Raw genomic sequence first — 67,813 nt, forward strand, 5'->3', positions numbered from 1 at the left:
CAGAAGGTCTTCCAACTTGAGTTGAAGGAAAGTCCAACATATAAACATTCGTCTGTTGAAGAAGCATTGTGCTTGTTCCTTCCCAACAATTCGCCTATGCTACTAGCCATTTGAGTAGCCACCCCTATAAACTCGCTTGGAATATTCTTAAGAGTGACCCATATAGGAACTTTTAAGCCTGTGGACCAAGTGGCATTGAAGCCAGGGGTCCAAGACTGAAGGATGCAAGTTCTTTATTGGGACTTATGGGGCGTAAGCATAAGAATTTTTTTAGTAGTGGATTGGCAACTCATGATTTGAAAGAAGCCGCAACCTAGATTGCGGCTTGCTCCTACCCAATCCCCCACCTGCTTTTGCAATGAGTCAACCCAACTTGGAATGACCGATGGAGATTGCTTACCTCCTACGAAATAAGCCACGATCGGGTGTTTTTGGAGGTACTTGTCTTTCTTGACAGTGGCTTGGTCCACCTCGACCTCTAGCACAGTATGACAAAGGAGGAACCCTGTGCAGCTGCGTGAAAAACTCTCAGGGAGAACTTCCCCTGGAACTGCATGCAATTGGTGAATCTTGTCATTTTTCCCCATGCTCGTGACTGCCGCAACAACCTCAGGCTCAATTTCCTCGTCCCGCATCGCTTGTGTACGGCCCCTGTCGCCTTCAGAGCATGTAAGGACCACTGGGGCACGGGCTATTCCCTTGCATAGAGCATCTGCGTAAGACATTTTGCCCTCCATGATACTAAGACCTTAGGTCCAGCTAACCCTAATCTCAAAAAATCAGTCCCACACCGTTCTAGATCTCAGAATCTCGTTTACCAAGTTTCACAAGATAGATCTCCAGGCACATCCTAGAGCACAGAACGAATTGGACCACAAGTTGCCCTTGGCCACAATGGATCTAAGATCTGCGCACGATAGGCTCATCACAGACGTGAGAGCTCCTCCGGCGCTTCATTGCGGCCCAGTCTTTGTTTCACTCATTTTCATTTCGAAAAGAACGCTGTTGCAACTTGTAGTCCGTCGTGGGCTGTCCTCTCTCGATGATGAATAAAAACTGTGCTTTTAAAATTTTTGATTATCCCCTGAGTTGGGACTTGTCTCGGAATGTGGAACCCAAGTTGGCTTGTTTGGATTTATCGGGTCCAGGTGAGGGTAGAGTCGGTGTCGAGGTGAAGAATAACCGCCTTGGATGTCAGTGATGGTAAGTGTGAATTTCATAGGGGTTGGCTGTGAGGACAGTACTGTCATTCGGAGAAAAATCTTTTGGGGGTAGAGTTTCTCAGGTAGGTGGTTCTTGCATCTACGTATTTCTTGGTGCTCTTGATGGTCACAAATACTTCCATTTCCTCCACGTGATTTTGTGTTTAACTTACTCGGTATTTTCATCGATCGGATATTGATTAGCCTTTCTCCGATGAGACGACGAAGTCATGATACTCGCCGCTTCGCACTGGGAGTGGATGTCATGGTAACTAGAGGTCAGGATTATTGCTCCTAACTCATCCTCAAGCTCTAGAGTTGGCTTGAAAACAAAAATGTGTATTTGTTTTTTATACTGTTAATAATACGCAATTTGGGGCTTTTTTGGAGTTGATTAGAAGTGGAGCATTACGGCTGGTTCAACGCCTCAAATATGATATCTCGATAAAAACAAAAAAATATATAAATATACCAACTTGTTCGAGACAGAATCGATCGAAAATTTCAGGCTAAGTGGCCAGAAACTTGCAGCATTCGAGCACCATCTGTTTGAGATTCCTAAACGAGTTGTTCCGCAGATTATTTGAATGTCAATATTCATTCAAGCTTCTGGGAGATTTTTCACTGGTGATGGTTCTAGTCTGGGCATAAGATCTAAGTATTGAAATTGTCCAGAGGCCACGAGTGCTCCGCTTGTAATAAACGAATGAGCAGCAATTTCAAATGCATGCAAATTTACCAATGACCAGCATCTATTTTCTGGGCACCAGAGAAACAGGCTTTAGATGGTCTTGGTTTGGGTTGAACGCTGAAGAAGTAACTTAGTGGAACAAAGAATGTCATGAATGATGCGTCCAGTTTATTGAAAGACTTAAACACGTTTGCAAATGGCACAATCACAGCGACCCAAACGATCAATTTGCAATGATAGGTGGCGCATCGTATGAACAATCCTTTGGTTTAGGTATTTTCCTCTGGTACAGATGCTACTCTACAAGCTCCAGGAGCAATGCCATGGTACTTCTACACAAACTTGTGACAAGTCACGCTATCCTTCGTTGCCAAATCAAACCAGGTTCACCTTGAGAGCGTACAACCACTAGGGGTCCGAGAAGGTACCTTGAAAATATAAAACACAAGGGACAACAAACCTCCTCCATTCACAGCCTTTGCACACGCTCCTGCGGCTTGGCTTTTGAACTTCACAATCGGGAAACAATAAGCCTAGGTCGCGATTACCAATTAACCGGCAGTTGTCTTCTCGTCACTGATGTGCTTGGGCACCTTGGCCGGGGATCTACAGATCATTCCCAAGATAATGAGGTAGATTGTTTCCCAGCTCTCGACGATGGGCATGATGATGATCACAGCAGAGCCTACTGTACCCCAGATGATGGCGATGGCGGCCCAGAACGTGAAGTAACCCTCCGAAAACACCTTAGCAGGTAGAGCCATGAGGGGCCAGATGATGACAATCAGAATGGTAAAGCCAATGCCCCACCTGATAATCCAACTCCTGGCCTTCTTCAGCTTCTCTTCGTTGTACTCCTCCTCCGGAACGTCGGATGCGTCTTGCTCAACCATGGTGATGTGCTTGGTGGTGCTCCAGTCATAGTTCTGGGGAGAAATAACGCTGAAGATGGCGTGAACGGCGCCTCCTGTAAGAATGGACACCAAGTTGCCCGCGAGCATGGGGGCGTTCCTGCCCGTGGTGTCCAGATTGACGCGCTTGTACATCACCTCGGTCACGGTGAGCCATGTGATAACTCCCGCCAGCATTCCAATGACAGACCCGGCAATGGCACCCTTGGCATTGGCTTTCCTCCACAGGAGCAAGAAGGCCACGGGAATGACGGCTGACCCGATAAACACTCCCATGGCTAAGTACATCCAGCCCAAGGAGACCCCCGCCTTGTTCAACACGATAGCCAGAACGCCCATAAAGCACCCGAACAGCAACACGAGCAACCTTGACACCCACAGAATTTGCTTCCCATTGGCCTTGGGATTGATGTAGGTGCGGTAGATGTCGTAAGTGCAGAGGGAGGAGAATGCAATCAGTTCTGACGATCCTGCAGAAGTCACAGCCCTACATGTGTGCACACACCATCTTCATTTCAATACAAGTCGAGGAACAAACAGGAACTAATTCACAACCACAAGGATCAAGCTACCATGATGAAAAATAACCGTGAGCTAGTCGAAAGGAAAATTTCAGAGGGCAGGAAACAGGGGATTTACATGAAGAGCATGGTAAGCAGAAGAACGGCGCCGCTCTTGCCCATGAGTGCCGTAGCTGTAGCAGGGGGAACGAGACCATGATTAGCCTCATCGGCCGTGAGGGGCAGACCAAGAGCCAGTGATCCAAGACCCAAAGAGGTAGCCAGGGAAAAAGGCACGGCAAACCACACCAATCCTCCGAGCAGGTAACCCTTGTGTGTAGAGGTGGGGCGAGCAGCGATGGCACTCATCCAGTACCCCTGTTCACACACAGGGCACAAACATAATTGATTAGTTCACTGGAAGATAGTTTGAGATAGATCGAAGCGGCACGATGAGAGCTAGTACAGAACTTCAGTAGCAGAGGATCTGGGTGTGTACATTGTCCACAAACACTGTGCCGAAGTTTCCAACAATGTTGATGATACCAAAGACCAAACCTCCAGTGCTAAGCATGGTGAGGTAGGATCCGCCATTATTGCCCGCGACAGGTCCACACGCCTGGGAGTCGAAGTTGAGAGGAGGAGTGCAATCTCTATCATGCGACACGGAGTAAAGCCTATTGTAGACTTCCTTGGGAGTTCCAAGCTTGTCACTCTTCACATATACCAAGAAGACGAACACCACGAGCACAACGTGCACTGCAAGAAGGCAGACAATCCACCCTTATTGTAAACAATGTCTCCAGGAAGCACAACCGGCCGTAGAAAAACCCGAAGCGCAATGTTGCGAATTTCGATTGTCAAGAGAAAGGATCGCAAAGTAACTTACCAACGACGGAGTGAAGGTAGCTAGCCAAGAATGTGGCCTTAAGACCTCCGTGCAGGGTGTAGACAACGACTCCCAGAGGAATGAGGAAACTTGCGGCATATAAGTTCATTCCCGTGAGAGCATTCACAACAGCAGACCCTCCAAGAAGAAGCATAGCTGTGACGATGATGTTGGTGGCGAAACAGAAGCAGAGAAAGACGATATGCGCCGTTTTTCCCCATCTAGCGCGAACAATCTCGCAGATGGTATGGGCAGCGGGCGCTTTCCTCTTGATTTCAATTGCCAACACACCGAACAACAGCACCTGCACAGTGGCGCCACTAGCGTACCAGAAAGGCCCACTAACTCCGTACTGCCACGCCACGTTGGAGCTCTGTAAAATGGTTGCAGCCCATGTCCACTGCACCACATCCACCCCAGGCCACCATCACAACGGAGAATCACGAAAATTCATTACAACACAGTTGCAATTTGAGAACTGCTAGACTGCAAAGGCACAATTACACATTCGATTCCTCGTGCACATGATCCATACCTGTGACACGATGACACTGGCGATCAGCCCTGTCTTGATGTTCCGTCCAGCCGTGTTAAACCACTCCGAATTGTGTTTGGAGTAGACGAAACGCTGCTCCAACCACACCTGCATGTCCACCACCACCAACATCAACAACTCTTGTTACACTCATGGTAAAGCGATTATTGGGTGTGACTGAGCAGTACAGATCGAAATTCAAACTTCAGGGACAATCTTCCTCGACTTGGGCGTACGTACCAGGAAGGACGTCACAACTGCAAAGAGTGCGCCGAATCCCAACACGACAGCATAGCCAACGCCCTGAGAGAGGAAAGCCTTCCCACCAAAGTAACTAGACTGTCGGGTGCACTCGCCCGTCAAAGGGTCATTGAAGTAGTACTCCGCACCTGCTGTTATGGCTGCAAAGTTGCAAGGAGCCATCGTTACAGACTCTCCGTGTTGAGGAGCCGGATGCTACACTCTAAGCGTCTCTGCACCTGCACTGCAAAGGGAACTGAGACCGGAGCGGAATGACTCGCATGCTGTTGGGATGATCAACTTATACGCACCTGAATCTCCTCCACTAAGGCCCTACAACAACCTTTATATAGGACCCTTGTCACACATTCCCAAAGACCTCCGTGGATCCTCTGTACCTACGTGACAGACCGAAAAATGCCAGAATCGTGAAGGTCAAGACTTTCCTAGCATTTACAACTGCCAACAGCGAGTCCGAGATGGAATCGGCAATGCAACTTCGCCGTTGGTGGACCCTCCTGTTTAGTCCACAAAATTGTCGTTAGCATCCAAGGCCGGGAATCGGCGATTTTGTACCCCCCAACTCCCTTCCGCTCCACCGCTGCTGTTGCAAACTAGATTCTACCAATTTTTATGCACCCCCGTCTAAGTCCTCGGAACTCATTCACCACAAGCGAGGGTGAGAGGAGATAGGGAAACGGTTTAGAACTGACTGGATGTATTTGGTAGTCCGTCGACTAAGAATCTTGCTTGCGAGCTCCAATCTGTGAGCAGATTCCCGGGGCCATGAGAAGCCATAAATGGCATGATTCGTTTCCTTCCAATTACCTAGAAAGTAGTTAATGTGCGAGGATCATTGAAATACCAATATGCACGTGGTGGAGTGGTGCCACTTGCAATCTCATTCTCCCGTTCACCTCTTCCCTGTGCCCGATTCCTGCAAGACTTCCAACCGCCTGCATCAGAAGACTAAGTTTTTGCCTCCCAATCCTTGTCTACTATCAAAGTTCAATAGGGATTTACTAGCTAGACAAACTGAGCATGTTCATCCTACAACCTAATACCGCCCTGATTGAGGAATATTCAATTGGGTCCACCAACGACACAACTCCTACAAAGCTCGAGAAGGTCTCTCACCACCTGCGACTACGAACTTTTTCCTTGTTGAGGTTTGTCGTTGGTCAACACATGTTCTCGCCAAGCTTCATGGAGACAGTTGCAAATTCCTCCGCCCTGAATCACAACCAACCTGCAGAAGAAAATGAATTCGAAACTATTCATCAACCAATCTTACTTTCGAGATCCCTCTCTATTCGCAGGTTTGTGACTTAGAAAGATGCAATTTAGGGTGTCCTAGAAACGAACGTTAAAATGAGGAAATCATTTCTGTCAACAGTAAATGTGCAGGAGTGTGCAAGGCAATGAATCTTACTCGTGCTCAAGTTATCTTACACAATTCATGCCTGAATGTGTGCATCGAATATTCATGTCGATCACGATCGTCTTGCTGCCTAGCTCCGTTGAATTAGGAATCTCCATTTCAATTTTTTATCATATACTTGTCCTTCTCGAAATATGTGTGCGGCTTTACAAAGCTCTGAAGCCCCAGTTGGTTTGAAAGATAACGTATCGTTTGAATGGATCTGTTCTTTACCCTCCCAGCCAATCAATGTGATGCATATTTTTTAAAGTCTCCCCAATTTATCTATAAACTCAAAAACAAGTATAATACTACCTACAGTTATCGTTTTCCGATTTCTAAGTTTTGAGTTTCTACGATAAGAGTTGTTCAAAAAACACTAGCATTTGTTGATTGTTAAGTGTCAAACAACATCTACTTTATTCCTCACCTGTTAAGTTCGATGAGTATTTTGATGAAAAATTTAATAAGAAAAATAACGAAATCATAAAATTACTTTATCAATTGGAAGTATTGCGATGAGGTGGAAAAATGTATTAGTTTCACATACACCTTCGAGGTAGTGTCTCACCAGGGGCAACCGCAAATCAATAAAGCTTACCTGGATTTCATGAAACTGTAACAATGTCAAAAAAATACAATTGTTTGATTTAGAGGGCTGTTTTTGACGTCCACGAATGACAGCTATCATCTGGCGTCCCCACCCCTTGACAAAGCTGTCACGAGGTAAACTTCACTTCTACTTCGATAAAAATAAAACAAGGTATCACCCAAACTCACATCCACTCATTGTACTGATAATACACCATACTCCATTTAACCTGACAGGTAGTTGCTACCTGTCAGACGGTTGCTTAATTCACGCGCTGAAAAGCTTTCGTTCATTGTTGCCTACCTGGCATGTGCCTAGATCCTTCAGCTGAGTATCTGCGAGGGTTCTGAGTTTACGAAAGTAGAAAAATAGAGACACGGTCTGAGATTAGAGTCAGCAGCCCATGCCACACTGGATGTGCGTAAAAAAAGACTGAATGAAAGTATTCTTAGTTCCATCTAAACATTCGCCAAAGAAGCTAGAATACCGCGGTGGGATGAGCGGAGAACGGGAAGGTTTGAACTAGGGGAGGTTGCAGCAGCAACAGGACAAAAATGAAAGCTATCAAGGAGCCAAAGGATTCCTGAGCCGGAATCCATCGAAAAGGTCGACCGACTCCTACACTGAAGTGTGTGACGCGGCCACTGTTCATACATTCTTTACAACAGGACGTGATGGTAGCTCACAAATTGTAGGCTAATTTTCTCACGCGCACTCTTCGAGTAGGAGCCAATCTGCCATCATGCATGCAATGACTTCGTAAAGAAATTCGTCTAGTGGCTGAATGACAGAATGACGAAGAGAAATCCGAGTTTAATTGTGCTGATTCGACGGCTTCGGGATTGTTTTTTCTGTTGATGGAATAATCTGTAATGTCAAATGGGGTTATTCGTCACTTCTAGGCTTATAGTCATTTGACATTGCACAACATTCCATCAACACAAAAGCAGTTGTTTTGATGGAATAATGTGTACAGTCACTTCGGGGTTATTAGTCGCTTCTGGGCTTACTTAGGATGTGTTGTGGAGGAGATGATGCGGGAATTTATATCCCAGTGCATCTGGACTGCATCTCTGGATCAGAATGGCATAGATCACCAAAACGATGCGTTATAAAGTTGAATGCGACGGCCGTGGCCATAAATTCTAGCTCTCACCCTCCGGTGCAGTATGAAACATCTGGTTGCGTGTCTATCAGGGCCTTTCAGCACCGTCAGGTTCATACATTTAATAACTGAATACAGATTTGTCAGTAGGCTTTGAGATAGCGATGATGGGTTATTATTTGCTGGATCTCCATCGATGAACATTGTGAAAGGCTGATACCCACGTTGTGAAACTGAACAATGCATGCACAAGGAAAATTCTTGAACTAAAATGGTAACATGATGTACGCGCCAGCCCCACTCTGTATCGGCCTTTATGCCCACTGTCGTCTATTCCATCAACAACCCCTGTTAACGTCACAGCGATTTTGTCGAATCTAGTTTTCAGAAGTAGCCGTGGCTTTACTTTACTAGGCACTCTAATTGAAGCTCTTGCAACAAATTACAATTCCCCAGACTCAACAATTGCTTCGATGTGCGCCACAATTTCAGAATGGAAGCTTGCACTGAAGTTTGAGCCTAATCCAGTTGCATGGTCGAGTATTGTTCGAAGCTTTCGCCCAAGGTAGAAGACCCCAAGGGCAGAAGCACCAGGGGTTTCTCTGGATGAAACTAACAGGTGGAAGTTTCGTCGCTTAATTACAAAGGCGAATGCAGGGTCGATTGCACGATTTCTCCGTCGTTCGAAACAGTTAAACAGCTTCCATTTCACAAAGCATTCTGTGATTGAAAAGCTTTCCGAATCCAACTGCTTTACGTGTCAGCTAAGGATTGAAACTCATCATGGACATGTGGCAAGAACAATGTACAAGAAGAAATTACTGTCGAGAAGCCGATTCAATCTCCAAGTAATGTCGCTCTCTTGAGAACTGAGTGCCCCCACAACAGTACTTGACCATTTTCTACTCATATCGTAATCAAGACCAGTACCTTACAATCATCCTTGATTGGGTGGGCGAGAGATCCCATCTGTTTGTCCTTCGGTGCTAGTGACCGAGGTTTCTTTTCGATCAATTTCAAGTGATGAGCATGACCCATCTGGTGGCGGTGGCTAGTCAGTTGAGGGTGTAGCAGTTGCCCGTTTCAAGTTCTAGACAGTGGTTTGTCTCAAATCGTTTGAGGTCGAGGACGTTTGAGTTGTGGGTGCCAGCCAATTGTGGTGAGCTTGGCTGCTAATTTTTTTCTTGTGATGTGCATCTCTTTATTGAGCTGGGTTTTGGTTGCAGCAATGTGGGACTCACGGTGGATGAGCTGGGAGAGCAATCTTCGATGTTTTTGCAATTTGGTTTTGATTTGTGGTGCATGGCGGCTAGAATTCTTTCCTCGATTGGAGATCTTCGTGGGTTACTCGCTGTTTCTTGGGTCTCGTCATGGTCGGTGCGTTTTAGATTTCCTTGCGGTGGGAAATTTGTTCTACTGATTCTCGGTTTTTTATCTCGTTCGTCTCAAAGAGATATACAACATGGGCGTTAGATTCAAGATTAGTGTCCTACGAAATTAAGAAAAGGCTTGTGATACATTGTTGCACTGTGTAAATCCTCAGAAGAGAGACTGTTCATTTTGTGACTTGCTCCTAGTCAGTGTGCAGTCTGTGAACTATCCTTCTGTGCATGACCGGTGCTGTGAATCAATTCCTGGATGAAATGGATTTTGAGACTAACGAAGACTTGGTTGAGCATGTAGCATCAACTATGGCATCGGCAAAGATGGACGAGGATGTGAAATACGTGGGGCTTCCAGATGGGAGGCGCATTGCATACAGAGAACAAGGGCTGGGTAAGGACATTGCCAAGAGGAGCTTGCTAGTGTTGCATGGTTTAGGCTCCTCTCGCGTCGCTGGAATGCCTGGTAAGTCCTAAGATGCCATGGTTTGTACTGTACATCCTCTTTAATGTGTTATTATGCTCAACAGTATGCTACCTACTGTATCAATTTTACGAAAGAAATTCCAACATATCTTCTTCAACTACAGCTTAATGTCGTTACGTGATTACTGCATTGTCATGAGTGCCTTAACAGCCAGTCTCGGTCGTGTCTCTGGATCAACACTCTTTGTAGATGACCTTGTAGTAAGATTTCGTTCCTGTATGTACACAGGACTTCACTCTTTCTTTTTAGAAGTAAGTCACCAATTGAAGAGTTCTCCTTGCAGGTGTCTCTGAATCTCTGCTAAAGGATATGGGAGTGAGGTTCGTTGCCATCGACAGGCCCGGATATGGCTTCAGTGACTTCAACCCAAAGCAAACGTTTGAGTCCGCTGCCAAAGACTTAGCTCATGTCGCTGACTGTCTGGAGCTTGGGTCTAGGATATACTTGCTGGGATACTCCTGTGGCGGTGCTTACTGCTGGGCAGCTGCTCGCTATATTCCGGAACGTATTGCTGGCATTGCAATGTGGGCTCCTGTCGGGAATTACTCGTGGAAAGTACGTGTGGGCCTTATCATTAGTTCTGCACATTGAATGCGTTTAAAATTCGATGTGGATATCTCAATATGCACAGAAGAATCGTAACTGTCCTTGGATTGGCAGGGCATTTCGGAAATAGAGAGGAACACTTTGATAGGAAGCACAACTGAGAGGTCAAGAAAAACGCATGCAATTATTCGGAAAGTGCCGCAGTGGATGCTGTATGCATATGTGCGCTACTTTATTGTACCTACCGTGGGAACCAAGTGGGTGGAAGACGCAAAGAGCAGACTATCTCCTCCCGATGCTCAGAATCTGCAAAAATATTCAGCGGACATCATGGAGAGGTCAGAAGTTTGAATTTGCGTAAAGGTCTCTGTATTGCTAGGATTCTATGCCTCCGTATTTGAGGATGCATGAGCTTTCTGCTGAGGAATGATATTGTCTGAATACTTGGTTACACTGCAGAGATAGTATCATGAGTGCTAAGCAGAAGGGCAAGGGCTTGGCTCAAGATTTGCTCCTAATCTCCAGCGACTGGGGCTTTGAATTATCTGATGTGCAAGATCGGTATAAAGGCCCATTGCATATTTTCAATGGTGATCAAGATGTTCTGGTGCCTCTAGGTCTCCAAGAGATCATCAAGAGACAGGTGGGTGGTCTTCATCAATTTCTCAGATGGTTGTGCTCATCTATATCTTTATGCTATTATTCAAAAGTCAACATGTGTACAATACTGTTTATTGACACCCACAAATGTTGCATCACAAACTTGTAGCTCCCAGACCTGGTTCATCTTCACGCACTTAAGGGAGAGGGGCATTTATCGGCATTTTGTTGCAATGATAAGATTCACCGAGATACGCTGAAATGCCTCTTTGGGAGTACCTCAACCATTGGAGAGGATGCAGGTAAACTGGGCAAGAAAAGTGACGATCAGGAGGTGAAAGTTGGCAGCAGCATTTACGAAACAATCAAAGAAGGCACTTCGGCGCTACAGAAGCCCTATCTTCACTGAAGTCTCCGTGCTACAAGGTAGTCGGTATTAAACTTTCTGTTCTGATAGACCCGTACGCCTTCAACAAAACAATTTCGTAAATAGCTGTTGTTAGAGCACAGATGATTCAGATTTCTTTAGATAATTAATAATGCAGAACTGTAAACGTTCACATACACAAAAGTATTGATCCATGTAGGCATATCTATCGAATTGATTTAGTGCAACAGCAGCCAATGCTCCTGTAACTCTGAGTTACGAAAGTGAAGATGTGATAGCAATTAATCTACGCATCGTAAAGACGGTTTATGACTGTGTTGACTTGGCAACAAGGGCCTACCCTGCTCCTTCATAAATCCCACAGCGAAGTGAATTTATAACTACAATCTCACGAAACAACATGAGGTGTGTGGCAACTCAGTTACAACCTCAAGATTCCAATCTGTGCATTTTAATAACCCTGAAGACTACTGGATTGTTAGTCACAAAAACCTTGAAAAGAGGTCAGGAACCTCGTGTCTTACAGCTAGCTACGAATGTCGTTGATATTCTGTTGTTAACTAGAGGATTTGATTGACTATCAACAGAAGAACATTCTGTGCGGAGCAGTTCTTGAATCTAGCTTACAGGGAAGCTTCGTTTGATGAGTCTACTCTTGATACATTTACAGCACTTCATTGATAATTTTCCAAGAAAAACACGAATAAGTTGTTCCGTTGAGAAATCCAATGATCACTTCCTGTTCCCTCATCTGCATTATGTGGTTGAAGTTGCTGCGACTCTCATTACAAGGCACCATTTGCAACATGATGTTGCCAATTAAAACTCATACAAAAAGACCGAATGCAGGTAAGCATGACTTACAACGCCCGTATCACAGTAGACAACGTCTCAGCAAAAGATTTAGAACAAATGGCATGGGCGGATAAGATCCGATGTAACAACCGATTGTGTGCGGCAAGACAAAGCATCCATGTAACAGGCAGCAATTGGGAATAGCTTTAATAAAATTTGCACATTTAAAAAAAAACTGTGCTCCTACGAGTTCAATGCTGGGACATTCGTATGGACAAGGCAACCGAAATGTTACAATGCGATACTGGCTTAAACATCAGCAATGGTAACCTCGACCTCAACACCAGGTTCAATGGTGATGGAAGTGATCTGCTTGACCACCTCGGAGGGACTGTGCAAATCGATCACACGCTTGTGCACACGCAACTCAAATCTGTCCCAGGTGTTGGTACCTGAGAGAACACCGCATAAAGGATATGAATTTCAGTACTTTTTTGAATGAGAATGACAGAGACCTAGCATTTGAAAGGACTCATCGAAAAGAAATTGATTTTCAAGGATTTCAATTCCTTCTCCGTATTTGCAGAAACTTCTAAACCTCGAAATAATAAATTCACAAATGATTTGAAGGTCAACCGTAAACTTTCCAGAAAAATTCTACACAATTGCTCAAAAACATGACCTGCGGGAAGAGATTAGTCAGGAATAAAGCACACCTTCTCCACAAGGAGACTTCCGGGTGGTGATGTGCAACACCTTGGTAGGCATACGCACTGGGCCCTTCACTTTGAGTCTCTTGTCCTTGGCGCCCTTGATCAAGTCAGCGCACACTGCGTCATTAAGGCCAACGTTGACATAAAGCTGAGTATTACACATAACATTACGAAGTACAACTACGGGAATCTTTCACAAACCCTGAAAACCAAATGCCATTCCCAAGCGGAATGGCGTCCAATCAGACTCAGACTCCATGAAATCAAAACTTCATCTCTAGCATTAGTCTAACTAGTGATTTACGATAATAATATACACACCCCACGTACTCATAAGCTTCTACCCTAGCAGCTTCGTGAGACTGAACGAAGATATAAAAAAAAATAAAAAAATAAAAAAATAAACTTTCGGAATTAGTGGTGCATGCTTACCCTTCTCGAGATTCTTCACATTCTTGGAGGAAAGGGTGATTCGGATCCGGTGGACATTCTCAACAGGCTCCTCCACTCCGATCTTTCCAGGCTTGATTGGCATCGCCATGATGCAAGCTGGAATTCGTAACCAACATGAAAAACGAGCAACAAATTGATGGTTAAGACGCGTAAAAAATGGCCCTTAGCAATTCATATCAGAAACCTAACTGAACTATACACCAAAATGCAAAGACAGCCCGAATGACTACACATTATAACCGGGCGAAAGTGGCAAATCGTTCGATTAAGATACCTGGTAAGGATCACCCTAGACAAACACGGTGCTTACGAGGAAAACCGCAACCCTACGACGCAAAAAATACATTCGAGAGAGCAAAAAAATCGCACTGTGTGGGTTTTGATGGGTTCCATTTTAGGTCTGGGATTTTCAGGCGTACGTGTCAGTAGACTCGGTTCGAGGCTCGGAACACCGAAGCTATAGGTACGGTGGTTTAGAGTGTGTTCGGAATGTTGTTTACTTCTTTATGCCATGGTGGAAAAATAAGCAACAAATTACTTTTTTTTATAAAGAGGAATGTTAAATGTACCCAAGTTTTTTATTAAATCGACCCACCCATTATGAAAAGAAAAAGAAAAACCTCTAGATTCATTTCTCCCCTATTGGATTCTCCACTTGGATCTGCAACCAATAAAAACCAACCACATTCATTATGATTATCATATTCTTCGTCAAGAGTGGGTCTATTTAACAGTCCCTTTTATGAAATGAACTTTGCATTCAGCCATTCTAAATGAGTGGATATGTTCTGTTTTAATATACTATAAATATGAAATAGCAATATTCTATTATTAATTATACATTTAAATAGTTTTGGATGATGTAGTAATATTTATTGTTGCTATCATTGTTTTGACTTTCAAGAGGTTTACAAATAAAAAATTTAATATACATATATATTTATTTATTTATTGTAATATTTAAACATTTTGTGTTAATTTCATAGTCCTTCCATTTGAGTTTAAACATCTTATTTACAAAATTGGGTTGTTAAAAAAAAATCATGTCTAATAAAACTTTAATTGCTGCATTTGCTTAAATTATTTTATTCTTTGCAAGCTCTTCATAAAATAATTAATATCCTCCTTGTTAAGCATTGTGGAATTCACATAGATCAAATTACTATATAAAGATCAGCTGGGGAGCAGGAGGGGGAGTGTTTAACTTCAGGCCAAAAGAGTGAAATTGTGAACGGGCAATTGGTCCATTAAAAAGCTTGCTCAAATCCAGGATCTTACATTCACTGGAATGGCCTTCACAACACTAATGCTGCAGCTGGTTCTATGGCTCAAGTATTCTTTAAGAGTACTGTGAGCCACATTAGATGCATATAAAACTGTGCAAACTGAATTTAACTGAACTTCACCATGAGTGACTACAGGCGAAACGAAATGTGACAAGACTACCCCAACTAACTTTGCATTCAAAAAATGCATGCTATCCCTGGTGGGCTTCCCTTAAAGCTGAAAATAATTAAAATGACTTCACAAGCTTAAGTACTTGGCAGAGGGAGATGAGATCAGTAAAACTGGCGAAACCTAGCACAAGACATTTACAAGACCTACTACAAGGTACTCACCAAGGACTGCAGGTCGTTGGTTGTTGGAAAATGCTCCTTTCATCCATTCTTGTGAAGCACCTTGCTACCCCAGAAATCTATGCATACAGATTTCAGCAACCGTTACGATGCATCTCACAGCGGCGGCGGAGTATGATGCCACTTTCGGTTATTATTTCTGCTTGACAAAAAAATAGAATAAAAAATGATTCCACGTTTTGCAAATGCCTTCACATAGTTGAATCCACACGAGGTGGTCGATACAAAGAATGAAGTCAGCCTAAAACAAGCTATTCTTCTAGGAATTTCAGAGGTAACTCTTGTTGGGAATTGTGAAGCCTAAGAACAGTCTACAACAATCATGAACTAGACACAGGCTGGTCTTGGTTATGGACTACAGTGACCGCTGCGAAGTCATAGGCAGCCATTACTGACTGCTTCCCAAATGTTCGTTTGGCCGCCCATACTAAATCTTGGATTGTTCCCTTGTCCTGTACAATTGAACACCTCTGTTTAGCTACCTTCAGGTGCATGATGTGGTAAAGTGATACTTGTGATAACTCAGAATCTTTTCTTTACAGACGAAATTCAAGAGAAAGGAACTTACCGAGGTACCATATAAGGAACCTTCCAACTTGCCGCTAAAATGAGTTAGCACAAGAGACTTTGCATCGATCATTCGAGCAAATTTTCCTGCCATAGCTGCAAAAATCAATACAAAATCAATGGTTACAATCTTGAATGAAATAAAAGTTATTAAACCGAATCAGAGTTATTCAACCGATACAGCAATGCAAATTCAGAAATATAAAACATACATGCTGTGGAATGGCCGCGGTGAGCAGCAAGGTCCGACTCTTGCTCAATAACGGTCGCCTCATGAACCAGCACATCAGCTCCTCTCGCAGCAACAAGCAGTGACCGGGAGTCACTAGTGTCTCCAAGAATCACTGAAAAGCGATAGTATGATAATATGATGAATATCAACACTAAATGAGACGAACATCAGCATTTCTTGCACGGATGAATGAGTTGCGAAAAGCTCAAAATTGGCAGACCTATATAAAAATATGTACCTGCTTTCCGGCCTTTCCTTGGAGGACCAAGCACGTCAGATGGATTGACCTGACATATAACAATGCACTTGAATCAACTTTAACTGAAAAAATACGATAACACTACGTACATAACTGGTATTCCATCCATGAATTCCAGAGGTGAAAAAAGACATAGGTAGGGATTGCGGATGTGCTTCAATAAAAATGACTTCCGTTGCTACGCAATATAAAGGGCTTTAAAAAACTTAAGATGCCGCGGGTTTAAGGCGGGTTCCAAAACACTTCCAACTCAAACTTACCGTACTGCCATCTTTAAGTGTGACTGAATGCCCTTCCTGTAACTTCGCATACATGGGGCCTGGTAGAACCCCGAGCTCCTTTGCTCGATGTACATCAAACCTAATGCAGTAGAAGCCATGATCAACATGATATGTATGATAGATCGCTAAATGCAGAATACAACTACGAATTTATGATATCTCAAGTGTAAACGGACAAACAAACTATGAACATGACTGTAGCCTAAAGGGTTCTAGCTGGTATCAACTGAACAAGAGCTGAGATCTACAGGTATGGGAGATAATGTTTTCAAAAGCCTTGACAAAGAGCACCTGCCAGTACGAGGCTGTTCCTCCACAACGTAACCCCAACAAGGAATGGAGTGCTTAAGCAAGCCTGCAACAACCACGTACTTTTTGTCTTCGTGCCTGAAGGGTACAGAGGAATTTATTGAGGAATGAGACAAATTATATTCATATTCAAAATATGAACGTGTACATAAACCTAAACATACATTCCCACTCACGTATGTTTATCATAAACATTGTCCAATGCGTTTGACTTCAACATTCAGAACTGAATTACTAGACATCAAAAACGTTTACATTGGTACTAACAAGAAAAGGAAAACGAAGTGCAACATTGTCCACACGTGCATAGATTTAGGTATGATTTAGCAAGCCTAAAGCTGCTAAAGATGTATGCACTAAGTTCTACCTGTCAAAGATTAAAAGCAATTTTTTTGCAAACAAGTTGAAGTCTTATGCACAGCAGCTAACTTACACACGCCACAAGCCGTCATCCTGAGAGCATAGGATATCTCTTCCAGGTAGCTCATCCTCGTGCATTTCATCATTTACATTCCATTTATTATTGATTCTCTTTCGTTTCCCCTGCAGAGGGGAAAATATGTTATAGAAAAAATAATATCACGAACAGGTATCAGAATGCATCGGAAGCAGGAAGAGTACAATCAGAAAAAAACGGTAAAAAGTCTCTTTGCATTCACATAGATGACCATCAATAAATCAGATTCTCCAATTGAAACATCACATTTGTTCACGCAATGTCACCTCTTGTAGCACAAGCTCGTGAACGGTATACTTGATGGGCACACGGGCATGGGCCAATTTTAAAGTAGTTCGAATCCATTGCCTTAAACCTGGGGGACCAAAAATCTCAATGGGCTCCCGGGTTGATGGTGCTGTCATACCTATCATGCACAGAAGGCCTTCCTACAAAATATGCACAAAATAAATTACTAATTTCTCATGGCTCGAGTGGATATCCCAAATCATAAAAAAGTAGAGATATTTATGGAGTTTACATCACAGGATATAAAAATCACATCATCCAAAAAATTTACACAAAACAGAATCCCATTATCTAGACTTCCTAATTATGGAACTTACGGGCTATCAAAGGCTTAGACACAGGATAATTTCAATAGTCGAAAAATACTTTTGAAAGTCAAGGGATCAGTGCACACCTGGGAGTCCGAATATCTGGAGAAACGAGACGAATCCTTGGATTAAGGAGCAACTTGGAATACGAAAACTATATGACACCCCTTTTAATACTTGATTAAAAGAATTAACAGCTAAAATTTTCACATGCTGTACATCTAAGACATGATCGCACAAACTTGTGTATCACACTTATGGATACATGGTCGCCATGCATGTGGGTGATGAAAATATTGTCGATTGTTCGATGCCGAAACGGGGTACGGTGCAATTGTCGCTGCACACCTTCTCCACAATCAAACATGTATATCGTGCCATCTGATAACCAACAACGAACCATACTCATTAAACTTATACTGCCAACAATCATCTAAGAAAGCAAGGTACAAAACCAGTAACAGGAAAATTAGAAACCAGGACAATATCAAATCTGTCAAAGGCTGGAAAGCAGCTGTTCACATAACAAGTAAAAAGGAAGAAGCCTGTGACAAAATTTAACAAATGCCTCAATGAGAATATTTTTCGGAAATTTGTTACAATTCAGCATTCCACACATGAAACTGGTGAGAAATAAAACAAACTCTGAGGATATCAATAAGGAAGTTACCAAGAAAGTTAAATCAAGACTGACCTAAGCGCAGTGCTATGGAGGACGTGTTCCGACTCAAGGTAGGCATGGATGATGAGGTGCCTAAAAACACAATCTGCATGGCCCGGTGATCACAAAAATCTTCAGTCATAAAGGGCACCGGCTCTGATTCACCTGCAAAAGGCATCATACATTCCTCTTTATAGATATAGCCAAATATATTGATGCCAGTGTCCAATTTGAACCCATCATGAAAGGCGCAATGTACGAGTGGCTTCAACTGAACGAAGCTAACTGACTGGTTGCTTTAGCCCTCTTGTTCTGTAAGAATTTACGGTGCTTACTTTCACTCAAAGTGGTACTGTTCTTTTGGCGCTTGTCACCAATAATCAATGACGAAGACGTAGTCCTCTCACGTGAATTGTGTCCACTTTGCGTTCTGTGCAGCACTGTACGACTTGAATTCGAACTGGACCGATCAGGAGGGTCCTGGTACTCAGGATTCCAAGACTTGGCCCCTGAAAAAGCAATAAAACATGTCAATTAAGCAACCCTCTCAAGGTTTGAAGCTTGTGAGACTTTCCATCAAATAATTCCAGATATATCTGCGAGGTTATTTCAACACTTACTCTCATACGAATTAGAATTATTATACTCGTTCTTTACGCCACTTGTTGGCGATACACTCTTTCTTTTCTCATGTGTATCATGTCCACTTTGCACCCTACGTGGCAATGAACGACCTGAAGTTCGATCTAACCAATCTCTAGGCCCTTGGTCATCGGCTTTCCGAGTTTGAGTCCCTGCAAAGAATAAAATCACAAACTTGCCATTCAAACCAAACTTGTACCAAAATTTTACAATTCACTAGTTCCGATTACCTGATATTACGACAAAGACATAATGAAACAGACTTTCCTGGATATCTCTGTATGAAATGGTCGTTTAGTCAATACACAAAACGAATACTTCACTTGTATGAAGTTTGAGAAAGGTTGCTCTCAAGGCAAGCACAATTCGACCATTTCTGTAAGGATAAAAGATAAGTGGCAAGAGGATAAATGTACGCAAGAGAACGTACATTCAAATTTCAAATTCAAAGCCCCAACAAATACTTCACATGAATAGCCATAACATCCCAATTCTACACTGTGATCGTCAAAATCCAAGGTCCATATCGTGGTTCAAGGAATAAAATAGGCAGCCCTAATCAACTTCATCAAGGATTAGGTCGTGTTCCAATTCCAAAGTAGTGAAAGAATCTCTTTAACTGGAACTGAAACAGAAGATTCACAAATCCTTACCGTGCGAGTTTCGGAACCTGGCAGACCCTGAAGAATAAGAAGCAACGTTATAATGTGATCGCAGCTGCTTCAAGCACCGAAGGCGTGTAGATGCCATAGCGAGCTGGTGCAAGATCTCAACGAAACTGATCGCATGAATTTCAATCAAATAAGTACAATCCTTGAAATAGAGTTTTGGAATGAGAAGAGTCCATCATATCAACTGGGTTTCAAGCTCAAAACTCTTGGCCGCTACGATTCTTTGCCGAAATCATGAATCAATCGTAGAAAACTGCACCAACACACGCACAGTTGAAGAGGGTCTACGTCGGCATCCCTGGCCTTAAACCCTGGTTTGTTCATCCAGACAAGTATATACATTCGTTCACATGTCTGTTGGGACTCTTGACTCCTGCGCTTGTTTGCACTGCTTGCCTTGTCGAGGTTAGAAGAGTTTTTGTGTTCGGCGCAGCCTTCTCCAGCGTTTTTGCATCAATTTCGATCATTGAGTGAGGTCGAGAAGAACTAGTCCGGGAGACATGAGGCGGGCGGTGGTGCAGCGCCTAGCGCGTGTTGCGACTTATCGTGGGCCTTCACATGGACTAGGGAGCTTTGCAGCTACTGAGGAGGTATGTTTTGGCATTTTACAGGGATAGATCGCAGTTGCATTTGGTGGTTAGAAACTTCGAGTGCATTTAGCGACGTCAGGTTGTCTTACCGGTGTTGTTTGGCCTCTGGTGATCGGGAGATGGATTTCTTCAAGAATAAGTGGATTCGGAATTTCCTGTTGGGATTCGTCCATTTCAGGCTTTTTGGGATTTGTAGTGTTGTTACTTACTCACTATTGTCAGATTTAGGATTTTAGGGTTCAGGGCTTTTGGTGGTGGGTGTAAGGTTTTTCTTATGGAATTCTCTATGAGGTTCAGATTCTGTTTTCCGGGTTCTGATTCTCCTCCAACTCCTCCTTTCCCTTCCTTTTTTAACTTTTAACTCTCTCTCTCTTTAGTTATTAGGTGTATGTGTGGAGAAGGGGCATGAAAATTAAGTTTCTATTTCATATTTTGCTGAAAATAGATAGAGCTTCCACACGATTACATTCAGCTTCAGTATCTATTGTGAGTCATCGCCGCAATGGCATGCTTTTCACTCTTCATGCTGATGTGAGTATTATTTACATTTTGCAGTTAGCCACTTCGGGTTCTCCAGCGTGTGCAGCATTTCACAGGTTTGAAAGGCCTGCAGATCGTCAGAAAAAATTCAATTGATTCTTTGCCGTGTAGCCACCGTTGTGCACCAGACACTTTCATGCCAATAAAATGCCTGTGAGGCTTTAGGATTCATTGTCTTCTGCGTCGTTCTGTTTCATTTTTGCACGTTTAGGAATCAGAACGTTGCTTTTTCACGTTGCTGAATCTAGAAATTATGTGAATACCTATAAACAGGGATGATCAAGCGGCTTTCGGTGTCCGGTGTTACTCTACCGGTCAGAATGCAGCGGTTCATGCAATGCGTAACTATGCTAACAGCATCTATGAATATAACAAGGTCCTAGACGAACTGAATTATAGCAAGCGGTAATTGTCGCATCTTTTAACTGTTTATTTTTTCTTATTTATTTAAATCCTGCATTCTAGTACAATCTCCTCCACGTCTGCTGACATAAACTGATTAGGTCGTTCTCACTTGTTAAGTACCTGCAGGTCGTACTTGATGCGGGATGTGTATGAAGATATGCAACTGGATGGAGTACGGCCAATCCGCAACACTTTCCACACTCTAATCACTGGTTGCATGAAAAGTCAAAGACTGCAGGATGCTGTTTATTTTTTTGATGAAATGAAAGCCATGGGTCTTCAACCTGATGTAAGTGCAGGCTTACAATATATATATATATATATACACCATCATCTCCCTCCCCCTTTCACCTACAAAAACTCTCTCTCTCTCTCTCTCTCTCTCTCACACACACACACACATTATTCATAATTTTTTTGGGGTATTCATAATTTTTCTAGGATCTGCATATACAGATGTGACGAGGTAATTTATGGACACCGATGTTCTGACTGTTCGAGCAAAATTTGTGGCTCTGTTCAGATTGTGCTCTACAACTGTATTATCTCAACATGTGGACAAGCCAACCAAATTGAACGTGCTTTTCAGGTTTGCTTATACGAAGTGATTTTGAAGGTTTATTTAAATGACTATATTGTCTTTGCAGATAGGGAAGTGCATCCTGTCGCTGCATTGCTGAAATGATCATGTTGGAGATTTGATTAAGGACTTGGAATGAAGGTCATTTTGAAGTTCAGATGTTACCCTTGCCATTATTCCTTTTCGTTAAAATTTGCTCCATTATCATGATTGGCGTTATCAGGTGGCAGCAGAGATGGAAGCAACTGGGATCAAGCCAACCGATCGCACTTTCCTTGCTTTGTTGAATGCGTGCGGCACAGCTGGTCGGGTAGAAGAAGCGTATGTCTATTTACCCTGCTTTCTTACAAGTACATCAAGCTATCTTCCCGGATCGTTCTTCTGATTGTGTGTTAAAAATTTAGTAATACGAAGGTTTTTTCTCCCTCTCTTGCTCCCCTGGTACATTTCTTCCTTCATGTTAGCGTAATATTAACCCTCGTGAATACAAAAAGGCTCATGGTCTGCAACCACAATCAATTTATTGTTAAGTATCTTTAGAAGTGGCTCCGTTTAGACTCTGTAATTTGTCCTGCAGTTATGGTGTGGTGCAGAGGATGGCAGCATATGGCTTGACCCTAAACAGCTCATGCTATGCTGCGCTTATTCAAGCTCATAAGAACAGCCGCCCCATCAATCAAACGACATTTCAGAAGGTCAGCATGATATTTTATGATGTTGTTCCCCTGATATCTCCTTCAAAAGGTTCAGTCTGATTCTATTGTAACATCATCTTATCATTTGTTTCACGTATACTGCGCCCGCTGACAGTGATGCGCGCTCATTTTACAGATATTTGAACTTCTGGAGAAGTCAAAGGGTGCCGACGCAGTGGCAGGTGATGGAGAAGGTCGAGATGATTTCGAGGAAGAGCTGGCAAATCTTGTGACGGGAGGAGGTCTTCAGCCTACCCGAAGTTATGTCAATCGTCGACTCAATGTCTATTACTCTGCACTGCGGGCTTGTGGAGCGTTGGGAAACATTGAGGTTGGTGGATAGTACAAATCGAAAATTTAATGGAATTAGTGGCATTTTATCTTGTGATTTTCTATTAAATCGCCGTCCAAATTTGAGATACTTGCAAGATTATTTTCACTTTTATAAGTGAATCTTTTTATATCAAATTCTCCTTGTAACCAGATTGATCTTCTAGTACACTGGATATCCGATGACTGGGCGTTTGAGGGTGAAATTGCAGTTCAGAGCTTATGTATACATGGTGTGGCCTTTCTACTACATTTTTTTTTAATATGAATCGAAGTGCCATAACCAGCAACTTATTGATACATTTTGTGGTTGGCTACAGGCAGTGGAGAGGATTATTGAAATGCTTAAGAATGATAAACATCAAGTCGATGCTACCTGTATAGCTGAACTTGTCAAGTAAGTTCGACCCTTGAGGAGTTCTGAGAGGAATATTTTAATTCAATAACGAATGAGTACATATCATCTCCTCTCCTATTTGGTTGTCCTTGTATCACTCGTGGAACTAACACTATGTGGTGAATTTTCTTTTGAAGGGCTTACATTGGGCGTGGTCAAATGGAGAAAGCTGTTCAAGTTATGAATGAGTACATTGATTCTGGCAAGAATCCGTCATTAAGTCTTTTTGTTGTAAGTGAAATTTCTTGGATTAATCCCATAACTTTTATTTTTTCAACTATTCACAAAATTGTCGGAAATTGATTTTCCTCGATTAACTCCATATATCCTATTTTTAGACTTTTCATGTAGTTGTTGAAAGATGTTTTGTTCAGCTTCAATCAATTTAGCGAGTGTTTCTTAATTCGCCCATTTGACTGATGCAGACATTGATAGAAAGGTGCCTCCAACAGCGGACCCCGGCCAACATGGCAGCTGCCAGAAAGCTTCTGGTGCGTTTGTCTAGCTGTTGTAGCAAAATGAAGCACTATTTTGTTCCGTAGAACACTTGCTCTTTGGTTAGGATTTGACCCTGACTTCTTGTGTGTCTGTTTTTTCTATTCCCAGGATCGAATGGATGAAAAGGGATTCTTCTTGAACACGGCTATTGGATCCAACTTCCTCTTCCTGGCTTCATTGGATATGGTACATCTACGGTGTTTGATATTTTTTATAATGATAGTGTGTGGTTTTCTAATGAAAGCCAGGTAGTCAGTTTGTTTGTATGCTGGAGGTCTGATTCCAGGTCATATAAATGTTGCAGGTAGGAGACTTTTCTACTGCAAATACAATTTGGGATATGATGCATAAGCGCAATTTACGACCCTCCATCAAGTCTATTACCTCCTATAGCAATGGCTTGCATGTCAGCCTCAACACCTTGCTTTTTGTATATTTCTTTGCTACATTTCCAAGTCCTTCCTCACTGTGGTTTCATCTTTTTAATGTTCTCATTCTTTATAATCTCAGGATGTAGTTTTAGCGAATCCGTTCGTGTAGCCGTGATTTTTCATGTGGAAATGATAAATTTACTAATTATTTTCATGACATGGTGTCCTATGCAGTCAAGGAAAGTTCCTGAAGATGATCCCCGGTTAGCTGCCACTAAAGATATTATTGCAAGAGTACAAAAGAGGAACAACTGGGTTCATGGAGCCCAAACTGAGATACCAAAGGAAGATGGTCAAGAGCAAGAATATGGAGATAACGTACAACACAGCGGTGAAGTAGATGTACCCACTGAGCAAGATCATATTGCTGTCGATGGTGATGCTGAAGAGCAAAGCAGGGAGCATGTAGCTGCCGCAACTTAGCCTTGACAACCCATCCCTTGTTCCAGCCACCAACATAGTTTTGACGGTTAGGCCAGGATATTACCCCACAATTTGAGAGCACATACGAGGAAAGCTAAGGCGATAAAAAAAGATTTCCTACGGTCAGAGTTGAGGATCGTGAGTTCTATGAGAGCGGGTGTCTCCTACAGGTTGGTTAGGTCATAATCCATTACTCAATTCTTTGGTTTAAATTTAAAGCAAGCACCAGTTGCTTCTCTAAATTTGATATTAGTGAAATAGTTGAAGTCATGGAAGGTAGTTCGAAGTGGTTTTACATTACGGTTACAGGAAGCTCATTGTTAGACGCTGTGGTGAATCAGCTTGACGCCACACAGTGGTAATCATTTGTTGTCTCTTGATTAGAACACTGCTGAGGGAATTCGTTTGGTGGTTGACGGTAAGTGATCTTTCAATCCTGATACAGAGCGTAATTATCACTTTGAGGGGTTTAACTTTGAGAATCAAATTTTGTTGCAATTCGTTAAATCGTTTGACAGTTTGCTTAATTTTATTCCTCAGGCTTTGCTATTTGATTGGAATTCAGTAATGGTATTTGGACCATGTTTGACCAGTTCTATTTCCATGCGTTTGTTTCGATTTTCTGATTTTGTTTGATTTTTTCATAATTGTTTCATTTTTAGAAAACCAGCTAGAGTTTCCTACCTCTGAGTTGATCAGAGGCACCATTTTTCTAACAATTAAAATTTGGCCAGGACTACTGTTGTGCATTTAGCGAATTTTGCTTCTTAAAATGGAAAGTTAAATGATCTGCATCGGAGGGGCTCAATAAGTGATTGTATACTAGAGTTTGTTATTGACTGAGTTGTGGTATTTAGTGTCTCTACCCTGCTTACACAAAGTTCAATGCATATTGTGACGTGTCCTGCATATGATTCCTACACTAATTGATACCTAACCACTCACCAGATGTTAGGACAGGAAGAAAAACTTCTTTTCGGAGCATGACTGTTAGATGTCCCGGTACTGCACACAAGGAATGATGCGGGACTCAAAGAGACCTACGTGAACAGCATTAAGTTTTCACCATCTGCTTTCCAATTTTTACATTTGTATGTCAGGCAACGAAATTAGGACTCGAGCAATCAGGTGCAGGTGGATGTGACCCACTGTGCAGTGGGTTCATGGAAATGAGGAACTCCGTAAACATGCTGAGGAGCTCGGGTATGTCTACCTGTATATTTGTTGCCCCACCCAAGTGCGACGGTTTCTAATTCCAAACATGAAAAACAGTCTCATCTTCTTGTGGGATTCTAGATCGATTTCATGTCAACATGACTCCTCACTCAATTCATCAATCCAGGAGATCCCAAGAAGTTGAGGATAAGCGCAGCGGCTTCTTGGAGTTGCATGCCCTGAAAGCCGAGTCCACTTCATCACAGATCCTTGATGCCAGATGTAGATACACATCCAATGTATGCAAAGCGATTGAACCGCGGGATGGGGCACCGCGATACCCAATAACATCGCAGGGCAGGAATGCACTCTGAATCTTCTCCTGGCGATCTTCCGGCCTTGTGTCGGCTACGATGCGTATGACCTCATTATCACCAAGCAAACGCTCGTTATTCTGTAACTGTGAGCTTGCTATGGCACTTCGATCCAGACGAAAAGCTGAGCTTGGTTTACTGTCGCTTAGAGTGAGCGGATCACTGTCGCTTCTGGCAGTTCCCACCGTCACGGATTGCTTCTTCCCAGAACTCACCCGCACGTAGTTCTTACCAAGAAGATTTCCACTGCCGTCTTGAGGGCTCAACAGACAAATGCGATCGGGACGACTTGCTGACGTGCTGAACGAGAGAGCTGCCTCAGTAGCCATACCGGAAGCCACAAGCCTGCGTCGTTTTGAAATCGCAACTTACAAATATCAAGGATGAGGTAGATCACGCGCACCTGTACACCTATCATGCTAAACAACACCTGCATTTTCGAGATGAGAATGAAACAACACGTGACTAAGATTATCTTGTAGCCAAGTATTTGAGATGAAGAGTCACGTAGAAGGATGAGAAAAAAGGTTGTTTAAAGACTGAAGTCAATACTACAGTCCCATCCTACCAACAGTCTTAGCCTCATGAAAATATTTTCACAGCAAAACATCCTGGAGTTTGAAACCCTATACATACATGCACGGATCTTAGCATTGTCACAGTAATTGAGTCCTACCAAACCAGCATGTGTACATGCGTGGGAAAATTGTATCCTTTAAATTTTATGGATTGCATTAAAAAATAAAAGTAAAACAAAATAAAGTATTAGTATGGAACTTATAACTTTGTTCTAATTATGTCTGAAGAAAATAATGAGATTCATTGAGCCAATGCAGTAAAGAATTCAATACATTAATAAAGCAAAGAATGACACATAAAACGGTGATGTTAGTGTAGAAAAAGTTGCGGTGCTTTTCAAAAATACTCAGAACACTGTTTTGCAAGTTCATAATAATACTTATAAGCATAAGAATACATGTCTTGTTTGATAATGACATGGCAATAATAAAGACTAACTCATGTGCTTAGCACTTCACTTCAACTGTCCACTGTTACAGGTCTACAACACCATCTCAGTCATACTTGTTGGACGTCATAAATGCAGACTCTTCACATATTTTGAGTCTACCCTCAATATTGATTGTGTTACAAAGCTTAAAATCAGACTGAAGATAGCAAAGTAACTCTGATTAGTCAAAGCGACCAGCTTTGGCGAGTCACAGTGGTGGCCAAATCCTCAAGCGCGTTAAAATCCTGAAAGGGAGTATCAGAAAATTTGCGATGTTTAGCTCGCTGTCAGTCGCCAAGTCTGCGTAAAACCCTTCGACACGAACTCTCCTCCGAACATGTTTCGATGATTCTATTGAGGTTACCTGGCTAGATATGGCGGACGAGAAATGTGTTGAATAGAAGTACAGCTAATGTGCTTGTGTAGGAGAGTAAAATGAAATGTCGAATCCTCGAGATGCGTATCTGGACCTAAATCATTTTGCAACCCAGTACAAGAGGAGCATAACGAGGCAAAAGACCGTCACCGCTCCAACAATGAACGTGTCACGAGACTTTCGACGTCGGATTGCAGTCAAAACTTTATTAACCTGCAACAAGTCCATCGCAAGAATAAAATACCAACCTTACGACACACCAGCCATGTATTAATGCCAACGAATCGATACCATACAGGTTCCAAAGCTTACCGAGGGCATTCTGGTGCTGATCGCACCAATTTTGGAGGTTATATCCCTAAAGGTAGACCTTTGATACCTCAAGGCAGTGTACGTTTCCTGAGCATGTCCGATTACAGAATCGATCTGCACAGAAGAATTGTCAAAACAAAAACAACCTCATCAATCCAAAATCCAACACGACGGGGAGAAACGGATTGTTGATGATTAGTTAAGCTTCATTAAACTTCAAGTTTATTCACAACCTGTCACTGATAATATAAATGCGCCAGCGAAGCTTTAAGAGAAGTGGATCTTGATAAACTCCAGGCAAGTCGCCCTCAGAGCTAGCATACACTAATTTACTTCTGTTACATTACCTGGGCTGTACTTCTGTTAATATTCGCTTGCTCGCGAAATAAAGATTGTAATCCGTTACCCCGGTCATCCAGAAAGCCCTTACTCTCACCAGTCCCGCCGAAGTGTTGTAGAAGCTGTGCGCGTTCTCGATTAGCATTCGCAGTGACACGTATTCTTGCAAATTCCTAAGAGAGGGCATGAGAAGACATTGCGAAGGTAAGTATTCGTCAGTAATCGTCATCATCGTTTCAGTTGCACCTCTCCAATTGCCAAGGAAAACAAAAACAATATCAAGATGTTGGTAACAGCATTTTTAAAAACAACAGTCCTCTCTGTGAAGTTTGGACCGTAGCAAAGCCCCTCAAACAGAGGGGGAAAGTCCAAGCTACCAGCACCCGCGCTAAAAATTCCAAATACAAAAAAAGACCCAACAAAAAAAAAAAAAAAAAAAAAAACTTTACTTTACTAGATCCAACACACTAGGACGGTACTCCACACGGTTCTCAGCCATATTTGCCTAAAATGGCCCTAATGTCCTAAGACGTCACGAAATCTCCCAAAGCTTCACCAGCGGCCATGTTTGAAAGGAAGGATGACATCCATTTTGTCTTCTTATGCTCTCATACATTCGTTTGTACTTATCATGCCCAACCTTCTTAAGTACAAACGAATGTATGAGAGCATAAAAAATGCCAAGATGATAGAAAGTTTTACCCTAAATCCTCATGCACTCACCTGACTCAATTCATGCAAAATATTCTGGTGCCGCACAAGTGTGTGCGACAGGACATCGGAACCTGCATCCGACACCCAGTTCTGCATGCGCACATTAACGTCGTTCAGATGTTGTAGCAATCTTTCAATTTCCACCTCGTTTCCATCAGTTTGGCCATCAACTGCTGGAGCATTCTGACCTCTCTGAAATGATGCAAGTTTCACGTCCAGCTCGCTTTCTAGTCTCCTCGCCTGCACTTATCCAGTCATCCCAGATCAATATCTCTTCCCAAGCAGTTGCATCGTCCACTTCTCATGCAATTCTGAACAAGCTACCGTAGATATGAACCCTATTCTCGTCATTCAAGCAACCACTAAAATAAGCTGAATACGTTTGTTGACTATTCGAACTTAATAAGGAAGATAAAAACGACGAAGTGATTACGAAGAGGCCATTGGATAGGGTTAAGAGGAGATTGACGGACTACAGGGCATCACACTAACTTTTGTGCAAGGGCGGATGAAAACACTAGAGAAGCTGAATAAACAACACCAAGTGAAGATCTCGCCTCTCTCCACGTACGAACAATCTCCCAAGAGGACGGGTCTCCACAACAGCAATAGACAGTCGCAGAAGAGGACTCGGAATCGTAAAGTAGGAACTTCAAGTGCCCTCTACCTAGGAATCGAGGCGGAAACTGCCGCAGCAATCTCCATGTGCGATTAACAATCCGCTGACAAACTTCAGCTTCAAACACAAAATACGGCACATTCCATCCTGCGAAACCGTGAATGCACGGGGGACACATGTACCTGATGAGGTACAGCTGCATACCTGCTTACGCAATTCATCCCAGCCTACGCTTCCAGCATCCGGCGTCCATCCTGCTCCTAACGCCATCGCCATCCACCTGCTTGAAACTCAGTGTATGCTAGCTCCCCCTCAAAGAAATCTAACCACCTTCTCCAGAGACCTTCGCAAGGTTTATTGCATAAAAACTGGGCATAACTCAAGCCTGCCAGACAGTGTCAAACACGTGACGCACTCTCTCTGTAAAATTTGCCTCCGAAAAATTTCAGAAAAGTTTCGCCGATCTCTCGCCAACTTCAGATAATTCCAAGGACAATGCAAGCGCTCCACAAACCAGTTGATGCGTCTGCGAACCACCAAAAGCAATGAAGCTCAAGCAAGGATTTGACGGGACCATGACTTCAGCGCCGAGATGCTTGGGTAGATGAACAAAGTAGATGAAATATACGGATGAACAATTGCGACGACGCGGCACTTACCATTTTCACTTAACTCGGGGTTTAGTTTTCTTAAATTTAATTTGAGTGCCACAATTTGAGAGAGATGGAGGGAAATTTTTCACGAATAACTTGAGAGCCAGGCTGCAAGGTGGGGGGGGGGGACCCTTTGCCGTGTCTTGTCATGTTCTTCGTGGTGCATGAGAGACCGGCATAGTCTTAGGATGGGGCAACATTTCCTCGGAGATGTGCCATTCACGGAGAGCTTGCCCAGAGGAACCAGCACGTTCTGGTTGCGGGGGATGATAGCATTTAGTCGGACAGACTGTCTATCGCTGGTTTCAAGGTGATTAGAATTAGCATGCGTCCATTTCTTACCGCCTGGTGTTGTGCCTGCTTAACATGAGGATGTGGACCGTTTGTTTCATTTCACTTGCCACGACAGCAATAGGTACAAGCTTGTGAAGGTTGTGAGAGCAGGTGATTGAATAAATTCGCACGACGAAGCCACTCTGAAGTTGACTTTTTAACCCTTTCATTCTTTTCATTCTCCATACTCACCGAGAACCTTGCCTACGTCTCTCGTCTTCGGTAATCGCATTCGCTAATCAAATCTCCACGCGTTTCTGTTCGTCGTGTGACCTTGCATGTCATGTCATTCTCATCACGTGCGCCGTCGAACCTCTGCACTTCGGCATGTGGCCGGTATGCCCTCATGCCACATACCCTCCGCCATGATAGAGTGGTGAATGATAAAGGTTCGAATGCCAATTGAAACTTATTTCTGTTGAGAATGTTTAGAGAGACATAAGAGTAATAGTAAGTCATACACACAAGAGGGTTTCTAAGGAGAGAGAGCTTCATACATAAAAATGTGTTGATTTGGTTGTGTCTCATATACAAGAAGAGAAAAGAGAAGAGGATAAACAATACTTCTCCACTAGACTCTAAATACTATAGCTATAGTATTTACTATATTCTATAGTAAATATTATGGAGGGTGCTGGATATATTTAATGATCTCAACACTCCTCCTCGCTCATCATAATATTTACATAATATAAAAAATTTATAGAATTATGATCTATACTTTTCTGTGATCTTGCAAGATCAGTAATTGTTGCCTCATTAAAACCTTATGTAAGAAAACCTTATTTTATTTAAGGGCAAAATCATAGATGAAGGAAAAAGAGTACAACATCATTTTCTTTAATTATTTAAAGAGCTCATTAACTTTCTTATTCAAGAAGAGCAAGTCGCTGCATACCAATGCCATAAGTAAGTCGACAATGGTTGCTTAATAGGAGAGCTTTGGTGAAGAGATCAACAAGGTTATTTGTAGATTCAATTTTCTTAATTATAAGTTCTTGATCAGTATTTAAGTCATGGGTATAACTAAAATACTTTGGATCAATATGCTTTGTCATGTTGCCTTTAATGAAACCAACTTGCATCTGAGCAATACAAGCACTATTATCTTCATGCAAAATAGTTGGAAAATTATCATATGAAAATCCACAGGTTGTTTGAATGAATTTATCAATTGATCGCAACCAAATACATTCTTGAGATGCTTCATGTAAGGCAATAATTTCTGTATGGTTGGATGAAGTTATAGTTATTGTTTGTTTCACTGATTTCCATGATATTGCACCTCCATGTCTTAAGAATACATATCTTGTTTGAGATTTAGCTCTTGCAATATCAGATTTATATCCTGCATCACAATATCCAACCAATTTTGGATTTGTGGATTATGTGTAGTATAATCCCAAGTCTTCAATACCTTTTAAATAACGTAATAAATGTTTGATGCCATTCCAATGTCGTAGTGTTGGATGTGCACTATGTCTTGTAAGAACACTAATTGTAAATGCAATATCTGGTCTTATAGATGTAGTTAAATACAAAAGTGCTCCAACCGCTACAAGGTATGGATATTGGTCTCCCAATATTTCCTCCTTCTCTTTGCATGGACAGTATGGATCATGACCATCACAACCACGTCCAACCATTGGTATGGACAATGGATAAGCATCAATCATATTAAATCTTTGCAAGATTCGTCTAATATACATTAGTGTCACGGACACAAAATACAGACTTGAAATCTAACAAGAAGTTCAAGAAGAAGTGGCAGAACTAGATTAAACAGATGAGTACAAGAACAACACCAAAAAGGTGAGCTAGAACTCCAAGAGATGTGTTGTCGAGACTGAAGAACTCTTCAGCCTCGACTCCTATATATACTACTGGCCTATGGTTCTAAGGAAGCGCATCAAGAAGCTTCCCAAGAACTATGAAGCTTCTCGAGCAACTACCCAAGAGCTAGGAAGCTTCTCAAGTAACTTCCTAGAATCTACTAGAATATTCTAAGAATCTTCTAGAGCCTTCTAAGGGAATCTTCAAAGAATCTTTAGAAAATCTTTGAAGAATATTCTAAGAGAATATTTAAGGAATCTTCTGAAAGTTTCTAGAGACTTCTTTCTAGAAGGTTCTAGAAACTTGTCTTTAGAAAGGTCTAAGGACTATGTCCCTAACATCACCTCCTCCTTTAGCTTCGAGGTCTCCGAGAAGCAATGTTATCGTCAGTCAATACCAACGCAAGAAAATGAAGATCTGTCGCATAACCTCTGCTATGAACTCCAATTGTTGTTCACGAGGCAAGTGATTCAATGGTCCTTGAAGCCAACGGTAGTGGCCCACGCCTTCAACTTCTGACCAAGCATGAACCTCCATGTCTTCATTGTGAAATTGTCTTGCAAACACTCCTTCTGGCTGACCATTGTAGGCAGGCTCGACCTCAAATACAATCACCAGCGATCTGTTGCTCGGAATCCTTCGACGTCGTCGTGGTGCAGGCGGTTCTTCATCTCGCGGTTGTCTTCGTGAGCTAGTTGCTTGAGATGACATGACAAGTGTAGTATCTTGGCTATCCATATTCAAAGGCTAAAACAATAAGAACAAACTTGGGCTACTAACAAAGTTCTATGCTATCTTGGAGAGAATGACTACATCAACTATGGATTTTGGTGGTGCTCTCTCCTCTTTTCTGTTTTCTGGATGAGCAAGCTTCAGTAAGAAGCTATTGTCGAACCGGCTTGGATTTCTCAGGATATCGTTGATGAAACTCCTGTACCTTTTGCGGCGCATTCGTGAGATTTTCGGCCGGCTCCCATGTTCGTTCATTAATATTGTAACCGCTCCAATGCACAAAGTATTCTAATTTACCTCGTCTTTGCCGTGAATCCAGGACCTTTTCCACCTCGTATTCTTCATGGTTCTCTATTTCTATGCTAGGTGGTGGACATTGTACTCTTCCAGGAAAAGACAATTCTCAATAAGGCTCCAATAAAGAAACATGAAAGACAGGATGTACCTTCATAGTAGCTGGTAACTCCAGACGATACGCTACAAGATTGATCTGCTTCTGGATAACAAATGGTTCCAATCTCCTATAGTCCAATTTTTCACATGGCCGCTTGGTCTTAATATTTCGTCGAAGCAGCCAAACTTTGTCTCCAATCGTGAATTTAGGTGCCTGATTCCAAAATTTGTCCGCGGACGCCTTGTAAGATTCTTGGGCAGTTTGCAATTGAAGCTTCAATATAGTTTGAAGTTGCGAAAGCTCCTTCACCAATCCTTCAGCTGTCGGATTGTTAATCGTTGACGAACTCCATAAGTCAAGCTTCGGATGGTATCCATAATTAGAAAAGAATGGCGTTTGTTGAGTTGACGCATGAAGGGTGTTGTTGTATGCGAACTCAGCTAGCGGTAGATATGCGGCCCAATCATCTTGTTGATAGTTGATGGTGCAACATAAATATTGCTCTAAAACTTGATTCACTCGTTCTGTTTGGCCGTCCGTTTGAGGATGAAATGCCGAAGAAAGCTTCATATCCACCTTCAATATCTCAAAAAGAGATTTCCAAAACTTTGACACAAACTGGGTTCCTTGGTCCGATACGATATCATCTGGTAGACCATGATATCGATACACATTATCAAGAAAGAGTCTTGCTGTGTCTTCGCTTGACGATGTCTTCTTGCAAGGGACAAAATGTGCCATCTTTGTAAGCCGATCTACGACAACAAAAATGCTGTCAAATGAATTCGATGGTGGTAGATCCGTAATAAAGTCCATGGAAACCGAAGACCATGGTCGGCGCGGAATAGGCAATGGCTGTAGAAGTCCATAAGGCCGATGTCGAGGGTTTTTGGATCTTGAACAAATGTCACAAGATACAACAAAATCTTTCACATCCTTCCACATTTGAGGCCACCAGAAATCACGGGAAATAAGTTCCAAGGTCTTATTGAATCCAAAATGTCCCGCAGTTGGAAAGTCATGACGAGATTGAAGAACTCGGAGTCGTGTTGGCCCTTTTGGGATATACAACCGCTCTTCGAAATATACTAGATCTCCTTCCATCATGAATTTATCATCACTAGCATGTTGCTTGATATCAAGGGCTAGAGAATCTTCAATGGTTGCGGCCCGTACCTGGTCGAGGAAGTCAGCATCAATTGGTACAATAGCTGCGTTGAGTCAAAATTTCTCTGGCTTCAACAATGTCGTGCACTGTTGATCAAATGCTGCATCTCCAGCCTTTGGCGTGAGATATGATCTCCTTGATAATGCATCGGACAACCCTTGTTGCTTCCCAGGCCGATAAGTAATAACAAAGTCGAACTTAGATAGCGACATACTCCACCGAGCTTGACGCCGATTCAAAACCCGAGCCGACATAAAATACTCCAAATTCTTGTGATCCGTATATACGGTCACTGGATGTACATTTCCTTCGAGAAAGTGGCGCCACTCTTGGAAAGAATCTACTGTAGCAAGGAGTTCCTTATCGTGGATCTCATAGTTGATCTCAGCAGTAGAGAATTTTCGAGAATAGAACGCAACTGGATGGAGCTTCTCATCTACGCCCATCTGTGAAAGTACAGCTCCCAAAGCAAAATCCAAAGCATCTGTCTCCAAATAAAAGGCCTTTGTAAAGTCCGGATGTACCAAGATTGGAGCTGTAGTAAATACCATCTTCAAATCTTGGAATGCTTTTTCTGCAATAGGTCCCCATTTGAGCTTGTCCTTGCACGTTAACCAAGTGAGGGGGGCAGCAACTTGAGAATAATTCTTGATGAAGATCTGATAGTAGTTAGCAAATCCAAGAAAATATTGTACGTCCCTAACCGTTTTCGGAACTTCCCAAGACATGATTGCTTCCACCTTCTTTGGATCCATCTTCAATCCTTCCGTAGTCGCGTTGAATCCCAAAAACTCCATCTCAGTTTGGTGAAATAAGCACTTCTCCAATTTGGCATAGAGTCCTTGCTCCCGTAGTTTTTTGAGTACCAAACGAACGTGCTTCTCATGTTCTTCCTCGTTCTTAGAAAATATCAAAATATCATCTAGATAGATGACAACAAAATCGTCTAGATGCTCTCGAAAGATGTCATTCATCATGTGTTGAAAGACCGCTGGAGCATTAGTAAGACCAAATGGCATGACATTGTATTCAAAATGGCCATACCTTGTTCAAAAAGCTGTCTTCCATTCATCTCCTTCCTTGATTCGCACAAGGTTGTAAGCTCCCCTTAGGTCAATCTTTGTAAAGATCCTTGCACGCCCAAGTTGTTCTAGAAGACCAGAGATCAAAGGCAGTGGGTAGCGATTCTTTTTTGTCACCTTGTTGAGACCTCGATAGTCCACGCACATCTGTAGTGAGCCATCTTTCTTCTTCACAAATAAGATTGGTGCCCCAGTTGGCGACTTCGAATGACGGATGAAGTTCTTGGCTAGATTCTCGTCAATGTACTTCCGCAACTCAGTCAACTCCGTCTGCGACAAATTGTAGATTGGTCCAAAAGGTGGTTGTGCTCCTTCTTGCAATTCAATGGCACAGTCCTAGGGTCGATGCTCTGGCAGCATATCAGCATTCTTATTTTCAAAGACATCTTTGAATTCTTCATACTGCTTTGGAATAACCAAAGTCGGAGTTGCATCTTCTCGAGTCGGAGTTGCGAAGATGACAAGAGGTGTATTTTGCTTGGCTTCCTTCATGAAAGCCCTTGCACCTATAAACAAGGATTTGTTTCTAGACATTGTCTTGCTAGATTCCATCTTCAAGGAGTTTGTTGGAAATGTCACTTTCCGCAACTTCCAATCTATCAATGGATTATATCTATCAAGCCAAGATAGTCCCAAAATGATAGGACATGAAGGGGTCTTGATAACATTAAACACAATATTGCTCTCATGGTTTTCAAGACATACCTTCAATGGTTTAGTTTCATGGATAACATTGCCCGAAGACAATGGTCGTCCATCTATGACTTCTACATGGACAGGCTTAAGTTTCTTTACAAGAGAAATATTGTGAAGCTTGGCAAACTCTTCATCTATAAAGCAAGCGGATGCACCCGAGTCTAATAAAGCATCGACTTGTAGTTCTTGAATACCCAGATGTAAAGGTACCATAAAACAATCTGAAGGTTGAGCTGAGAGAAAGGGACCTTGATTAATTTTGGATGTTGAGATGTCCAGCCGCACGGTCCCTATTGTGGCTGGGCGTCCTTGTTTTCCTGCATGCTTGTACTCCTGAGTCTTGTTGTTTGAGGCTTCTGTTTCTTCCGACAATCTACAGCTTTATGGCCCGCTTCTCCGCAATATAAACACAAGTTTTGTTCAAACCGTCGCTTCCTTTCCTCAGCTGTGAGGGGTTTGAAACGTACCGCATCAATTTGCATGGGTTCAGGATCTGTGGAGTGATTCTCTGGACCTTTTGAAAATGTAGCAAATGCTCCATCATTTCTCCAACCTGATCGTCTTTCTTGTCGTAATTCAAAGAGGCGGTTGTCACAAATAATTGCTTGAGATATAAGTTCTTCTAAAGTATCCACCTTAGGCATGGTGATCAATAAGTTCTTGACATCATCTCTCAGTCCATATCGAAATCGTGTCATGAACGCCTTATCATTCCAATCAAGATCACATGTAAGCTGTTGAAATTCTGCAGCATAGATTGCAGCAGAACGTGATCCTTGTCGCAGATTTTGTATCTTTCTTTCAGCCACTCTTTCTCGATCGCTATCTCCAAACGCAGCAGTAAGTCTCTCTATGAAAGCCTCTAGGTCGTACAATATTGGAGAATCCTTCTCCAATAGTGGAGCAAACCAAGAGCGAGCATTTCTTGATAGAAGAGTACCTATGAAAGCAACCTGGGTAAATCCATTCGGATAACGAGAAGGGTACAGGCATAGGTAAAGTCGTACTTGTTGCACAAAACCTCGAAAGTTGGCTCTTGTTTTGTCAAACTTGTCTGGCATACTCGCTTTTGGTTCTTTCGTACTAATCCTTGAAGTATCTATAGGGGTCGTATGTGACACATGTCTTGCTTCTCTCAGTCGAATAATCTCTTGTTGTAGGCTATGAATTTTGCGTCTAGCTTCTTCGGTCACTAGATCAATTTGAGGTTCTTTACTTGGATTGCGAAGAAATGTAATTTTCTTTCGTACACTATTCATAAGAGCTTAAAGATCTGCAAGAGTTGCCACTCTATATTCTACTTGTGGAGATGCACTGTCTATGACCTGGTCTACTTCCATATTTAGAGAATAGATGGATTAAAATTTTGAGAGAAGAAGAAATTGCTAAGTCTCTTGGAGAAAATTGTAGCACTACCTGTCACTAAAACCTACTCGGAGAAAAAGAAAAAAAAACACTAAACGATTTCAGTTTTAGAGGAGGGTAATCCGCAACCTCTAAAAATGCCTCAATGCTTTCGAGAAGAGGGGTAATCCGCACTCTATCAAGAAGGCAAACCTCTGAAATCGATGTTAACAGTATTTTCTACTAGCTATGCTAAACAAAAAGAAGGAATTAATATCAGTCCAAGAGAGGGTAATCCGCAACCCTTGGAACGCTCAAGTATCTCCAAGGAAAGGGGTAGTCCACTCTCTACCTCAAAGAACTAAGCTCTGATATTGTAATTGAGAAAATATCAGTTTAGAGGAAGGTAATCCGCAACCCCTAAAGCGCTAGAATACCTTCAAGAAGAGGGGTAATCCGCTCTCAAACAAGAAGGATTCAGCTCCGATATTAAGATAAAGGTAGTCTCGACAAACTGTCACGGACACAAAATACAGACTTGAAATCTAACAAGAAGTTCAAGAAGAAGTGACAAAACTAGATTAAACAGATGAGTACAAGAACAACACCAGAAAGGTGAGCTAGAACTCCAAGAGATGTGTTGTCGAGACTGAAGAACTCTTCAGCCTCGACTCCTATATATACTACTGGCCTATGGTTCTAAGGAAGCGCATCAAGAAGCTTCCCAAGAACTATGAAGCTTCTCGAGCAACTACCCAAGAGCTAGGAAGCTTCTCAAGTAACTTCCTAGAATCTACTAGAATATTCTAAGAATCTTCTAGAGCCTTCTAAGGGAATCTTTAGGGAATCTTTGAAGAATATTCTAAGAGAATATTCAAGGAATCTTCTGGAAGTTTCTAGATACTTCTTTCTAGAAAGTTCTAGAAACTTGTCTCTAGAAAGGTCTAAGGACTATGTCCTTAACAATTAGTTGATAGAGAAAAATGCTACCATCTATTAGATGCATAATCTGAAGACCAATGTAGAAAGTTGTTTTTCCTAGCATTTTCATCTCAAATGCACGTATAAGTAGGTTTGTAGCTGTAACTTATGTAGATGTAGTATCCACTAGGTTAAGATCATCAACATATACAACGATGATTACAAAACCAGTTTTATCTTGTTTAATAAACAAAGACAAGATTAGTGGTTCACTTATAAAATTATTTGTAATTAAATAATCTCAAAGACATTGATACCACATGCGTCCAGATTGTTTTAAATCATAGAAGGCCTTATATAATTTAATACCACGATATTTTTCTAGAACAGGTCGATTTGAAGTTCATGTTTTTAAGCCAAGTGGAACTTTCATATAAATATTTGCATCAAGAGAACCATATAGATATGCAGTTATTACATCCATCAAAGGCATCTCAAAGGTGGTATGAACTGTCATTCTAATAATATATCAAAATGTAATTGAATCCATGATTGGATAATATGTGGATTCATAATCAATGCCAAATCGTTGAGTAAATCCTTGAGCAAAAAGACGAGCTTTATAGCATGTTATCTGGGCTTGAGCATCTCGCTTGCGTATTAATACTATCTTATATTCCACAGGGCGAGATGTAAGAGTATCTATAATTGGACCAAAGACTTTCCTCTTATGCAAAGAGGCATAGTCCTCCTCAATAGCAGTTTTTTATTTTGACCAATCAAAGCGACGCATCGCCTCTTCCATGGTTTGAGGTTCAGGATCGTCTTCCTTGCAAGAAAAGGCTTCTATAATCATACATGCAAATGATTCATCTATCATAATAGATGGTCTGTCCCAAATATCATCTGTAGCACAATACCGAATAGATAATTCTTTATTCAACTTGTTCTTATTCCTTCCAATTTCAAGATTGTTTTTCATAAGAATTGAAGGTACATTATGCATGGATATATCATCATGAATTGGTAGTCTTGTAAGATGTGTGGTAATTTCTTGAGTAATAATACCAAAATTAATCAATTTTATAGCTTTCTTCTTACATGGTTTCTTATTTGGTCCACGAGTTCTTTTAGTTGTTGTTGTTATAACTTGAGGTATTGTAGTCAATGGCACTGCAATTTGAGCAGGTGCATTTTGAGCCTCATTAATAGGAACTCTTGTAATTCTAAGTGCATCATTGAAGCCATCAGGTGTTTCATCTACGATCCGTTTTAGATGCAAAATCTTAGCAACTTTAGTTTCTGCCAAAGATGTCCTAGGATCGGGATTCATTGTAAACATTTTTGGTGCTTCAAATATGAGTACTTTATTTCTTTGTTGATTGGATAATACTCCTTGAAGAGATAGAAATATATTTTCTTCAAAACAGTAATTTTGCAAACATGCATGTAATAATGTACTAGCTGATGGATCAACAATACAAATAATGCTTGGTGAATCAAAACCAACATATATATCTTCTTGTCGATGAGCTCCAATGGTACGTCGTTGAGGTTTTGGTACTAGAATCCAAGCACGATAACCAAATACTCGTAAGTGAGATACATTTGATACACAACTCAAAATGAATTCATGTGGTGAAAAAATTTAAAGAGAAGAAGGGCAGAGGTATATTAATGCTATAGCATATAAAACTGCATGACCCCACATAGATGCAGGTAGATTTGTGTGAAGGAGGAGTGGTCGGGTAATGAGTTGTATACGCTTTATAAATGACTCTGCAAGTCCATTTTGAGCATGTTCATATAGAACACAATATGTCAACTCAATTCCTGTTGCAGTACAATAGTCTTCAAAACACTTTGATGCAAATTCTTTTGTATTATCCATACCCAATGTTTTTATAGGATAATCAAAAAAATGTACCCAAAAGCAAATAAGCATAGATATAAGATTGGCAAATACCATGTTTCGAGTTGATAATAATGAAACATGTGATTGTTTATCTGATGCATCAACAAGGACCAAAAAATAACAAAATAGTCTTGATATTGGATTAATAGGACCACAAATATCACCATGCAATCTTTCAAACATTGGTGGTAATTCTTGTGGAAGTTTTCAAATTAAAGGCCGAGTAATCATTTTACCTTGCACGCATGCACGACATAATTCCATAGAGTCTATATTTGCAGGTTTTAAATTGTACCCAGTTATACATGGAATGATCTTTCTAAATAATGTGGATCTTAGATGTCCCAATCGTCTATGCCAGAGAGAAACACGACTCTCTGAGATAGATGATGCAAAATTAAATATAATGGGAGGCCGAATCACAATTTGGTATAAACCATTTTTTGTAGCAAAAGCTTTTTCAACAACTTTATGATTCTTCGTAAGAATCAAAACCTCTTTTCTATTTAAAGTGGCAGTCGAGAGGTGATAACAATTAATATGCACATCTCGATAGCTGATCAGACTCCAAGGTGCTGAGGGTGCAAACATCGCATGTTTACATTTTATGATGGAACCCATAGGTAATTTTACCATCATTGTGCCCTCTTGGAAACAAAATACATTTGCTCTAGCCATGGTCATCATATTTTTAGTTTTCCAAGTTGAAGATTTTTCAATAAAAAATCGTCTATCTCGCAAGATAGTATGTGTTGTTGCAGAATCAATGAGCGCATCATTTGATTTATCATTGAAGGTTCTATCATTCATATAAGCCTCTAAGACATCAACACCAATTGAATCCATGGATGCATCCATGGTATGAACTTCACGAGCCTCAGCTCGCAATTTCTTATTTTTTTGGAACATTTTAATAAAATGTTCTGAAGTACGGCACATATGTGCTAAATATCCAATCATTCCACACTTATGGCAAGAATGCATCTTTGATATTTGTTTTCTACTCTAATTAATAGTAGAACATTTATTCTTTCCATATGGATAGAAATAGTCTTGACTATGACTACCTTGATACTTATGAGCACGTTTTCCATGTTTATATAATTTCTTCTTAGACTTTGAAATATTAAGTGCATGAGATTTTGGAACTATGTTACTAATAGGACGAGCTTCCGCATTGCACAAGAGTAGCTCATTTTGCTTCTCCGCAAGAAGTAGATAGGACATGAGATCAGAATGACTCTAAAATTTCATATTCTTGTATTGTTGTGCAAGCATAGCAGATACATGAGGAAATGTAGAGAGAGTTTTCTCAATCATTTCTTCTTCAAAAATGCTTTGTTCATATAATCGTAATTGTGAGATAATACTATACATTTCACTATTGAAAGCATTTAAATTTAGAAAATCCAAGACACGTAAATGTGTCCAATTATGACGTGCACGTGGAAGAAAAATGGTCTTTTGATGATCAAACCTAGATTTAAGATTCTTCCAAAGTTTTGCAGGATCTTCCATTTCTAAATATTGATGTTATAATGCAGGTACAAGATGATGACGAAGGAGAAGAAGTGCTTTCCAACGAATAGCAAGAGGTATAGAAATACTTATTGTAGGAGATTCTTCAAACATAATAGCATCCGAGAGTTGTTCTGCAAATAAATTTACTTTTATCATTTTTACCCATAATAGATAATTATTTCCATGCACAGTCAATGGTAGAAATAAAAGAGCTTGAAAATATTGGGATGCACTAGTAATAGTTGAAACCATAGTAGAAGCACTTGAAGATGTTGAAGCACTCATTATAAAAAAATCTATAAAGAAAATACAAGATCAAGTAGAAAAGTTGAGTAAAACGTACCTTAAAATATAAAGTCAAATAAAATGATAAACTTGAACTTAAAAATATATATATATATATATATATATATATATATATATATATATTATTTTTATTTTTTTAAAGAGGTTGTAGATTAAGACAACAGAAGAGCAATAAGATGGTGGTAGCAGGCAGTGGTAGGGCAGTAGCAATATCACAGTAGGGTGGTAGCGGCGGACAATGGCAGGCGCGGGGCGCAGCAGGGAGCAAGCTGGGGTGGAATTGGACTAGATCAAGTATTCTAAGCAAGCAGGGCAGAGAGTGGAATAAGTACTCTAAGCAAGCAGCTAATGTGTGAAGGGCTAGTAAGAAGAACAAGATTATGAGGTAGACACTGAGCAAGGGTAGCAACAGGTTTGAAGAGTCTAAGACTAGAGCAAAAAAATTGTGATAGTGTGTAGAAGAGAGTCATGCTGATAACGTGTTGAGAATGTTTAGAAAGACACAAGAGTAATAGTAAGTCATACACACATACAAGAGTAGTAGTAAGTTATACACACACAAGAAGGTTTCTAAGGAGAGAGAGCTTCACACATAAAAATCTGTTGATCTGGTTGTGTCTCGTATACAAGAAGAGAAAAAGGGGAGAGGATAAACAATACTTCTCCACTAGACTCTAAATACTGTTGCTATAGTATTTTCTGTATTCTACAATAAATATTACAGAGAGAGCCGGCTATATTTAATGATCTCAACAATTTCCATGGCTATTTGCTCCAGTTCAGCAATTCGAACTTCAGTAGCTAATAGTGTTGTATAGTAGTAAGCCTGCTGCATAAAATCATAGCACAAGGTCCCAGCTTCTTGCCAGAGCATGGTCTGACCATCTGAAATCCTTCTTTGTTAACTTTTTTATTTTTCGCTTAACCTCTTTTCCCGGAGAATGGCTGTGTGCTTTTCCCTTCGGTCAGTATTGCTTGGTAAAAAACTCCCACAAGAAGTCGAAGCTAGAATGCTGCAAATGACCAAAATTAAAGCGTTGAAATTACTATCTTAAGAGTACTCAGCATCTAGGGTTTATCAAACGTATATTCTAGTTCGATTTTTGTATCCCAGCGTTTTTTGTTGCTAATGTTGGAGAGAACGATGGGAGACGAATGTGAGAGTGATGAGGATGTTGGATGGATTCGTGAGGACGGACTTGTAGAAGCCGCGGAGAGGGGATAAGTGACGGACCGTAGTTTGTTCGAAGGACATGGAAGACATCACGAGTCCAGTAACGAATTTAGTGAAGAACATGGACGCCGATCCCTACCTGAAGCTGTTATATGTGAGAGAAAGTGTAACCACAAGAACTGTGCGGAAGTGGCGGCTGCTGAATCACTTGGCAACGGGGTGTACAAACGTCATGAGAAGAAATAGGATAGGATGGAAGAACATAGCCACGACTCAGATGTGAAGTAGACGAATAGCCAGCATCTCCTGCATTCTGGGTCCCAAACGTCGAATTAAGGGTGGAAGTGAGCGTCGATCGTAAGATAAAGTTTGTATATATAACGCAGTGCAGCCCGCAGATCTATTGTTGTGACTCACAGAAGAACACTTGGTCTTTGAAAAATTTGTAACGCTGATCGGAGAGTTTGTCAGTATGTAAAACCAAGTTGCACAAACTTTGATGATGATAATGCCATAAATTTTATTTTGGCATAAATTTTATCTGAAATTAGTACGCTCGCTATTTATTCGTTTATCGAGAACTCAGGTTATCAATTATCAATTGGCCCTCGGTTAGAAGTCACGCCAAAACTTCCCTAGTTGGAAGAATTTTCATTTGGACTAGGTACTTTCCCTAGTCTTCTATCTGATGGGTGTCGAGATGACTAGCAAGTTGACAGAAGTGAGTAAGATTGCGAAATGGTTACTAGATAAACCTGGCTTGGTAGCTTTCAAATTCACTAGAAGAACAAGTGTGGATGCTGGAGAAGGACTAGAAGACCATGGTGCGCTAGATGATATGATTTTTTATATTTACTTTTTACAGCGTCTGGAGCAGAAGGATCGGCGCGAAAACGATCGGTCACACAAAGTTCGGGGATGAAATCGTCTCTAAATCGACAGATATGAGCTGTTGGTCATGACCAAACACTGGGCTTCTACTAGTCATTTCAGCAGCATTTTCAGAGTTCTCTCATCTTTAGGATGTTTCTTTTTCAGTGATGCGCTGCTGATTCGCTCGGACGCATGACGAGATACCCTCTACAGAGCAACCGTTTTTGTCACTCCGTATTGATACCAGCTGACCTGATACTGGAGTACCATGGTGAATATGTTCGAAGCTGCGTGAGCAGGAGAATGGTTTGAGGGGGATTCTTCAGCGTTTCGAAAGTTTCATTGAATTTGGATTGCACCCTGCGTTGCTGGGAGATCATGTACATCACTAAATGGATTGAATACCCAAGGAGAGAAATCTGAAGCTGGACTCCGATAAAGCTGAAAGGCTTCAGTACAGAAATCTGATGCTGGAACCCTTTGTAATCCCAGTGAATTTTTCTTTCCCGGAGTTTTCATGTGTATTGGAAATTGACTGCCGAGAGTTCAGTGGCAGGTATATGAGTACTCATTCGTTTGAAGAACAACGCCTTAAGACTTCTGATTAGAGATTAGCAGTGCCATGTCATACTTGTGCTGCATCCTTTGTAGGAGATACACCTTTTTTACAAAGAGTAGCTGGGCGTATTGAATTTTATCGGTGAATTAGTTAGTTCTGATGAATTCGTTATCTATGAAGAGGTCTGCGTATTGTATTAAGATTTCGAGACCACTTCCCTTTCTGTACACGCTTCACTTTTCTGTATGACATGTTTGATTGAACATTTGGGCTACTGTTATGAAATTTTGTTGCATAGTTCTCAAAATTCTGGTTGTTACGGATGGGAACATTTGTAGCTTCTGCTTGACATCTGTAGCGAGGACACTTTTCCCTTTTTATTTACGTTTACATCCTGTAACTTGAAGTCGACGATGATGGTGGTAATGTAGGTCACTCACGATAGATCTAGTCGATGAACGCACTTGTGAACCAATTCTCTTAGCCTTGTAATGTGAATGTTCATTACACGAGTGGCTTTGGATGACGAGGACGCTTGAATGACTTTGTGCAGGTCCCGAAATGCCAGTCCATCTTCGTCTCGACTTTACATTGCTCCCCAACACAAGATTATTGGAAATCTTTTTGATTGCATGTTCGTATTTTTTCATATGTACCACTAATCATTTTTTTCGTTGCTGAAAGATCCAGGTTGAGTATAATCGAAGGAGTGACACGGTGACGTTTTGGCGGTGCGTCGGAGTTTGAGTACCTGCGGTAGGCTATGGCGCTTGCTACTTCCTGCGCCCTGGCAACGATTTCTCCTGGTTCTCTTGTCCTGCGCTTACCTGCAAAGGCGCGCGCCACTCATGTCTGCCGGGCTTCTTCGAAAACGGAGACCAGGCTTGCCCGGGACGACTTACTGGGTCTGATAGCGAACGAAGAGCGCGGAGTGAAGACTCAGAAAAACAGCAATCAGAGGGAACAGATTATCAAGGCAATCGAGGCACTAGGAGTTCTGGGCAGCGAGCAGACCACCACGAACGATAGCTTGTCAGCTACTTGGCGGATGCTATGGACCACCGAGAAGGAGCAGTTATTTATTATTGAGAAAATGGCGCCCTTTTTTGGAACTCAAGCAGGAGACATTTTGCAGGTTAGCCAACGCTCGCAACCCCGCACATCCATACCAGATATGTTGTTTTCTTTTAGATGTGGAGCGGTATTAGCGAACTCGTTGAATCCAGAATATGAGAAATGTCCTTGGCAATTCAACTTTTCTGACTCTAGCTGGACTTGGTGAAGCTGAGGAAGGAAGAGTGGGTGGCATGCATACGCAGGTAATCGATGTGTCGAGGGGAACCTTAAACAATGTGATCACATTTCCACCCTCGGGCTCGTTTGTGGTGGACTCAACTATTGAAGTGGTGGACAAGCAGCGTGTGGATTTCAGGTGCAGCCCACCTTACTAAGTGGAACGGAGCACCATGCCGGGGAAAATTCATACAAGGAGAGAGACGAAGTCTAACTTGATGAATGTAAAAATGTGGCAGGTTCATAGGTGCTGCGCTGTTTGTAAATGGGCGCAGAATAGCAGTGCCTCCCTTCGGTCAAGGCTGGTGAGATTGCGTACCTTGCGATCAAGTTCAAATGGGTGATGTGGTGAAAGGTGAGGGTTAAACCAGGGTGGGTTGCTGAGGGGTGGGGCAATATTGCTTCGTGTGCAGGTTTGAGTCAATCTATCTGGATGACGACATTCGCGTGGCTAAGGACATTCGCGGAGATTATCTAGTGGTCGACCGTGCACCTTACACATGGACTCCACCTGCTTGATGCGCTTCCTCACCGCCTTCCTTCAGTGTGAGTGCGTTGGCTTTGCTTACATTTTCAAAGCCCCTACTCTCACCACTCGTTGATTGCAGTCCCAGATTCTTGCTCAAAGATGAGCATCCATGGATGTAGAACCTCTTTTACATTTTGATTCAGCCAGTTATTTGCTTGGCACCTGCAGCCTCGTAATTTCAACTTGGCAGTTGTTGATATCTGGTGTTCATGTTCACGTGAGGTATTGATGCTGGGCAGAAGTTCAACCCTAGGTAAATGAAGAGGGGCTCCATCATGTTCAGAAGGTGTTGACAAGTATCAAATCACCTACTGTAGAAGGTGCCGAATTGTATGCTACCAACGTTTTAAATAGTGGTTACCATGGAACACATGTTTGCAATTTGTCGGTTATAATAAAATTCGAAGAGAAGAATCCCTGGGGCTGCCCCAATTTCCCGGAATTGGAGAAAAAAGATCTGAGGCAGGATGAACAAAGTTCCCCATATTCTCTCCAGTGCGCATTAATGCATGTCACAGGTAAATTCCGAACGAGATTTAGACCTTATTCGGATTATTTGACCTAACACCTACTGGTAATGGATGCAAAATATGTGTGCGAAGTGCACTAAATTACAACTATCGCTAGAAACTTTTCAAAGAATGTCCATATCGGAACATGCTCTAGAGCTTCCGAGACCTGTCCTTGACAGTATTAGAGAAGATATTTTTACACATCGCGCGTAAATTTTTGTCTACTAAAATCCCAAGTAACAACCGCGGCTCAAGTCTTGTTAGTGCGCAAATGTCCACTCCACTAGAACATGAGATTGCAGTGAAACAAACTCTAAAATCTGTGACGATGTACTTCAACAAATCAAATGCACACGAAACAGTTCAAGGTGTTAGTGAAACTAGGTGTCATCTGTTTCTACAATACTGCGGAACAATCTCAGCATTCAGAAGCTCAAACAGCGACCACATTCTACCAGGCCGGCAGAAGTGTCGGGAATAAACGTTTAAGTTCTGCTGATGTTGCAGTCAACGTGTTGATAAATCTAGAGACTACGATGAGAAACTTCATAAATCAGAAATGGTTAGAAGGTATATTATCTCAGTGCTCGCCAACAAAATTTGGTCGGCCACTTGAAGAAAAAGCCGCATTTGACTATAACTACATATAGATTGAACCGCGCCCTTTTTACCTTGAGAAAGTAGGGCAACGACAAGAATGAACTCTTTACAACTGCAAGACACACAACCTACAAATATATACCAATGGCTAGGCGTCGAGGCTCACGATGAAGTTTACACAACTGTGGTTCCGCAATGAACAAGCAGCGTACACTGGAAACAAACAATGTGAAAGGCTTTACTGTTCTCATTGCGGAAAACAAGCATGGATGATATCGTGTATTGCACATGAGTGATTTTCTGGGCCTGATAAAAATGCAAAGCACACAGTTAGCTAGCCTGTGCATTGCCAACAAAAGGGCACAAAAAAGCTTATGCAATAAAATAAGTGCAGAATTACTACTCTTCGATACAAAAAAAAATCCATGGCATCCAAATTGCTTCATGTTTTAACAACTTCATGTTTTAACAACTTTTCAAGTCCAATGTGCGCTGCCGTGAGAGTTAATGTGGTGCATTGGCACAACAGATCTTAGAGCTAACAAATGGTTTTTAATATCCAAACCTATGACTGCACCCGTTCCACTAAGAAAACCTCACTAAAAACACAAGCCCCGTGATAAATTCCGAACCGTAAAGAAGAAAGCTTGCACCTACCTGAAATGAGATGAAATTTTACACCTAATAAGTTTTCAAGCTCTGATTAGGAGATCGTTTTTCTTCTTGACCTTGTAAGGCGAGCCTTGGGTCTTTTTCTTCCTGAAAACCGACGACAGTCGTCCAAAACCCGTCTTCTTAATAGTCTCCTTCTCATCCTTAGCTTCTTGCGATACCAAATCAGCCATAAACTGAAACACGGCCTGCAGTTCAGGACCTTGGTTATCATTAATTCAGGGTAGAACTTGAAATTGCATGACATTTCCCATTTTAAACAAACTGAAAAAAGAGACTCTGAAGTACAACTTCAATTAGGATCTCATTGGACCAGGTTAGAGCAAAGAAGTTGAGAAATATACCTCCTTTCCTCTCTGAACGACATCCAAGGGCGGAATCACCCATGGATTCTGATCCATTTCAAGCTTCTCAAGGCCAGTAAGCATGGCAAAAGATGGTGGTAACAATGAAATATGATTATTGCTAATATTCAGTTCCCGTAAACTCTGCATTTGACCAATAGCTCCAGGAAGCTCCTTCAGTTCGACGAAATTAGATGAGACATCTAGTTTTATCAAATTCGGAAGGTAACAAACACTTTCAGGGACCCTCTCCAATCGATTGAATTTCACATCCAACTCCACCAAATTCGTAAGTGATCTGAGTGTCGTCGGCAAACGGTGGACATGATTCATGTAGAGCCTTAACTTCTGAAGAGAGACCAGGTTGCCTGTTGCTTCAGGCAGCACCTTTAGCTCATTGAAATCACATAGTAGTTCCACGAGTTGTGTACAGAGGCCAATTGTCATTGGCAGTTCCTCAATTTTATTCATTTGTATATCCAGATGTCTCAAACTTGTGAGGCATCCGATGGTTTCTGGCAATGTCTTCAACGCATTTTTTGAGACATTCAAATATTGCAGGTTGCTCAACTCGCCAATGGACTCGGGCAATGCTGTCAAACGATTTCCTGCACAAAAAACCAAGATTAGCCATTTAAATACAAAGCAATATGCAGACCGAACGCAATTTACAAATCCCAAGTGAGATCGCCGATTACAATGATCACATATTTACGGATCATTTAGAAAAGTCACTGTTGCTAATGTGAACGTGACTTCTGCCTTAGACCAAGAGTTAGCGAAGAGGTGATTGAAAGGAAGTAGAGCACAGATTATAGACATAAAATGAGAAACTCTATACCTGTAATAATCTACTTCGCTTTACAACCTTTATAATTAAAATGGGTATTTAAACACCTGTGAAGCTTACATTGAGATTTATTACAGATTCAGCTAATCATTATGACAACTGACCCATCAAAGGTCTACATTGTGGTAGCCATCAAACAGGAATTGAAGTCGGGCTCACATGACAACTAACTATTTTGAACCCTGCTTTCGTGCGCTCCAAGTTATTACAAGCATTGACCCCAGGTAATAAATTGTGATGTATTATGATTTCTCAGCCCACAAAACAGCAACAAAACAGCTGTGAATCGAAAAGAATATTCAGACTTTAGTTAATAAAATACAAGGCATACAGTACAAGACTCTCTCAAGATTTCCCGAAACATCTATCGTCTTCAGTTCAGATTCGCAAAGCTTTCCTAAAAGACATTCAGTTGGACTGAATTTCTACGTTTCGACCGCAAGACCTGCACAGAAATTCGATGATTAGAGTACCTGATAGGTCAAGTGAGGTTAAGTGCGTCAGGTTCCCTATTAATTCGGGAATCCACTCAACTCCCATGTCATTGAGCTTCAATTCTTTCAAACTATGGATTTTAGCGTTGTTGATGGCGGATAACACTTTCGGAGAATAATGCTTAGCCCCGTCCTCGCCATTGTCCTGGTCTGGCTGTGAACCTGGTATCACACAAAAACGGGTTTTAAGATTGAGAATTTATACCACAGAGTATGTACACGGCCTACACCTCACATGGAGGTATAATTTCTGAATTATACCCTCAAGACCAAGTAAAGGCTTCATACATTCGTCGACCCTCCACTGTCAAGAACCATCCAGATTAGAGGTCAAAACGATGCAAGACCTGGATAAGGTGCTACAGGAGTAGATATTCGAGAACTGTTGATTGTCGACTTTTTGAATGAGCGCTCCCCCGAGTTTCCAGCAGACAAATTCCTGGACAGTGGCCCCGAATAACTGTTGTCTTCGGAAAGAGAAGGCAGACTTGAATGCTTTGAAGAGTCCGTTGCTGATAACACAGGCTGCTTGTAATCATAAGCGGAACCTTCGTGCACTGCATTGTTATGTAAAGGATGTATTACAGCATTTTGTACTTTCGCAATAAGGGCATCGTATTTCTGATGCCGTTCCTCTAACTCTATAATGGACACTGCCATGCGCTTCTCTTCGTCGGCCTGCATGTAAGGTTCATGTCTGTATAAGCCTTGACAAATGCAGTCCTAATTATTGCCTTAAGGATTAAGTAGACACCACAGACGATGACTGTTGGTTTGAACCAAACGTACATGTTATCATCAAGACTGCTCCCTTATCAAGCACAAAACCTGAGGTTATGATCAACCTGAGCTTTAACACACTCGATCCTCATGGTAAATTAAAGAGTGTTTAAACGAAAGACAGACACTCTGTCTTCTGAACAGTAGTTCCAGTTGTATTCCGCAAAGTACATGACGCGAAGGAAAAACATTCATTATTCTAAGTCTTCATCACTCTCAGTCCGTTTCAGTTTGAAAATTTACCGAACAAAAATTCGGCAGCCTTTAAAGGTGAGCAAGGTCCCTGCTAATTTATGTATAGCAGGAAACCACAAAGAAGGTTAAAATTTCTTATTAATTAGCAACGAAGACTAGACCTAATCTCATGAACAAGTGATTGCACATACCTTAGCACGTATGATCTCCTCTCGCATCTCTAAGTAAGCGCGAAAGACATGGTAAGGAACTCCCGTAGGCGACGTCTGGTGAAAAAGATCCTCCAGCCGGGAAGTCAAAGTAGATTCTACTCTATCGATGGTCTGCGTAGCATATTTCAGCTCGTCCGGGGTAGGGCGTGGTGGCAATTTTGATTTTAATTTCGTCATCTCTGATAGCACATCCTCGATCGACTCCATGTTCTTCCCCATCTTGCACCAACATACCCCGAATCGCTCAAAGCTGCGAATCTAACGACTGAGGTAGCACTCCTTAGGGTGAAGAAAATTTCCACTCAAGAAGAGGGCGAAGTAATACTGGAACTTTCATCGTAAAAGCTGTAAAGGTCAAATTTCAAGCGTGCAACTCTCCAGGAGTAGGATGCACGCGTATGCTGTTGACTGTCGAGTTCTTATAAGAACACCACAGGATACTAACTGTTCTCACCGAGAAGCAACAGCAGTTCAGTGGGAGCGAACTAATTGCATAAGCTTGCAATGAACCGAGAGAGCAATGATATACCCTTAACATATCAGAAAATGTTAACAGCAACCACGCATCTGCGCAGTAATGTGGCAACACATCAGGCGACCAAATCACGCAGTGTAACCTGCGGAACAGTACTGTTCTTGACTGATGCCAGAAAACGAGCTTGGACAAAAAGAGCTACGAATAGCTGCTAAGAACAGAGTGATAAACAACAGAGCAGGTAACCAAACACTAGCACTTCCGGAATCAAATATGGGCAGGGGAAAGAAACGAATCCTAAGAGACACTCACTAATTTCGTACAACACAAGAATCGTTCGCAAATACTGTGAGGAAACCCTCTCGATTCAGCAGAGGAGAGCGATTCGAACTTTCAAACACCGCAACAGCACAGTGTGAATATGCAGTTTCCTCTCACACTCTCCCCCTCTAAATCCAATAATTCCAAATCTCCACAAACACTCGGAGCCAAAATTTCAACGTGGCGTACGGAAATCGATGTTACTGAGTTTGTGTCTATCCTCTTCTTTAAGGCAAACTACAATCTCTCTACCTCGACTCGCCTGATAGAACCAGACTATCGACTCGTCGCAATCACTCTAACCAGAAGCTACTTCAGAACACCTCCTAAACTTGCCAAAAACTCACCGGCACTACGAATCACGAAATGGCGATCAAAAGAACCATATCCCAGGCACGAATACCTCTGTCTCCCCGAAGTGAAGCCAAGGACACAGTTCACGAGGGACTACTACAAGAGACAGAACGAAAAGGATGACAAGGAATCTGCCTTCGAAGAAACAAGCAAAAGAAGAGACATGAAATGAGAAAAGATGTAGATGCAGCAGCGGGAAGAAGATGCGTTCGGACACCGCACTGACTGCTGCAGAGGAATGGCACGCTCAATCGGCACCATCATCACAATCTCTCGGAATCAATCGATCCTTCCTTCTCCCTTCACAGCCCTGACCTTCTCTCCCCCCTCCCCCCCTACAGCTCAACAGACGAGTCACTCGGCTCAGCAACATCACCCTCCCCCTGACCACGGTCTTAGAGACCGAATAGTTTGCAACATCGCGGCATGACAGCGATGGTTGCCCATGAGGTCCCGGTCACGGAAAGCCGCGCGTCTAACCCCACCATTGGGGTGAGCGGGATTATTCTGAGCCGTACGATCGAAGCTCGAAAAAGCTTGGACGTGTGCGGACAAGGGGCTGCGTGGTTCTGGAGGCTTCCGAAACGGGCCGAAAAGGATTGAGCTGGAACAGACCAAAGGAACGAGTTGCCAGCGTGGCACTGACAAATGCCGCGTCGGCAGAGTTCGATACAGGCTCAGTATAGAAAATGGTCCCTGGAGTAATTATAATAATCTAACCTGGCACTGGACGCTCATGCTTCTGAAAGGTCTTCCCCGCCCGCTGTGGGCGCCATGTTGGTGGCTCAGACCTCTCTTTGCACCGTCGAAGCCTGTTTCGATTGGGCCTGAAGCACATCCAGTCTGTCCGCTCCGACTATTTTTCCCTTTGCAATCTGTCCTCCCTCCCTCCTCCCTTCCGGCTTCCAACAATACCGTTCCCGAATTAATTGTAGGGCTTGTCATACGTGTCGGTTTTTCTTACAAGAGTCCCCCAGATCTGCGTGAGAATTTAACCTTTTCTTAGCATTGAAGCAGAGCTGATGTCATGTCTTCGTTCTTGTGCTCTTCCATTTTAACAATGACATTCCACCTCTCCAATCTCATTTTCCTCAAGGGTCCAAGTGACTGAATTCACAGCTTCGTCATGGAAAACGCTGCCGGATTTACGACCATCATCCTCACGCATTGTTTTCGTTCCCGGCCATGAGTTGCTCGCAGACGTTAAGCCTTCCTCATGGATCTTGTTTCACTGTGCATGTAAGAATCTGCAGAAAAACACTAGATGATAATACTGTAAAGTGTAAGCTCTCTGCTAGCACAATACCGCTTTTTATTAAACTGCTGCATTAAGTTACAAAAACTACTTACCTTTATGTGTACTAGTGTAAGATCTATTTATTCATTATACGACATACAATCAGTTAAAACCAACACGTTTTTTTTTGTTGCTGTCATTAAAAAGGCTTCAAAAATCACCAAACAGAATAGAAAACAATGTAGATTCTTCAAAAACCATCGCAGATTCACGTGTGTAAGTCCTATTACACATCAAGTAAAAGGCTCACATTTTCACATTTTGTACAGTTTTCTGAAATCAGAAGCAGGAACTCACACAAAAACGTCGCTATGAGAGAAAGATTCAATCTTAGAATGCAGAAAAAATAAGATAAGAGAAAATGAATGAATTGCAGCTGTGGTGACAACGGTTGGCTAGTGTCTCCAAGTGGCCATGGGATCACATTAAATCCTGTTTAAAAAATATAAACTCTTAGATTCCTTTGGTACTCAAAACCAAACCAAGATCAAACATTACATTTCTAAGCACAAACTAAAACAAAATGAAATAAATACCAGGTGAAATCAAACATACTTTTTCGTATGTTTATAAGCTCAATGCTTGTCATTAGATGTTATAAGATAACTTATGGTTTAAATTTTGAATTTCTATACATGTCACAAATATGTTTCTATATATACACAAATATATAGATAGATAGAGTATTGTTGCTGCCACCAAATTCTTTACTACTGCCACCACAATTTATTATTATTTTAACTATTATTTATTAAATTAAAATTTACTTTCTATATGATGTAAATAAAAAAAAACCTATTAAAAATATTAATACATTTTTCATTGTAATTTTAAAATCTAAAAGTACATATCATGTAATTGGTAAATTATGGTGATAGTAACAAAAACTATGATAGCATTAGCAATACCTCTATATTGTATTGTTGGCATTGCCATCTTTGACACGTCCATCCATTTCTTCTTTCATCCATGTTACATAGTTCCTTAATTCCCAAATTCCCTCATAATTATGTTCCCCAAGCTCCCTTCGTCACAGTCAATCACATGACTTCTTTGTCTCTGTGTGTTATACCCAATATATCTTATATGTAATAGATATACACCATCCATCTAAATATTTAGAATTTTAGCAGAAATTGTGTTTTTTACTTGTCAATGAGAATAGAATATTAACTTTCCATTTTAATTATCAATCACATCAAGTATGATTATTTAGATAGATATGTTTCCAATTAGAATTTCAGAAATGTCACCTACACTGATGTTCATCCACGCTGATATTTTATTGGAGCACTAATGATTATCCACGCTGATATTTTATTGGACATATCCAACATCTGATTTTTTTGATTTTAAACATCAAATGTTACAAAAATATGTGCAGCACATGCAAGAATATTATCGTCTGTGGCACCATTTTTAAATATAAACATTGATTTCATGTATTTTACTCAACATAATCTTTTAATATTTCCAATTAACAATTTAATGGTTGCATAGGATTTTTTTGCTTCAAAAAGCTTCAACTGTGACATCCATCATTTCACAGTATTATAGTATAATATAGTGTAATATAATGTGATGTAGTGTATTGTGGTGTGATATAGTGTGATGTGGTATATTGTAGTATATTACAGTGTAATACTACAAATACTGATACATAAAAAACTCACAGTGTTTTCCCTAAACCATCAAAAAATAATTACGAGGTTAACATTGCTCTATGAAAGTATGTTGAAATTAACTGTACATTATTTATTTATTTATTTATTTATTTTTCCGAAAGTCATGTTGATAATTTAGTTGACTCTATTACTTTATATCTTGGTGTTCATAACACATTTAAAAAAAGTAGTCCCCATACGAAAAAAGAAAAAGAAAAAAAGAAAAAAAGAAAAAGCTATGAGTAAACCTAAGAATAGGAACACATTAAGTTTTTACACGTCAAAAGCAGAAGCCTTGACAAAGAATCCAGGTTATGCTCTTGAAGTTTCTTTGATGGATTGTGAAATTCATCTGAATAGTTTCATTCAAAAGTTTAATAACTTTATCATTACTATAGACCAATCCCTTTACCTAGTACCTTTTAAACAAGAGGAAAGGAGAAAAAAATCTAAACTAAAATATTCTACCTTGAATGGCCAATTACAAAATAATGTACATCATTTCCAACATATGTGTTGACTTTTGTGCGTGCGTATATATATATATGTATTAATGGGAGACCGGCCTTTGTTGGATCAAAATGTACGCATTAATTAAGCTCTCTTACACAAATTAAATTATGTTGGATAGAGGAATATTAAACTTGTTCAATTGAACATAATGAGTACTGTGTATAGTAACACTTACACATATTCTTGTGCAATTGAGGTTAATCCACGGAGGAAAAGAATTAATTAATTAATTAATCAAATGTCCTGAGAAACAAACGCAATTACAACATATACATATAGCATCACTGAAATTTAATAATTGAATGTTTGGATGTAAACTTAATGATTTAAAAATAATAAATTGTATGTTAAGATCATTTATTTTTATTTTTTCATATTCACTAAGACTGAATGATCTCATCCAAATACATTGTTTTTTACATTATATTTTAAAACTTTCCGTGGTAATAATAACAACGATAATAGTAATAATAAGGATAACAACAATTTTCAGATGTATAAATCCGCTAAAAAAAAGTTTATAATTAAAAATAAATACCCCATTTTTTCAAAAATACAGTAATATAGATAACGTTGTTTGTTTGTATGATTACATTCAAAAAGATGTAGAAAGGTACTTTTCTTTAGTAGATATTCGAAATATTAAACAACTGTAAAATTAATGTATTACCAAAGTGCATAAATGGTTTTTTATTTTTTATTTTTATTTTATTTTAAACAACACATTCTCTTGAAAAAACCTCCACCTCAGAAGTTTTATAAATCATTCTACAAAAGGGGGAAACCACCCCCTCACCCCCTCACCCCTTAAGAACTCAACAAATCATGCAGTTGGAAAGTATGAAAGAGATGAGCCCAATCCACTTTGGGCTGGTAAAGCTGAGTCTGTTAAAAAGATGCCAAAAATGGACTGAGCATTTAAGGTGGTACTCATGGGACCCATAGCCACAGACACATTGCCTCAGTCTTGGTAGAGTTTCACTCTCAATTGAAGAAAAGCAACAAAGTGGGCTTGGCTTGAGATGGCCCTTTGAAATGCAACAACACTTCTCAGAATACAGCCATCCTGACTTTCCCATTGACCTTTTCTTGATACCCCCCTATATTGATCATGTTTGTGAAATCTGGAGAATGCCAAAGTATGTTTTGAAAATGTCATGGTAGAAGCAGCAAAGGGGGAAAGAGAGAAAGAGAAAGAAGAAAGAAAAGCAAAGAAAGAAGGGTGTTGTGAAATGGGGCCTCAAAGGAAGGAGTAGAAGTAGAGAGGTGTGGGGTGCATGTTAGGTTTGGAAAGCGGCTCCCAAGTGGCATGTAACCTTTGCTTGTGTTGTTCCCAAAGCTGCTGGCTGGTGACTCCATCACATGTGCTGTATGCCCATCTGGCCCATGCCTGGCTCCCATGCCATATCCAACAGCGTTCATTCAATGGATGGATGAATAACTTGGAACTCCTCTAGAGTGTTGGCCCCTTGTTTTACTGGAAGCAATGCATGGCAATCAGGAACTAGGGTTTTCTCCCCCATCCAGCAGTCACAAATATAGTGGAGTGCCAGCCAAGCTCAGCCATGTGATGTCATTTGGGGGGAGGGGGGATGAGACAGAAAAGTGTGAGGAGGCAGCTGTTTTCTTTTTTTAGAATTATCACATCAGGCTGGGGCAGGAGGAGGTTGAACCTCTTTTCCAACATCTTCCTCCAGTTTTGTGCAAAGGAATAAGGGGAGAATGCAATCCTTGTCACAGAGTTGCTGCTGTTTTTACTTTTCTTCCTTTGCCCTTCTCTTCCAGCTGCTGTACTTTGCATTTGAGGGGATGGAGAAAAGGCCATGGAGCTTTTCCTCCCTCCTTGTCACTGAACAGGATCAGAAAGGTCCATGGGACACAGGTGGGTGGGTGGTGGAAGGGCTCACTGATAATTCAATTTCATATATATAAAAAAAAAAAAAGCAAACAAAACAAAACATAACAAAACAAACAAGCAAACAAACAAACAAACAAATGTATATGTATGTGTGTATGTGTGTGTAATCTGCAGGATAGGGGGGGAGGAGATCTGCAGGAATACTTAGCAACTTTATCTCCAGGGGGGAAATGGCTATTATTTAAAACTATATGTTTCCTTTCCATTATATGCTGCCTTGGATTGCTATTTTAGTTGTGGTTATGATATTAACAAACTTTAAATAGAATTAATATCTCGGTGAGTAAATGCCACACCAGGAAAATAGTGAACCAGCAGCGAAAAATGAAGGGCGGAAGTTGAGCATTATGCGGAAAAAAACTAGAATAGAAATTGCGTTTAAGGGGAGGGTGATGGGTCTTTCTAGGGAGAGAAGAGGGAGTTCATTCATTGCTGGAGTCCTCCGCCCGCGTGGGCCATGATGCCACTGAGTGGGATTGAAAGCGCAGGAATCTCTCAGAGCATCGAAAATATCATCCACCCAGTCCCAACAGACACGCGCTGAAGCTCCCCAAGCCCACGGATCTTTCTCTGAGGTCGCCCGCTTCAATGCCGATAGCACTTTGTTGCGACGGAATTCCGATGTGAGAGCGCCTCCTGGGCTGAAAAATCCATTCCCTAGCACATCACCTCCATAGTTGGTATTGCTGATGTTGCGCCTCTGCTCCCACGACCTGTTAGGATTTTCTTTCTGAGATCTCTATTATTCTCAGAAATCCATTTGAAGGGCATCGCTGGAATGCGTAGCGAGGGCAATAAAGGCATCCCCAATGGGACACTCTAAAAGACCCGTTACAAACATTTGACGTGGACATTTGCCTCACTCGTGGCCCGCTCACGGCAAACAGAGTCAGGGGCTCTCCAGCTGAGGCACGCCACATTTGGCATGGTAGGGAAGAGACACGCCAAAATCCCATCCTCTAATCATCATTCATGTCCCTTCTTTAATAAATGTCCCCCAGGGCTGGACTCGCCATGGGGCAAGACTCATTGTCTCCTTGCCTATGTACAGTGTTGACCAGTGGGACGTTCGCCTCGGACAAGGTTAGGTTCCACTGTGGGAACCACCACCCTAGCCCGACAGAGCGTCCATTTACGGGGGCATGGGTGCAGATGCTCTCGCACAACAATCGTGAATTTAAACCAACAAGATGTGATTCGAGACAAGTAAGAAGGGAGATATAAACAAGTGCACTGAATTTCAAATAACAGATCACATGTCTAACCTATCTAAACTAATTCAACATGTGCAATATAAATAAACACACCCATCATTCAATATTGGTGGAGCTTCCCAATTGAAGATGAAGGACCCCCATCGTTTGATAATCCTGAGCACCATGTGGAAGCGTTTCAGACGACACCTCCTTACAGAGGCTCCATGAATTGGTGGGAAATGCAGTGTTTTGTGAAATAGCCCTAAGTTACAACAACCAGTAACCAAAAACATGTAACTGGCCATTCGTCATCATGAACCACACAATGAGTAAGGGGTTTCTAGTGTAAAGGTAAAGCAAAGTCTGAGCTCAAACCAACATAGTATAGATAAGCTTACAGAAGAAGCTGCAGAGTAGTAATCTGGTGTGGGTAACCAGTGACCACAAAGTTTTCATTCAACCTGAAGGAGCTATCCTCGCAGCATGAATTGTTCATTAATCTACTGACAGCTGGTCACCAGAGTACAACTTGTTTATCAACTATGTCTGAGGTTCGAATGGAGCCTGACAATCGAATGCAGCAGAAGCATCCAGCATAATTCATTAAAACCAAAACAAATACAGTTACGACTTCTTGGCAAAACTCCCAAGGTGGAGCAAGAACAATAAACAAGGTAACTCGTGCTTTGGGACATAAATTGGCACAAGTCCACAAAGCAATCCAATTCACATAATAGCAGAATTTTACATTTCAAAGCACACCATGTTCTATCTCTTTCAACTGCACTAGATTTGCGAAAAGTCGACTGTTACCACAACCTATCTGTGTTCAAGTTGCTATTATGCAGAGTCTACTGAGAAAGAGTAATTTTGGAATTCGTGAATGCGTTGAAATGGACTTAGCACTCTGTATAACAAGGACAACGCTATCCCTCAAGATAAAAAGAACTTTGAGACTGCACAGAACTTCAACAAAATCATTTGCTAATTGACTTGGTGATCTTCCAACCAAGAAATCTGCTCTTATTACCTTTTCGAGTATGTTCACTTCTCCACATTCAAAAGAATGGTCTAGAGCCTCAAGGTGTCTAAATGGGCTGATGTAAAGGACTTGGTGTAAAAAGAAAAAGATAGGAGAATGTTAGAATGGATGAATAGAGCTAAGAAAAGCTGCTGACCCTAGCCGGGCGTTCTGAGCCGGGTAGCTTTTCCCCAGCCTTTCTTCCCTGGCTGCCTATTGCTGCAAGACCCTGAGACAAATACTCCCACTCCTCTTCCTGAATCTCTTCGATCTTGCTTTTCTTCAAAGCTGGCGGTTCCCGTCCTTCCATGACAGCCCTGCGTCGCTCTGCCCTGAAAGCCTCCTCTGCTGCCTTTTCAGCTTCAGCAAACTCTACCTGTGAACAAGATGGTGGGTTTTAAGGTTAAATCATGTGCCTTGTGACCGGGAGGTGAAGCATTAGATGAAGATATACGAGAAATCATGGAATATAGAAATGAATTCCAGTTTAACGTACCTCAACCATGTCTCGAGCAATATCGCGCGGATGGCCCTGATTCATCAGCTCAAGTTGGCGCCATGCAAACTTGCGAGCAGGGGGAGGATCGAAACTGTTCAACCTGCACAAAAGTAAAACGTTGCATCATATTTTGCATTAAGATGGTGGAAATTAAGTACCACTAACACTGTGAGTGCTCTGCACACCAAATATCAAGCAAGGTCTGAAATCTTGTTTGACACAAGCATACTCGACACGTGGCCCCCGCAAACCAAAGATAAAGGCTAAAAACCTACTCAAACGGTATGAACTTCGCCTCAGGATGGCGCGCATAGTAAGACTCCACCAGCCTATCTTCAGGTAGCACAATTTTGGGTGCCTTCTTGCATCGGGTCTTCTTCGGCTCAGGTGGTATTCTGCAACATTGCACATAACCTAGAGATTAAATACATAGTTGTCCTTCGCAGCTAGTTTAAATGGAGCACCACAGTCAAGCTGAGAGCAGCAGAAACTAACAAATTCTACTCAATTGGCAATAGGAACGGATCCATTTAACTCTTTTTTCAGACGATGCAAGTCATCTACTTTTTCAGCTATCCGTAAAGGAACCCCTGGCAGAAATTTAGCTGGAAAAGTAGATGGCTTGACCCTTAAAATACGCAGTAAATATCATGACAATAAGATCCACTGAAGATTAACTTGAGAAATCCTACCTACAATACATATTGTACCCTCACGACAAACGAGCAAAAGAGCTGCTTGCTATTCTCACTCAGACCTTTGTTACTAAACCCTAAACTCCTCAACAACGAAAGAAATGTCAATTCTCTGACAATTGATGGCCCAAACACCAAAGCTGCAACACCCTAAACCGTGCAATCCGATATGAGAATATGAAGCAAACAAGTCCATAAACCCTAAACCCTTGTCAGTAAAAAAATAAAATTAAACAAACCTACTACATGATCACTAATTTACGACTCAATCTTTAGCAAAAATCGGATCAATGTAACCTTTTGCTATTCAACGACCTAGAGCCCTAACCCGTGCTCAAAGGCAAAAGTAGCCGCGGCCCAATGCCTAACATGGACAAACAGTTCCGGCAAAATTCTCACGCTACGTATGTGCACTCTGGAATGAGAGGAAAATAAAATTTAAAATAAAAACCAAAAATCCATAACAAAAAAAACTACAAAAAAAACGAAGGAAGCCTGGGCGCAGTGTTTTAAACTCTCGGCACATAAACCCTAATGGCATCGGTCAAGTTCGTCGTGGACGGGCACCTCATGACAGCATCGAACCAGCGAGGCCTGGCAATAATTCCGCCCTTCATCAGCTTCCGCGTCTTCGAGAGCAAGTCTCCCTTCATGAACGACATGGCGTCCCCTAGGATGGCAATGATCCTCACAACTTGCTGTGAACACCTCGCGCACTTCTTCCATCAACTGCTCTTCATCCTCTGCGGAAGAAATGCTCGTGACCACCCCAAACGAAACCTCCGCAAAAACCTAGAGACAGTGAGCCTGTTTCTGAGCCAAAGAATGAGAAATGTTCATCCTGGGTAGAGTAGCGTGTCAGCTCAATTGGTTGATAGAAATTGAAAACCTCCTCCCTGTATTTTTGTCTTACTTCATACCTAACTTCTTTTAAAAAATATGTTGTGGTTTGATATTTGCTAAAATCATTATTACTGTTAAATGTGATGAAAGGTGAAGGTCTGTGGTGCTTTGTAGGTGTTGATACCTACATTTTGACATTTGCGTCTGTTACTCAAAATTATTTTGAACCCATTCTGCTCACAGAGAAAAGAAAGAAGAAAATCCAATTCAAGTTTTGTTCTATTTTGATTTTGATTTTTGATTTTCTGTTTTGAATTTACAAGAAGAGGTCTATTTCTTCAACAATAATTCTGGTCAAGGAGCTAATTAAATAGAGTATTTTTATTTTATTTTTATTTTGTGTATATATATAAATATAGGAAAATGTTTTATAGATCCAAACTTCTATTAAATCAGTCCATCCATCTTAACCATAATGAAAAAAAAGAATAACTTTTAGATTTATTTCTCCACTATTGGATCCATAACCAATAAAAACAAACCACATTCATTAAGAATACCATATTCTTCATCATAGGCATGTCAATTTAATAAAAGCCTAGATCTATTTAACATTCTCATATATTTAAAGATGCATATGAAAAGGAGATTGATTTGTTTGTTTTTAAAATTAAAAATATTAATACAATATATTAAAAATGTACTTCATAGTAACATATGTTAGTATTTCAATGATATACCATAATCAACTTATTATCAAGAATAAGATGTTATCCAATAAATGCATCAGTTTTAATTCAAAACTTTGAGATTTTGGACTTGACATTAAAAATATACAAAATATTTCTTTCAACTTAAAAAAGATATAAATTGCACTATTAATGTTATTTTACAAGATTTTATTTATATTTTAAAATTAACTAAAATATTTTTAATTTAGAAAAGAATAACAAAAAAGACTCTTTTAAAGATAATTTATTTAAGGGAATGTTAAATTAACCTAAGCTTTTATTAAATCAATCCACTTATCCTAACCATCATGAAAAAGAATGATATCTAGATTTGTTTTTCAACTACTAGATTTTTATGATAGGCATAGTTATCAACATAGCAATCACTGCAACTTTAATAGCAATGCTTATTGTTGTCAAGCTAAAAAGCTCTTCTATCATAGCTAGAAAATCTGTGAGGGTGCAATTGACTTCAAGTGTGTTAATTTTTGATTTGATTGATTTCAAAAGATTCTAATTTTCATTTAAAGTTATGTTTGTAATGAATAGAACAAAAATCTAGTCTAAAATCTATCAAATTTATGAAAGTATTAAATGTAAGTATTTAAGTAAATATCAAGTTATACTATCTTTTGGTCCTATGATCTACTTTTATATTATTTTATATATTGACTTATATTATTGTTAGATTTATTATCATATAGGCCTTTTCTTTGTCAACATTGAAGATGAGCTGATTCACTTTTCTATTGAAATAGCTTTTACATCTCTATTTTGATATCCTTTCATTCATACAACTTTTGTAAGTAATAGAGAATATGATGGTTTCTATAAGGTAACAATGTACTTTAGAAAAAGGTTGAAGCTGAAGCATTAAAGACATCAAGTTTGCAATTAATAGTGCAAGTTGAAACTAATGTGCATCTATTTTGTATTAAATTGTAGATAATTATATGGCACATGGATTTATTCATTATATTGGCCCTTGATCACATTGAATCATTTATAGATTGGAAGAAATTAGAGAGCCTTGGACCTACTTTCAAAATTGATGTTGACTACTTTTGAAATAGAAAATATCAATAATCAAGATATATCTACTATGCTTATAATACAATGAAAACTACTATAACTACAAAAAAAATATACATTCAATCCATATCCACCTTTATTACATTCATTCTTTTGACCTGCATTGCTTCACTACTATCATTCACCAAAAAAATAAAATTTCTTGAATTATTGCTATGAATTCTGATTTTTGTTTGTTTTTGTTTGTTTTTTTTTGTTTTTTGATTTTTGTTTTTTTAGGTAGTTCATAGGTTCTTTCAACCATCAATAGGATCCTATACCTAAGCATTAAGACCAACTTATTCATTGGTCATTGTTGAGGATTTTGTAATTTTTTTCAAATAAAACATTTGAAACACCATCAAAGATTATTCATACTTCTAAGAATATTACCAAATATTAGAAATTTCTTCGATTGTTGTGATACCAAATACATTATATCTCACCATCCATTCAACGAAGAAAATATTGTTCTTAAGAGTCTTTATATCTATTATGTCATCTTAAAAATTGTGATAATCTTAATATATTTTTTAGTAATTTGACAAATAATAGCTCTTAAGTTGAATATGTTAATTATTAATTTTTTAATTTTTTTAGTATCATAATTATACAAAAATCACAAATAAAATTAGAAAATAGAATTTAATCTTCACCATGCCTTATTTCTTTTATAAAAAATAATTACTTGACTCTTTATCTTGATTTCATAGGATGTTACTAATAAAAAAATATCAATCTTCTTTGTTGCGTATGAAAGATTCTTGTCTAGCTATCATGTGCATTTATTAAAAAAATATCCATGCCAATATACAAGATATTTCAATCTATTTCGATATTGTCTTAAGTCTAAGACTTCTTCAACCTCAAACTTTTGATTATTGTCTATTTTCATAGGAGGAGGTGGCATTTGTCTTCTTCATATGGTCTTCAAAAAACCTTTGTTTTATTCAAGATATTGAAGTTAAGAATGATAATAATAATTAAAGCAAAAATATGTTTATTGAATAGAAGATTTTATCATATTATTATAAGTAATATATTGAAAAAGATTTTTTAAAATCTTTATACAAATTAAGTCATTCTATCTAATATAATATCTTTTGAAAATCTATCATAGTGATGAATATTGCCAAAGAAAAGTTTAGTTGTTTCTTTACATGAAATAGATTTTATATATAATAAAAAATATGGCATCTTGATGAAATGATCTACTATTACAAATATAAACTTGAGATTAAAATATTTATCATAAAATCCATAGAAATAAAAGAATATGGTTTTTTTTATTATAAATAATGGTTGAAGAAGTCCATAATATCAATAATAATGAATATTTGATTTTAAATAAATATTAAATAAGTATTTAAAGTTTTTAATTATCTTTTTTATTTAAAGCTACTAAAAATATCTTCATTTTAATTCAAAAATCTTATTGTATCCAAAAGGTCTTACAATTAGAAAGTTGTGATAAATTTGAAGAGTATATAATTGTCAAGGATACAAACTAGAAGAAGATACATAAATTTGTGGAATTTGTGTTAAAAAAAAAGTGAAAAAATAGAAGAAAGTTTGTATATTCAAGGAAGAATTAGAGTGGCTATTGCCAAAGACTAGAAAATATAAGACTCTTGAAATTAGACTAAAAACAAGAAAGGAGTTGATAAGAGTAAAGAAGGCTTCATTCTTACCTCTATATATACTACTTAACTAAGAACTATGTGGCAACATGCTATAGAACTTCTAATATGCATCCAACTTGTAGGATACATGTCTAATTTGCAAGGCAAGTTTCCTAGGTGTGGGCCATATGTCCAACTTGTATTACAAGTGGTCAACATGTCGACACATAGCTTCTTTGTTGGCCAAGTTTTCAACCTACCAATCACCTATAGACATGTATAAAGGCAAAACAATGTCTATGAAGCTTTTAAGAAGCTTTCTATAAGATATTATCATATTTATTTACTTTGACTTACTTCTACCTATTCTTACTATCTAGATAATTATCAAAGTAAATATGTATGTCCGTGATATTATCCCCCCTTCTAGTGACGAGTTCTACAAAGAGCAGTGATTATATGTTGATGAAGTCCAAGATGTGCCAAACTGTATTTGTCATGTACTTTAATCTTTGTTCCCTTTGAAGGTAGTTGATAGGTCCCTTCAACCATTAATAATATCTCATACCAGGGCAAAAAGACCACCATAATATTTGATGATTATTGGGGCCTTTATAACTTCTTTTAAACAAAACATTAGTAATACCATCAAGAGTGGTTTCTACCTCCAAAAGTATTACTAAACATTGGGAGTCCCTTCTAAAGTTGTGGTATCAAATGTATTGTATCTTGCCATCTATTATCACATACATGTATTTAATGTAATTATTACCTATGTGATATGAATAAGTAGAAGTAGGTAAAAGTAGATAAATTTCATAATATCTTCTAGAGAAGCTTCTTAAAAGCATCATAGATGCTACTTTGACTTTACATATATTTATACTTGATTGGTAGGTTAGAAACTTGGTCAACAAGTTAACCACATGCCACACATGTTGGTAGCTTGTGGAATAAGCTAAGTATGTGGCACCTACATAGAAAATTTGCCTTGCAAGTTAAAATATGCATTGTGCAAAGTCAACATGTTTTTGGAGGTCCTATAGAATGTCACCACGTAGCTCTTAGGTAGATAGTATATATAGAGGCAAGAGTGAATCCTTCTTCACTCTTGTCAATTTCTTTCTTGCTTCTAGTCTAGTTTCAAGGATATCTAGTTTTCTTGTCTTTTGGCAATAGCCATTCCAATTTCTTTCTTAATATATATTTTTAATTATTTCTATTTTGTCATCTTTTTTTGGAAAAAGTCTCATTTATTTATTTATTTTTATTAAGTTTTTATCTTTGACATCTATTTAAAGAAGAACATATTATTCTTGAAGATCTTCATCTCAATTTTGCCATCTCAAAGGTTGTGATAGTCGCAATATCTTCTTTGGTAGCTCAGCAAATGATAGTTCTTGAGTTGAATCTATTGGTTTTTGGTTCTCCATCTCTTAAGTGCTAAAATATCCAAAGAAACAATAATACAAGATAGAATGAAATCTCCATAGGGCTTGCTTTGCTTTACAGCAAAGAATTTCTTGACTCTTCATCTTGATTTTGATAGATGTTGTTGATGAAAAGTTTTAACTTTGGCTGATGCATTTACTAGATTCCTAGATGGCTCCCATGTGAGTTCACTAATTTCATATCCACGCCAATGTACCAGATATTCTAACCTATTTTGGCACTGCTTTGAATCTAAGACTTCTTCCACCTCAAGTTCTTCATTATTATCCACTTCTATAGGAGGTGTGGCATTTGTCTCCTTCTTCATATATCCATTATCTTGTATGGCTTAAGTAAAGATACATAGAATACATAATGTATTTTCATACACTTTGGTAGATAAAATTGATAAGCAATTGGATTGATCTGTTCACAAATAGAAAATGGTCCAAACCTATAAAAATCTAGCTTTTCACAATAATGAATAGTTTTAATATTATGACAAAGTAATCATATCTTATCTCTCATATCGAATTGAGGTTGTTCCTTATGATAGACATCTATATTGGTTTTTTTTCATTCTTGAGTTTTTTTTAATTGTACTTTCATTGTTGTATGTAGCTCTGACA

The 67,813-nt window shown here is 40.3% G+C and overlaps 9 protein-coding genes across 13 annotated transcripts; 3 read left to right on the forward strand and 6 right to left on the reverse strand.

The window, feature by feature from the left end:
• Window positions 1-2,039: 2,039 nt before the first annotated feature.
• LOC112291922 (urea-proton symporter DUR3) lies at window positions 2,040-6,279 on the reverse strand. Of its 2 annotated transcripts, XM_090255668.1 has the most exons (9): window positions 6,106-6,279; window positions 5,834-5,905; window positions 5,682-5,732; window positions 4,969-5,486; window positions 4,729-4,836; window positions 4,194-4,593; window positions 3,804-4,063; window positions 3,444-3,682; window positions 2,040-3,291 (listed from the first exon to the last, which is right to left on the reverse strand). In XM_090255668.1, the coding sequence occupies exons 4-9, from the start codon at window positions 5,149-5,151 to the stop codon at window positions 2,445-2,447; spliced, it is 2,037 nt and encodes a 678-aa protein (XP_090111794.1). In that variant the 5' UTR covers window positions 5,152-5,486; window positions 5,682-5,732; window positions 5,834-5,905; window positions 6,106-6,279; the 3' UTR covers window positions 2,040-2,444. The 2 variants fall into 2 exon arrangements, with proteins under 2 accessions (XP_090111794.1, XP_024395693.1); XM_024539925.3 differs by lacking the exons at window positions 5,682-5,732; window positions 5,834-5,905; window positions 6,106-6,279 and having other exon boundaries at window positions 4,969-5,640.
• Window positions 6,280-8,924: 2,645 nt separating this feature from the next.
• Window positions 8,925-11,797, forward strand: LOC112291000 (uncharacterized). Of its 2 annotated transcripts, XM_024537913.3 has the most exons (7): window positions 8,950-9,244; window positions 9,399-9,462; window positions 9,769-9,933; window positions 10,238-10,509; window positions 10,615-10,838; window positions 10,960-11,143; window positions 11,270-11,797. In XM_024537913.3, the coding sequence occupies exons 2-7, from the start codon at window positions 9,456-9,458 to the stop codon at window positions 11,507-11,509; spliced, it is 1,092 nt and encodes a 363-aa protein (XP_024393681.1). In that variant the 5' UTR covers window positions 8,950-9,244; window positions 9,399-9,455; the 3' UTR covers window positions 11,510-11,797. The 2 variants fall into 2 exon arrangements, with proteins under 2 accessions (XP_024393682.1, XP_024393681.1); XM_024537914.3 differs by lacking the exon at window positions 9,399-9,462 and having other exon boundaries at window positions 8,925-9,244.
• Window positions 11,798-12,464: 667 nt separating this feature from the next.
• Window positions 12,465-13,787, reverse strand: LOC112291002 (small ribosomal subunit protein uS10z/uS10x). The gene is made up of 4 exons (XM_024537917.3): window positions 13,724-13,787; window positions 13,429-13,545; window positions 13,000-13,113; window positions 12,465-12,735 (listed from the first exon to the last, which is right to left on the reverse strand). The coding sequence occupies exons 2-4, from the start codon at window positions 13,535-13,537 to the stop codon at window positions 12,593-12,595; spliced, it is 366 nt and encodes a 121-aa protein (XP_024393685.1). The 5' UTR covers window positions 13,538-13,545; window positions 13,724-13,787; the 3' UTR covers window positions 12,465-12,592.
• Window positions 13,788-15,241: 1,454 nt separating this feature from the next.
• Window positions 15,242-20,024, reverse strand: LOC112290997 (uncharacterized). Its single transcript, XM_024537911.3, has 14 exons — window positions 19,744-20,024; window positions 19,069-19,242; window positions 18,784-18,957; window positions 18,482-18,613; window positions 18,053-18,168; window positions 17,874-17,889; window positions 17,458-17,615; window positions 17,168-17,277; window positions 16,717-16,812; window positions 16,405-16,504; window positions 16,124-16,172; window positions 15,866-15,997; window positions 15,655-15,749; window positions 15,242-15,538 (listed from the first exon to the last, which is right to left on the reverse strand). The coding sequence occupies exons 1-14, from the start codon at window positions 19,838-19,840 to the stop codon at window positions 15,407-15,409; spliced, it is 1,581 nt and encodes a 526-aa protein (XP_024393679.1). The 5' UTR covers window positions 19,841-20,024; the 3' UTR covers window positions 15,242-15,406.
• Window positions 20,025-20,132: 108 nt separating this feature from the next.
• On the forward strand, window positions 20,133-25,177 carry LOC112290999 (pentatricopeptide repeat-containing protein At4g35850, mitochondrial). Its single transcript, XM_024537912.2, has 14 exons — window positions 20,133-20,351; window positions 20,907-20,947; window positions 21,165-21,296; window positions 21,423-21,585; window positions 21,820-21,885; window positions 22,100-22,197; window positions 22,454-22,571; window positions 22,708-22,902; window positions 23,222-23,298; window positions 23,436-23,529; window positions 23,724-23,789; window positions 23,905-23,982; window positions 24,101-24,202; window positions 24,402-25,177. The coding sequence occupies exons 1-14, from the start codon at window positions 20,262-20,264 to the stop codon at window positions 24,648-24,650; spliced, it is 1,569 nt and encodes a 522-aa protein (XP_024393680.1). The 5' UTR covers window positions 20,133-20,261; the 3' UTR covers window positions 24,651-25,177.
• Window positions 25,178-27,101: 1,924 nt separating this feature from the next.
• LOC112291001 (Golgi SNAP receptor complex member 1-1) lies at window positions 27,102-30,073 on the reverse strand. The gene is made up of 5 exons (XM_024537916.3): window positions 29,753-30,073; window positions 28,939-29,169; window positions 28,224-28,388; window positions 27,877-27,990; window positions 27,102-27,777 (listed from the first exon to the last, which is right to left on the reverse strand). The coding sequence occupies exons 1-5, from the start codon at window positions 29,822-29,824 to the stop codon at window positions 27,664-27,666; spliced, it is 696 nt and encodes a 231-aa protein (XP_024393684.1). The 5' UTR covers window positions 29,825-30,073; the 3' UTR covers window positions 27,102-27,663.
• Window positions 30,074-44,609: 14,536 nt separating this feature from the next.
• On the forward strand, window positions 44,610-47,255 carry LOC112291203 (putative plastid-lipid-associated protein 11, chloroplastic). Of its 3 annotated transcripts, none has more exons than XM_024538320.3 (5): window positions 44,610-45,049; window positions 45,606-46,187; window positions 46,372-46,484; window positions 46,585-46,650; window positions 46,759-47,255. In XM_024538320.3, the coding sequence occupies exons 2-5, from the start codon at window positions 45,816-45,818 to the stop codon at window positions 46,862-46,864; spliced, it is 657 nt and encodes a 218-aa protein (XP_024394088.1). In that variant the 5' UTR covers window positions 44,610-45,049; window positions 45,606-45,815; the 3' UTR covers window positions 46,865-47,255. The 3 variants fall into 3 exon arrangements, with proteins under 3 accessions (XP_024394088.1, XP_024394089.1, XP_090111795.1); XM_024538321.3 differs by lacking the exon at window positions 44,610-45,049 and adding an exon at window positions 45,513-45,605 and having other exon boundaries at window positions 45,743-46,187; XM_090255669.1 differs by lacking the exon at window positions 44,610-45,049 and adding an exon at window positions 45,530-45,605 and having other exon boundaries at window positions 45,737-46,187.
• Window positions 47,256-47,935: 680 nt separating this feature from the next.
• On the reverse strand, window positions 47,936-53,015 carry LOC112291202 (uncharacterized). The gene is made up of 6 exons (XM_024538319.3): window positions 51,513-53,015; window positions 50,694-51,024; window positions 50,326-50,508; window positions 49,003-49,610; window positions 48,644-48,846; window positions 47,936-48,292 (listed from the first exon to the last, which is right to left on the reverse strand). Exons 1-5 carry the CDS (start codon window positions 51,750-51,752, stop codon window positions 48,679-48,681), a joined length of 1,530 nt encoding a protein of 509 aa, XP_024394087.1. The 5' UTR covers window positions 51,753-53,015; the 3' UTR covers window positions 47,936-48,292; window positions 48,644-48,678.
• A 6,924-nt stretch (window positions 53,016-59,939) lies between these two features.
• LOC112291056 (uncharacterized) lies at window positions 59,940-62,237 on the reverse strand. Its single transcript, XM_024538002.3, has 4 exons — window positions 62,054-62,237; window positions 61,067-61,186; window positions 60,789-60,891; window positions 59,940-60,668 (listed from the first exon to the last, which is right to left on the reverse strand). The coding sequence occupies exons 1-4, from the start codon at window positions 62,146-62,148 to the stop codon at window positions 60,432-60,434; spliced, it is 555 nt and encodes a 184-aa protein (XP_024393770.1). The 5' UTR covers window positions 62,149-62,237; the 3' UTR covers window positions 59,940-60,431.
• Between the last annotated feature and the right edge of the window lie 5,576 nt (window positions 62,238-67,813).

Source organism: Physcomitrium patens, chromosome 14, assembly GCF_059467195.1.
Source record: "Physcomitrium patens ecotype Gransden chromosome 14, ASM5946719v1, whole genome shotgun sequence".
Classification (NCBI taxonomy): Eukaryota; Viridiplantae; Streptophyta; class Bryopsida; order Funariales; family Funariaceae; genus Physcomitrium; species Physcomitrium patens.

What these genes read in the sequence shown, in the direction of transcription:
- LOC112291922 (XM_090255668.1), bottom strand. Translation starts at nt 5,151, where the DNA reads ATGGCTCCTTGCAACTTTGCAGCCATAACAGCAGGTGCGGAGTACTAC. An exon ending in CAGTTGTGACGTCCTTCCTG is followed by an intron (nt 4,837 to 4,968) that starts GTACGTACGCCC and finishes GTGGACATGCAG; the next exon opens with GTGTGGTTGGAGCAGCGTTT. An exon ending in CCAGTGTCATCGTGTCACAG is followed by an intron (nt 4,594 to 4,728) that starts GTATGGATCATG and finishes GATGTGGTGCAG; the next exon opens with TGGACATGGGCTGCAACCAT.
- LOC112291000 (XM_024537913.3), top strand. An exon ending in TCGCGTCGCTGGAATGCCTG is followed by an intron (nt 9,934 to 10,237) that starts GTAAGTCCTAAG and finishes TTCTCCTTGCAG; the next exon opens with GTGTCTCTGAATCTCTGCTA. An exon ending in TCGGGAATTACTCGTGGAAA is followed by an intron (nt 10,510 to 10,614) that starts GTACGTGTGGGC and finishes TTGGATTGGCAG; the next exon opens with GGCATTTCGGAAATAGAGAG.
- LOC112291002 (XM_024537917.3), bottom strand. Translation starts at nt 13,537, where the DNA reads ATGGCGATGCCAATCAAGCCTGGAAAGATCGGAGTGGAGGAGCCTGTT. An exon ending in TGTGAAGAATCTCGAGAAGG is followed by an intron (nt 13,114 to 13,428) that starts GTAAGCATGCAC and finishes TTAATGACGCAG; the next exon opens with TGTGCGCTGACTTGATCAAG. An exon ending in GAAGTCTCCTTGTGGAGAAG is followed by an intron (nt 12,736 to 12,999) that starts GTGTGCTTTATT and finishes GTGTTCTCTCAG; the next exon opens with GTACCAACACCTGGGACAGA.
- LOC112290997 (XM_024537911.3), bottom strand. Translation starts at nt 19,840, where the DNA reads ATGGCATCTACACGCCTTCGGTGCTTGAAGCAGCTGCGATCACATTAT. An exon ending in CAGTACCACTTTGAGTGAAA is followed by an intron (nt 18,614 to 18,783) that starts GTAAGCACCGTA and finishes TGCCTTTTGCAG; the next exon opens with GTGAATCAGAGCCGGTGCCC. An exon ending in GTTCCTTATATGGTACCTCG is followed by an intron (nt 15,539 to 15,654) that starts GTAAGTTCCTTT and finishes TCAATTGTACAG; the next exon opens with GACAAGGGAACAATCCAAGA.
- LOC112290999 (XM_024537912.2), top strand. Translation starts at nt 20,262, where the DNA reads ATGAGGCGGGCGGTGGTGCAGCGCCTAGCGCGTGTTGCGACTTATCGT. An exon ending in GCGTGTGCAGCATTTCACAG is followed by an intron (nt 20,948 to 21,164) that starts GTTTGAAAGGCC and finishes ACCTATAAACAG; the next exon opens with GGATGATCAAGCGGCTTTCG. An exon ending in ATCAAACGACATTTCAGAAG is followed by an intron (nt 22,572 to 22,707) that starts GTCAGCATGATA and finishes CTCATTTTACAG; the next exon opens with ATATTTGAACTTCTGGAGAA.
- LOC112291001 (XM_024537916.3), bottom strand. Translation starts at nt 29,824, where the DNA reads ATGGCGATGGCGTTAGGAGCAGGATGGACGCCGGATGCTGGAAGCGTA. An exon ending in GGGATGAATTGCGTAAGCAG is followed by an intron (nt 29,170 to 29,752) that starts GTATGCAGCTGT and finishes GGATAAGTGCAG; the next exon opens with GCGAGGAGACTAGAAAGCGA. An exon ending in TTAACAGAAGTACAGCCCAG is followed by an intron (nt 27,991 to 28,223) that starts GTAATGTAACAG and finishes TCTTCTGTGCAG; the next exon opens with ATCGATTCTGTAATCGGACA.
- LOC112291203 (XM_024538320.3), top strand. Translation starts at nt 45,816, where the DNA reads ATGGCGCTTGCTACTTCCTGCGCCCTGGCAACGATTTCTCCTGGTTCT. An exon ending in AAGCAGGAGACATTTTGCAG is followed by an intron (nt 46,188 to 46,371) that starts GTTAGCCAACGC and finishes ATGCATACGCAG; the next exon opens with GTAATCGATGTGTCGAGGGG. An exon ending in CCTCCCTTCGGTCAAGGCTG is followed by an intron (nt 46,651 to 46,758) that starts GTGAGATTGCGT and finishes CTTCGTGTGCAG; the next exon opens with GTTTGAGTCAATCTATCTGG.
- LOC112291202 (XM_024538319.3), bottom strand. Translation starts at nt 51,752, where the DNA reads ATGGGGAAGAACATGGAGTCGATCGAGGATGTGCTATCAGAGATGACG. An exon ending in TCCTGTAGCACCTTATCCAG is followed by an intron (nt 50,509 to 50,693) that starts GTCTTGCATCGT and finishes GTGTGATACCAG; the next exon opens with GTTCACAGCCAGACCAGGAC. An exon ending in TCGTTCAGAGAGGAAAGGAG is followed by an intron (nt 48,847 to 49,002) that starts GTATATTTCTCA and finishes CCTGAACTGCAG; the next exon opens with GCCGTGTTTCAGTTTATGGC.
- LOC112291056 (XM_024538002.3), bottom strand. Translation starts at nt 62,148, where the DNA reads ATGTCGTTCATGAAGGGAGACTTGCTCTCGAAGACGCGGAAGCTGATG. An exon ending in GCGAAGTTCATACCGTTTGA is followed by an intron (nt 60,892 to 61,066) that starts GTAGGTTTTTAG and finishes ACTTTTGTGCAG; the next exon opens with GTTGAACAGTTTCGATCCTC. An exon ending in TTGCTCGAGACATGGTTGAG is followed by an intron (nt 60,669 to 60,788) that starts GTACGTTAAACT and finishes TCTTGTTCACAG; the next exon opens with GTAGAGTTTGCTGAAGCTGA.